Source organism: Macrotis lagotis, chromosome 8 (assembly GCF_037893015.1).
Source record: "Macrotis lagotis isolate mMagLag1 chromosome 8, bilby.v1.9.chrom.fasta, whole genome shotgun sequence".
NCBI lineage: Eukaryota > Metazoa > Chordata > Mammalia > Peramelemorphia > Peramelidae > Macrotis > Macrotis lagotis.
In genome coordinates, this window is record NC_133665.1 from 111,850,932 (window position 1) to 111,923,020 (window position 72,089).

The window sequence follows — 72,089 nt, forward strand, 5'->3', positions numbered from 1 at the left end:
ATATTCACTTAAAAATGTCTATTAGTTGGTTGATGTCACTTTTTGCATAAGAAATTGGGACTCAGATAAGTGAAGGGTTGGTGCATGGATCTATCTACATCAAATTAGAGATTTCAACCTAGGTCATCAGAATCCAAATGTAGCAAGGAAAAAATGCCTTCTTTTTGCTTTAATTTTTGATGTGACCCTTTAAATATTTTAGGTCTTTATCCATGACTTTTTTCTTTCCAGAACCTTTCACTAAGTCCATATATATTCATAATCCCTTCCTTTTCAATTATGTAAAACTTTGCTATGTTTCAAATGTTTGTTGAAAGTCAAGTTCAGGTCCCCTGTCCTGAGTGGGACCTGAGGCTTCTCTGGTTATGCAGATCCAGAGGGATCAGTTCTCCCTCTTCTAAGCGATCCTTACTCTTAGAAACTGTCTCAGCTGACTACTTATTTTGTTCTCAAACTTTCACATAAAGACATCAAATAGGGGATCATCTAGCTCAGCCTGCTTTTACATAGAAACAGGACTGAGGAGGTGAAGAAGTTTGGCATCAAGGACATGGGCAAAGTCAGGATGGAGCACCCATCTCTTTTTTAAAATATATTTTTTAAACTATCTTTTTTAAAAAAAAATTATTCATTTAAGTCAATAGGGTTAAATGACTTGCCCAAGATCACCCAGCTAGTCAATTATTAAGTGTCTGAGGTTGGTTTTGAACTCAGGTCCTTCTGACTTCAGGGCTAGTACTCTAACCACTGCACCACCTAGCTGCCCAGCACCTATCTCTTGATCCTTAAGTTCATTGCTCTTTCCATTGCCTCTTGTCCAGCCTGTTAATGAGTAAGGATCCATTTTTTTTTTTATAAATTTTAGTCTTATCTTGTCCAGAACCAGACTTCCATGTCATTTCCCAGCTAACTCATTTGTCTGTCATGGCATCACCTCCCTGATGTCACAGTTCTTGAGAACAAAGACAAACTACCCCTCTTTATGTGATGTTCCTGTATATTCTATCTCCCCTCTCCATACCTTTGTACAAGACTCTTCCTCATGCTTGCAATACTCCCCTGAGTCACCTCCTCCACCTCTTAGAATCCCTTATTCTATTCAAGGCTGTGCCATCTCCTACCTGGATCCTCCTGGGTATAGTTTCCTCCCACCCTGAAATTAATTTGTATCTATTTTTTTTTTTAATCTAATTGTGAACATGTTTTCCTGCAGGAGAAGGTAAACTCCTTGAGGAAACCGGTTTTCAATTTGCCTTTTATGCCTAAGCATCTAAGACCCCATCTTGAACACAATTAACAAATGCTTGTTGATTTGAGTGCTTTCTCTATGGTTAGCAATGTTCCAGGTTATTGATTCTTCAACTTTTTTTGGGTGGGAACTCAGGACTTTGACACATTTTAAAATTATTGAAGACTACAAAGAGCTTTTTTTAAAAAAATTTATAATTAGAAATTTAAAAATTTAATACATTAATTTGCTAATTTAATAATTAAAATAACAATAACAAATTCAATACTTAAAACATAAAAGTGATGCACCATTCTCTGAATTTGAGGTGGTTGATGTGCTGATTGTTAGGTATAACAATTCCTCAAAACTATATTCCTGGTAAAAAAAAAGATTAATTTCTTTAGAAGATTTTGTTCTTTAGAACAGAATTCTTTAGAAGAATACTGTTTTTACATATCAGTCACCTTGTCAACTTAATAAGAAATTAAGACTCCTGAGTATCTTCCCCTTTTGTTACTTACAAACTCAAGAGACCAATGATCAGGATGCTGGGAGACTTGTCCTGCCAAGAGATCAGATACGAAGATGATAGTCTTTGAGGAGCATTTAGGCAGTTTAACATTGTGCCACTTTTCATGGTCAGGCCTCAAAGGAGATTAATAATTTGCCATATTACAATCAATATTGGAGAGGTTGTGGGAGGATTGGGACTTTAATGCATTATTGGTGGAGTTGTGAACTGATCCAGTCATTCTAGAGAGCAATATGGTACTATGCCCAAAGAGCAATAAGACTGATCATACCCTTTGACCCACTAATACCAATATATTAAGCCTAAATCCAGAAGAAATCATAAAAAATGGAAAAAGTCCTACATGTTCCAAAATATTCATGGCAGTTCTTTTTGTAGTGGCAAAGAATTGGAAATTGAGGGAATGCCCATCAACTGGGAAATGACTGAACAAGTTATGGTATATCAATGTTATGTAATACTATTGTTAAATAAGAAACCACAAATGGTTGAATTCTAGAGAAGCATGGATTGAGTTACACGAACTAATGTTGAGTGAAGGGAGTAGAACCAATTGTACACATTAACAACATTGTGAGTTGATCAACCCTGATGGATGGAACTTTTCTCCAAAGTTCAGAGAGATAGGACAACACTATCTGGGTTGGACAATGTTATCCCCATTCACAGGAAGAAAAACCAAACCAAACCAAACCAACTCCCCCCCCAAAAAAAAAACCTTTACAGAATCTGAATGGACATTACATTACATGATTTTCTTTATTTTCCCTTAATCCTAATTCTTCATAACAAAAATGACTAATCTTTAAACGCTGAAAACAAATGTGTATAAACAATATTCACTTGACTGTCACTGAGAGGAAGGGAGTGGAAGGAAATTATATAACTTAAAATATGCATATGCATGTGGATGAATGTTGAAAAACTTTTACAACATGTAAGTAGAAAAATAAAATAAAGTATCAATAAAAATAATTTTCCCATTCTCTGTTTTTGTATAAAACTCCTAATTCAGGGTGGCTAGGTGGTGCAGTGAATAGAACACCGACCCTGGAATCAGGAGTACCTGGGTTCAAATCCAACCTCAGACACTTAATAATTACCTAGCCGTGTGGCCTTGGACAAGTCACTTAACCCCATTACCTTGAAAAATATAAAACTCCTAGTTCAAGTGTAGTCCTTTTCTTAATGACTATCATTCTACAGTTCGAGATAAGATCTTAGAAAATAAAACTTTTAAAATGTCTAATGTATATTTTCTATCATTTTATTTTAACCCTATGTTTTTAAAGTTTTAGGTTTCACACTGGTTAGAGGACATGTCTTGCATTGTGGAAGACCTGAGTTTAACTCCTGATATGGGCAAGTCACTTGGCGCCACTCAACTTTCTAAAACTTAAAAAGTGTTGTTTATTTAGGTTAGTGGAGGAAGTTTCCATACCTGGAAATCCCTATACTGATGAAACCATAGTGTACTCCAGAAAAAGGGGGGAATAAGTAGTTTTTACCTTTCCTAGATCTTCACCAAGAACATCAGTGACAGTGCTCTTTTGTAAAACCAAGAGTGGTGCCCTCAGGGTACTGTTGGTTTAGGTAATATTGTTTGCCCTAAATTAAATGGTATTAGACCTCTAGATTTAATGAATTCTTTGTTTGCCGTCCCAGTTTTTTTCTCTTTTTTCTTCCCTGTCTCGGTTAGCTGTCTTTTCTTGTTGCTATTTGTGTCCTTTTGTATCCTTTCCCCTTCTAATTCAGTTTCTAATTAGCTATAGGCTAGAAAATCAGGTGCCTCAGCTCATTAAAATTGTTTGTAAAAGAGCCTGAGGCTTTCCCTGCAAAGAAAGCAAATCAAGGTGGATTTGGGGATACTATCTTGTATAATCAAGTCTTAAAGTTTGATTTTTTTGATGGTCATTGGTGCCTCCATCTTCAATAGCCAACAGAAACATTTAGTAAAGGAATCTTTCTTTTTCTAATGTTTCATTTTATACCCCAAACAAGAAATATTCTTAGAATTAAACACATAAAAAAGGCATATATTAACTTCCTCTTCAATTTCTGTTCCTTAGTCATAAGTAAGAGTCAGTGACCAGAAATTATAGGGAATTGATATTCAGGTGAGCAGAGAGGACATATATATGTATGTGTTCTTCATCTCTACTCCAAGCCATTTCCCCTCTTCGTTTCACTATTTCCTAGTCACCTTCTCAAGGTTCTTGGTTAATAATACTGGTTAACATTATATAGCACTTAATGCCAGCACTTTTCATTTATTTCTCACAATAATCCTGGGAGGTAGGTGCTATTATTGTCATCATTATTCCCATTTTATAGATGAGGAATCTGAGGCAAACAGAAGTGAAGCTACTTGTCCACCAGGGATCACAGAGGTATGAAGTCTTCTGAGTTCAAGGCTCAATGCTGTAACCATTGCACCACCCAGTTACCCATTTGAGGCTTATAACTTGACCTCCTTACCTAACCAACCCTCAGCTCCTTTTCTGATGATGTTCTTCAAAAGTGCCTTCTTATACCACTCCAAATATGCAAGATCTTGAATAAATAAATAGATAGATTAATAAATGAATAATAACAATAATAATGATAGGATATATATATATATATATGATTTCATTAATTTGCGGTTATTATCAGTTAAGGAAGCTCCTTCTACCCAAGAAGATCAGTACCTTCCCTGCACTTGGTCTTAGAAAGTTGCCTACAACACTGAGGAGTGATTTGTCCATGGTTATATAGGCAGTAGGTTCTAGAAACAGGGCTTAAACATCAGTGTTTCTGGTTTCAAGGATAAGTACTCAATCCCCTATGTTATGATGGCTTACTCTAGGACCTGAAATAACCTGGACAATTTGCCCACTAACTTAGAGGAAACGGTTGCCTACTACCCAGTCCTTAAAATCTTCAGTAGATGCCACTGTTCTAAATACCCATCTTCAACTTAACTGAATCAAAAAGTTTTGAATTATACAGACCTAGCAGGGGAGACCAAAACCAAGGAGAGGAGAATTAGGTAATTATTATTGAATGGGATAACATCTGAGATTTCTTCAGTAGAATATTACAGATTAGAAATAGTTAAAGCTGTGTGTTATATCTCTTCTGCCCCCCCCCCCCCAGCAACTTAATGTTGCCTTGACCAAAATGTAAAGAGTAAACTGACCCTGTCTTATCTGGACTGAAGTCCAGATGTTTCTACATTCCTTGTCCTGGAGGGGGAGAACCTGTCTGTTTGAATTATATGCTCTCTCTCTCTCTCTCTCTCTCTCTCTCTCTCTCTCTCTCTCTCTCTCTCCTTGTTTTAAGGCAGAGCTGGGGGGTGGGAGGATCCAATTCTTGAGAATTGAATAAAACTTTTCTCTTCATACCTTGAGAAATCTCTGAATTTTATTTAAGTGGGTAGACTCATCTTGCACAGTTGGGGGATTGTCTGGGAGATTATATGCCCATTGGGGACCATTGACCTCTCAGAACTTGGCAAAAAAGTGCCCCTGCCCAAATTCAGCAGTTTGCTATTTTCTGGGAGTCTTGGTTTTCCCCTCTGTGCAAGAGACTCTGTAGGAGGAGAAAAGCAAATTCGAGGCAAAAACCTGACCGGTCAGTGGGGACAGCAGCCAGTAACTTTGTGCATGAGGCCCCAAAAGAAGGTAAAATCTTGGAATCTGCTAGATTCCTGGAGGGTCAGGACTATTTGTGTGACTGAGGGTTGGGGGTGACCCCACAGTATTGGGCATAAGAGAATCGGATCTAAAGGCACTTGATCCTGAGAGGTCTCTGTCACTATTTAAAATGGGAAGAGCTCAGTCCTAGCCATCCCCCACGGTAAATGCGGTAAATAAGACTAAAATATAAAGGGAAAAGTAAGAAGAAAATGATTAAGTATTGTCATGTATGGGGAAATAAGGATATAAGAGAAGGAATACATTTGGTCTGAAATTTGGGAGGGAGAGATTGTCTGAGGTGACACTGAAATCTCCACTCATGGCATTCCTGAGGTGTCAGGAATTTGCCATTGGCCTGTGTTTGTTGATATGTGTTGAAATTATCAGTTTGGAAAATTCTGTTGCATTTGTGTGATCTGTGTTTGTACCTTATCTGTCTTTATATGTTTAGATTGTCTATTTACTTGTGTTAGGTTACTCTATTGATTTGTTAAATGGGGGAAAAGTTCCCCCCAAAATTTCCTTGGGTTGCCTCATTTAAATTGCTGCTCTTTATTTTTAGGCAGCATAATGCCCTCACTGGCTCTCCCCTTGAGCCTGCTTTCTGCCTGTGTTACAATGAGTAATATGATCGCTCCCACCTCCTTCCCCAGCGCTGTCTCTTGAGCACTTCCAAGAGGGATTTTTTAAATTTTTATTTAAAAAGGAATGGATTTTGGTGTCACATTGACTGAGGCCAAAATACTCACCCTGTTATTCTACCGTTGTGAGAAGGGACCCCCTTCCTTGTTTATGATCCCTTCTCTTCCCTGTTCTCCCTGATTCTGTGCTGCCAGAATGCTTCCCCTTCCTCCCTTTTAGAAAGAGGACTGGAGTGAGAGGGAGAGTGAGTTACTTCAGGAAGAATTAGCAAAGTAAGTGTTAAAAGGGACCTTGTTTTGAAGTAAAAAAAAACAGGAAAGAGACAGTGAATATTACCAAATATGTAAACAAAGAAATCATAAAAATGAATATTATTTCAATTTGAAAAAGTTGTGGGAAAATAAATTGCAGAAAGACAAGAGAGTCAGGTTAATCCTAAAGTATATAATATGCTTGCCAAGATATGCCAGTATAGGGGAAACCAAATAGTTAATCTTTTTTCCAGAATGATATGACATCATTAGAGCTTCAGGAGTTTATCAGTATAGATTCTGATAATGTTAGTTATTACAGAAAATTATGGGACATGTAAGGTTTTAAGAATAGAAGATCAGGGTGGCTAAGTGGCACAGTGGATAGAGCACCGGCCCTGGAGTCAGGAGGACCTGAGTTCAAATCGGGCCTCAGACACTTAATAATTACCTAGCTATGTGGCCTTGGGCAAGCCACTTAACCCCATTTGCCTTGCAAAAACTAAAAGAAAAAAAAAAGAATAGAAGATCAACCCCCCCCCCCCCAAAAAAAAGATCTAGGACTGTCTCTCTGTTTTGTTTGTTTGTTTTAGTTTTTGCAAGGCAAATGGGGTTAAGTGGCTTGCCCAAGGCCACACAGCTAGGTAATTATTAAGTGTCTGAGGCTGAATTTGAACTCAGGTCCTCCTGACTCCAGGGCCGGTGCTCTATCCACTGTGCCACCTAGCTCCACATAGGATAGTCTCTCTATAAAAGTTATTCAGTTTACTCTATTTGAGGAAGGGGAGCAGGAAATATTCTAATTAGGCTAAGGAATTTTTGAATGACTGCCTTCTCTAGGGTTTTAGCAACTATAATCAAGAAGTGTTAAATATTAAAACCTTGGAATGAAAAATGTATTGTGAAAAGTTAAATCATATCTGTGGTATATATATATACCACAGATATGATTTTCTTTCCAGTTCTTTCCAAACCTCTGACCCAGACTATAAACAGCTCAAAGTTTCCCTCAATATACTGTTCCACCCTTCCTTTTCATTAGCTCTTCTTGACTTTAATTCATACTATTCTGAACTAGAATCACATAGCTTATACAAATATATATATATATATATATATATATATATATATATATATATATATATATATCTGGAAAGAAAATCCTGACATAGAGACAATTGGGGTTTTTGGACCATTCGTTAAGTATGGAAATTTGTAAAAGCATGTAGACAGAAGATTTGAGCAGGGTTGACTTTGTACACCAAAGATGGATTTGGGGAACTTTGGAAACTTGTGATTTGCAAATCATTGTTAAAAAAAAAAAGAAAGTATAGAACTATAAGTCTATATAGGGAGATATGTCTTTATATGAGGTTGGGGTGATTTAAAAATTGCATTAAAGTGCTACTTTTGCAACATTTGACAGTGAATTGATTGGAAAAGTAATAAACCTCATAAAGTGAAAAGTTTGATATGAAAGCAATTGCTAGGTATTCTATAATGTGCTAAATCTAAAGATACATGTAAACTGAATTAAGTGGCTTGTAAAAATTTTTTTTGTTTTGATTCTGATGTCTTATGGCCCCTCCAGAGTCATGGGAGTCAGGACAGACTTGCCAGTTATGGGCTTTAATCAAGCTTTAGAATAACTAAACAAGGGGAAGGTAATATTTTACATTGATTGGGATGTAGTTCATGTTTTTGGGAAAAATCTAGAGTGATTGAGTAATGCTAAACAGTAAAGATAAAGAATGTACATGTTACTTTCATATCTCAAATTGTGGGGAATCTCCAATTCCCAGAACATAGAATGTTCTAATATTAAGAAATGTTGGTCAGTGAAGATAGAAAGCTCTTATAAATGAGAGCATTGACAAGTTAGAATTGCAGTAATAAAGATGAGAAGAATTTGCAAACTTTTTAGACTTTGAAAAGAAACGGATTTAAAGTTAATTTGAATATGACCTTTAGAACTTAAGAGAAGTATAAAGAAAATCTTGTAGTTATAAGAACGGATTGTTTTTAGCAACAATTGGTCTTAAGGATTTGTTGTATTTTGAAGTTTTAGGGAGTAAAGAAAACATACATGTAATTGAAATATGCTGTGTACAATTAGTAAACTTTCTATAAGTAATTTTTTTTTGCAAGGCAAATGGGGTTAAGTAGCTTGCCCAAGGCCACACAGCTAGGTAATTATTAAGTGTCTGAGACCTAATTTGAACCCAGTACTTCTGACTCCAAGGCTGGTGCTTTATCCACTATGCCACCTAGCTGCCCCATAAGTACTTTTGAGACTTTAAAATTGTTTTTGTAATAACAAACTGTGAATGAATTGAAGTTTCATCTATCACATTTGTTATGAAAAAACAGCTAGAGAATACCTTTCTAACAAGGTTATATCTCTCAAAGTCTTTTTCTCCCAGAAAATTTTGAAGAAGAGATAAAATAAATTTATAAAGCAAAAATTTAGAAGAGGTTTGTGTGTAAACGATATTTAATTATAAGGCTGACTTTAAGAGAACCTGTTGTTTTATGTTCCTTTAAGAGAATGAGATGTTGGCATGTTATGTCTCATGTAGGTTAAGAATTTAATTGTTTACATTATATCTTAACTGCAAGATACCCTTTCCAATAATATTGAATAAATGTGAGGTGCTTTGGAAAATAATTGGGAAATTAAAATTATGTAACCCTAATTAGATGACTTATCAATGAGTAAGATGATTAAGAGTGTTATCAAACATGTGACCTACTTTTGGAAATATAAACTATTTTACTGTAATGATGTCAAAGCTGGAATTAATGATTGATTGCTTTAATAGGGAAATTATCAGAGATCATGACCCTCTGGGTTCCCTGACATTTTAAATGATGTGTTGGACCTTGTTCTAGATCTGTAGGTCCAGGTATAAATGTAATAATGGAAAGATTATTTTGTGAAATCTAGTTCTTAATGTGTTACACTTATGACTGTTTTGTTAAATTTATGGATCTCAGCCCCTGAATTTCCAAACCCCATCCCCCACTCCTGTCACCAGGTCCTGTATGTTTGCCCTGGGAAGATTCCTTTGCTGAATAAAAAGGGGAGAAGAAGGCAGCAGGAGGATGGTGGAGAACTGGCAGAAAACTTCTTATCTCAAAAGCAATAGAAAGAGAGACAGTAACATGAAAATGCCTGCAGCAGGTTTTGAATAGCTCTTGGTTTTTGTTGACACATTTTCAGAAAGGGCAGAAGCTAATGAAACAGCCTGGGAAGTAGTTTAGAAAAATTCTGAATGAGCCCCTCCCCGATTTGACCTCCTGCTAGGAACCTGGTCAGACAATGGCCCTGCATTTACAGCTAAAATCACTCAAGGAATATCCCAGATGCTGGGAGAACTTGACTGCTTTTTGAATGTTTAGAAAGTAACCCTATTTAATGTATTCTGATGATAGGAATACTCAGTGTAGATATATGTGATGTATAAGGAAGGGAGCTGATTGCTAATGACTCCTCCCCCCCATCTAAACTGTGAAGTGGATTCACTTGGAGATCTAATTAGGTAAAAGAACTATTTTAGATCATGGGACTTTTAATCAATTTTCTTTTTATATCAGATACTAGGACAGTCAGCAAAAGGAAATGCTTCTGGGTAAATGTCATGTTCCTGCAGCAAAAGAAGTCAAGATGTCAGGTAACAGGCATGTACAGCCAAAGGGGCGGCTTCTCAGTATGGCTGAGGTTGGACCCTTTTGACTTGATTTCCCCAAAGTGACATTTGGATAATGTCTCACCTGGAAGAATAATCTGGGCTAAGACATTTGACTACCCACATGACCTCTGCCTGGACACTGATATTCAATATTTATATATATAAGGAAATTTTCCTTTGATGTACTGGACTACTAAGCAAACCAGAAAAAAAAAGAAGTTTTAGGTGAATTGGATCTAATAGCCACAGATAGGTTAGGTGTGTTAGGTGTATGGCTCTGACACCTGATAACAGCTACATGTTAAGATAGAAATTAAGTTTCTTTAACTTTATGTAGAAGGGATATTTAGGGAAAAAGAAGGGGAAATTATTAGGATAATTACAGTTTTAAGGCCTAACTTAAAGAAAGGAATGTGAGTCAAATAAGTATATAAGGAGAAGGAAAATCAATGGTATATTTGGGAATATTTTGAAAAATTTCATTTTGGTTAAGGATGTTTTAGCCATTGTAATAAGAGCAAAGGCTCAGATCGTTTTATTTTTTAAACCATATTTTGGGTACTCTGAACTAAGATGATTGTTGAATGTATATGTTATAAGCTTAAGTCAGGATGATAATTCTCATTAGGAGTTTGCTCATATAGTAAAACACTAATGAAAGTTTATTGTGTTAAAGTAAAGTATGTGCATCAATATGGCAATAAGGCAAAATGTAAATTGCAATGAGCTCCAAATTCTCTTTGTCTTGTGATGGAAACATGTATTTTGATCTGAGTAAAATGTTAAGTAGTTTCTTTACCAGAAGACAAAGCCTCAACTAGTCACCTGAGCTGGAGAGGAATTTTTGGAACAGATTCAGAAGATGCAGAAGGACATTGAATGCCTCCAGGAGTGAAGAGAAGAGAGGAGAGATACTGGACCAATTCATTTTCACCATTTCTCACCTATGTATACATTGTTTATCTGTAACTTCCCCTTGACTCTGGAAAATGTGGCCAGCTAAAGGTTTCAAGGGGCTGAGCCAACATGAAAGAATTCACTTAGAAAACCAATTCTGAGCCAGAGGAGAGAAACACCAGTGGCATATGACTAATCACTTCAGGGTGACTATTGTTTATAACTTACTGGCCAGGATACTTGCCTGGGGAGTAGCAAATGTCTAGACATTCAGAAGCAGGGTGCATATATTCTGGACTGTATAACTTAGACATAGGTGACCTCAGATTCATGTGAGATTAATGATAGTACCTGGATCCCTTGTAAAGATGCTCAAAATGGGGCCATGTTAAGGGAAATGATAACTACGAGTTAATGTGGACTTGCAAGGAAAATGAGGATGATGACCAGATGGACCAGCAATGTGAGTTTATATTGCATAAATTTGAAGAAATCTCATCAAAATAAAGAGGAGGGATTTAATGGGATAAAAGTCTGAGATTTCTTCAGTAGAATATTATAGATTAAAAATAGTTGAGCTGTGTGTTATATCTCTTCTGCTCCTCCTCCCCTGACAAGCAACTTAATGTCACCTTGACCAAAATGTAAAGAGTAAACTGACCCTGTCTTATCTGGATTGAAATCCAGATGTTTCTACATTTCTTGTCCTGGAGGGGGAGAACCTGTCTCTGTTTGAATTATATGCTTTTTCTTTAGAGTAATTGTGAAGACCACTTTCCTCACTAATGAGGATGGGTCAGTGGCTGGGTGGGGGGATTGCTTTAGGATAAATAGATTTAGGATTCTTTGCTCTGTACCTCTCTCTCCTTGTTTTAAGGGGGGGTTCAGTTTTCAAGGATTGAATAAAACTTTTCTCTTCATACCTTGAGAAATCTCTGAATTTTATTTAAGTGGGTAGACTCATCTCACACATCATCCCTGTTGTTCTGTTTCTTGTATCAAAGGTGCTTTGAGTATGTTTATCGGAGATAAGCTTATATGCCAAAACTTTGAGATTAACTACAAAAAGTAGTTATTTTACCCATCTGGGCAATAAGTCTAGAGAACATAAAATATAAAAGAGTAATAGCAGGCAAGCAGCTTGTTCTAGAATTATATCTACTTGAACCCCATTGAAGAAAACAAGCGTAAAATTACCCTAAAAATAGGTTGCATTACTATGTGGTTTTATATATATTAATATCTATACTAATATATTTACATATTTATATCTCAATATAGTGCTTTTATATCTTCTCATTTGACCTCATAGTATTATGTTTTATCCTACCTATCATATGTTTTCCCAGTGTCCCTTGGGTTACCTGTAGTCTTTATTCCTCTGAGGTTGTGTTTTTTCTATGATTTGTAGCTACATGCCTTTATTAAGAGGATGCCTATTTGTTTTAAGTTTCTTTTTTTTTTTTTTTTTGGTTCACCAGAATAATTTGGAATCTCTTGACTCTATCCTTCAGGTAGATTGTGGATATGTGGAGACTGAAGAAATTGTTCCAGAAGGTAGAAGGGAACGTGGAAAGCCCAAGCATGAATGAACATGGCAGGGTAGGGGAACAATTATTTAGAGAGGTAGGTAGGGCATCTTCCAAGAGCAGAAGGCCTTGCCTGAATACTTGCAAGAGGAGTTTTGAACTTGATCCTATTGGCAAGGAGGAATTGAGGTAAATTCTTAAACATGAAAGGGACATATTAATAGGAAGATCTTATAGTACAACATAAACTCCTTGAGGGCAGAGGCTAGTTTTCATTTTGTCTTCTTTTCTCTAGCACCTAACCAAACCTTGTACTTAGTAGACACCTAATGTATATTTTCTATGAGCCCATTACTTGGCCAATTGAACTGAGCGGAATATTTCTGATGATAGCAGGATGGAATGGAGTGGGGAAAGCTTAGAGGCAAGGAGGTTGTTGAGGAGGATATGGAAAAAACACACATGTGAAGTTCTGAGAGCCTGGCCTAAGGAGCCCCCTCTAATGAAAGGAAGAATCATGGGTATTGGAATTAGAAGATCTTGATTTTAGACTTAATTCCAATACTTACTAACTCTATGTCCCCAGGCAAGGAATTTAAAAATCTCTGGAACCTATTTCTAGTCTGTAAAATGAGGGTGCTAGTTTTTGTGATCTCTAACACAGAATTATTGTGAAAAAAAGTTCTTTACAAATAGCAATGAGTATGATTATTATTATCCATTTTCATTCTAAACATCTCAGTAGTAAACAAAACCTTATGTCCAAAAAAACATGCCTCTGATACCATCATTTGGGAAAATAATAAAACACCTGGGGTGAAAATAAGTCTCCTTTCTGAGAAAGGAGAAGGCTAAAGCCAGACCTCACCTGGAGTTTATTTGCCTGGGGACACTGCCCCAAGGCAAACAGGAAGGACACAGTGCCCCTTTGCTAGTTATCTGAGCACTGGAGGAAGTGGACACAGGAGAAATATTTTGATTCCCAGAATCCTTCTTAGTTAAATAACTTAGAGTGCTGGCATAAGCCTTGGGTCCAGAATCTTCCATCTCAAAAAATAAAATCACATCCCTTTGTTTCTAACAAGAATAATATTTGGCAGAACTAAATGAATCCCAAGCTGAGTACCACCCTCCCCATCCCCAATCCTTCCTTAGACTAGATTCACTTCTCTATTTTAAGACCAGTAATATTCTTCCTTGCAACCATATTCAAAAACTTGGTTGCTTTTGAATCTCTCTCATTATCAAGACCATTGGAATAGGTAGATGGGTCTTTCTGCTTCTACTCTTTCATCTTCAGTCCATTCTGATCACAGCTTCTTTCTTGATTGGAGTCTTCTTAGAAACCTTCAGTGTCCCATAGGCTGCCATATTAAGTCAAAATTCCCTAGCTTGGTTTCCAAAGCTCAACACTGGTTCTCCTGTGTTTGCTTATCTCCATTTCTCACTATTCCCTATAATCCTGATAAGGTAATAGCTTTGAAGTGATGAGAGCCAGCCCTCATGAAGAGGCCACCAAGTTGATTTGAATTCTAATTCCAATTCAGATGCTTTGTGGTGATATGACTTCTGGGCAAGTCACTTCACCAGTTTCATTCCCTATGTCCACATTAGTAAAATAAAGATAATAACATATATCTTGCATTAAGAATTGCAAAGTGCTTATAAAGTGGTACGTAGTAATTATTCTATATGTGTTAGCTATTATTTCTCTCATGAGAATGTCAGCTCCTGAAGACCAGGGGCTGCTTTTTGCTTTTTGCAACTTATTTAATCATAGCACGTGATCCATGGTAGGCACTTAATAATTGCTTGCTGATTCGAACTCACTATTATGAGGATCCATTGTTTAGTAGTTTTATTTCATTTTCTAAAACTTTACCAAGTTTCTGAAGATAAAATGGTTTGGGCTTAGGAAAGGGTAAATAATTCTGTATATGGCATTATTTTCCTAGAATTTTGATTTAACCCCGATAAAGTTTTCTTTGTATAATATAAAATAGACTTCAAATTGGAGAAAGATTTATTTCTTATATTCCTGGTATTCCTAAAAGAGGAAGTGAGGAGGGAAGTTTTGCAACATACATTTTCACATGCACAATTTGTGTGTGTGTATATATATATATATATATTTGCAACATACTCATACATATTCTGTACATACTGCAATAAGCTTATACATGTAATCTGTTCATATTGCAATATATACACATAGATATTCTGTATATATGGCAACATACACAATGCATATTCTATATATTGTGACATATACATGCATATTCTGTATATGTGTATGCTGCAACATGCATACGCACATATTCTATAAATTGAAGAATGTATGCACATACATATTCTGTACATATATTTTATAGCATATGAACACACATATTCTGTCTATCTATCTATCTATCTATCTAACTTTTGCAACACACACACACACACACATACTCATAACTGAGAAATGGCATCTATAGGTCCAGGGACCCTTGGGATCCCAATGAATCTTTCAATAAATATTAAGCACTTACTATGTATCATGCTAAGTAAGCACTGGAGATAGGAAGAAAGGCTAAAGATATAATCTCTTCCATTAAGGAGCTCACAATCTAATGGAGGAGACAAGCAAACAAATCTAATGTACTATATGCAAAATATAAATATTAAAAAATGTGCTATATGCAGGATAAATAGGAAATAAGAGAGGGATGCTATTAAAAATAAGCAGTTTCAGGAAAGGTTTCCTGTAGAAGATAGGATTATATTTAGGGCTTAATGGAAGCAAGGAAATGTAGTTAGTGGAGAAGAGGAAGCAGAGCCAGAGAAAAATTTTGGAACAGACAGTGGCTTGAAGAAGACTTGGAGAGGGAATAAAGTGTATTGTAGACTGCAAAGGTAGGAAGGGGCTAGGTTCTGAAGGACTTTGCGTTTATTGGGGAAATCATACTCCTCAGGAGTGGATTGGGCCTCAGACATTTAATAATTACCTGTGTGGCCTTGGGTAAGCCACTTAACCCCATTGCCTTGCAAAAGAAGAGTGGATTGGTCTCCCAAAGGGAGATAGCCTTGAAGGACTTTTAAGCACCAAACAGAAGATTTTGTATTTGAACTTGGAGGTGATGGAGAGCCAGTGGAGTTCATAGAGTATGTTAGACCTGCCACTTTCGAAAATTATTTTATGAAATTTTACATGTACATACTCTATCATATTGTTTGCTACCTTGGGGAGTGGGGTGTGAAGGGAGGTTGGGGGAAAATGTGGAATTCAACAGCTTGCAAAAGAATGAATGTTGGGTGGCTAGGTGGATAGAGCACTGGCCCTGGAGTCTGGAGTACCTGAGTTCAAATCAGAACTCAGACACTTAATAATTACCTAGCTGTGTGGCTTTGGGCAAGCCACTTTAACCCCATTGCCTTGCAAAAACCTAAAAAAAAAAAAAAGAAAGAAATAATGAATGTTGAAGACTATCTTTGCATGTTATTGGAAATATAAATAAATGAAAAAAAGCTTAAAAAAGAAATATTGCTTTAGTGGCTAAGGGAGCATGAATTGGAGTAAGGAGAGATTTGAGGCAGATAGACCAATTGCGAGTAATTGCAACAATCAAGACAAGAAGTAAAGAGAGCCTGCACCAGAGTGGTAGCTATGTGAGCTGAGAGAATGGGGCTGAATGGGATGAAGTCTGAGATTTCTTCAGTAGAATATTACAGATTAGAAATAGTTAAAGCTATGCATTATGTCCCTTCTGCCCCTCCTCCCTGAGAAGCAACTTAATGTTACCTTGACCAGAATGTAAAGAGTAAACTGACCTTGTCTTATCTGGACTGAAGTCCAGATGGTTCTACATTCCTTGTCCTGGAGGGGGAGAACTTGTCTCTGTTTGAATTATATGCTTATTCTTTAGAGTAATTTATGCATATAGATTGTGAAGACCACATTCCTCACTAAGGAGTATGGGTCAGTGGCGGGGTGGATTCCCCCTAGGATAAAGGGATCTTGGATTTCCTGCTCTTCACCCCCTTTTCTCTCTCTCCATGTTTAACATTGAGCAAGGCGGGTCCAATTTTCGAGAACTGAATAAAACTTTTCTCTTCATACTTTGAGAAATCTCCGAGTTTTATTTAAGCAGGTAAACTTATCCCACACAGCTGGGGGCTCATCTCAGGATTATATGCCCATTGGGGACCATTGCTCTCTCAGAACTTGGTGGAAAGGTGCTGCTGCCCAGGATTTGGCAGTTTGTCATTTTCTGGGAGTCTTGGTTTCCCCTCTGTGCAGGGGACCCAAAGTGGAGAGACACAGTAGGAAGAGAAAAGCAAATCCACGGCCAAACCTGATCTATCAGAGGGGACAGCAGTCGGTAACTCTGTGCACGGACCTGAAGGTAAGACCTTGGAATCTGCTAGATTCCTGGAGGGTCAGGACTATTTGGGCAACTGAAGGTTGGGGATGACCCTGTTGTATTGGGTGTAAGAGACTTGGATCTAAAGGCACTTGATCCTGAGAGGTCTCTGTCAATTTAAAATGGGAAGAGCTCATTCCAGGCCTTCCCCCATGGAAAATAAGGGAAATAGGGATAAGGAGATTGAGGTACCTGTGAATAGTCCATTAGGGAGAAGATTAAGTGATTGGGATAAGTTACCAAAATATAAAGGGAAAAGTAAGAAGAAAATGATTAAGTATTGTTGTCTTGTATGGGGAAATAAAGATATAGGAGATGGAACACATTTGGTGGGCCTTTGGGAGGAAGAGACTATTGGATGCCACACTAAAATCTCCCCTCACGGCATTCCCGAGACGTCAGGAATTTTCCATTGGCCTGTGTTTGTTGATATGTGTTGAAATTGTCACTTTGAAAAATTCTATTGCGTTTGTGTGATCTGTACTTGTGCCTTATCTGTCTTTATGTGTCTATTTACTTGTGCGTTTGGTTCTTCTATTTATTTGTTAAATGGGGAGAAAAGTTCCCCTAAAAATTTCCCTGGGTTGCCTCATTTAAATTGCTGCTCTTCATTTTTAGGCAGCATAATGCCCTCACTGGCTCTCCTCTTGAGCCTGCTTTCTGCCTGTGTTACAATGAGTAATATGATCCCTCCCTCCTCACTCCTGCATTGTCTCTTGAGCACTTCCAAGAGAAATTTTTTAAAATTTTTATGTAAGAAGGAATGGATTTTGGTGTCAAACTGACTGAGGCCAAACTACTCACCCTGTTATTTTTACTATTATGAGAAGGGCCCTCCATTCCTTGTTTATGTACCCTTCTCTTTCCTGTTCCCCTTGATTCTGTGTTGCCAGAGTGTTTCACCCTCCCTCTCCCTTTCAGGAGAGAAAGTTACTTCAGGAAGAATTAGTAAAGTAAATGTTAAAAGGGACCTTATTTTGAAGTTAAAGAAACAGGAAAGAGAGAGTGAGAGCATTAACAAATATGTAAACAAAGAAATCATAGAAAGAAATGCTATTTTAATTTGAAAATGTTAGGGGAAAATAAAATTCAGAATAACAAGAGAGTCAAGTTAATCCTAAAGCATATAATGTGGTTACCAAGATATGCCAGTATAGGGGAAACTAAATAGTTAATCTTTTTTTCCAGAATTATATGGCGTCATTAGAGCTTCAGGAGTTTTATCAATATAGATTCAAATATTGTTAGTAAATACAGAAAATTATGGGACATGTAAGGATTGAAGAATAGAAGATCAACCCCCCCCCGAAAGAATCTAGGACGGTCTCTCTATAAAAGTTATTCGGTTTACTCTATTTGAAGAAGGCGGGGCAGGGAATATTCTAATTAAGCTAAGGGATTTTTGGATGACTGTTTGCCTTCTCCAGGATTTTAGCAGTTATAATCAAGAAATGTTAAATATTAAAACCTTGGAATGAAAAATGTATTGTGAAAAGTTGAATCATATCTGTGTTTTATATAGCTGTATAAGCTATGTGATTCTACTTCAGAAAAGTATGAATTAAGTCAAGAAGAGCTAATGAAAAGGAATGGTGGAATAGTATATTGAGGGAAACTGTGAGCTGTTTATAGCCTAGGTCAGAGGTTTGGAAAGAACTGGAAATAAAATCCAGACATGGAGACAACTGGGATTTTTTTTGAATTATTTGTTAAGTATGGAAATTTGTAAAACCATGTAGACAGAAAGTTTGAGCAGGGTTGACTTTGTACACCAAAGATGGATTCTGGGAACTTTGGAAAATGGTTTACAAATCATTGAAAGGAAAAAAAGTATAGAACTATTAAGTTTATAGGGAGATGTGTTTATATGAGGTTGGGATTTAAAAATTGCATTAAACTGATACTTTTTGCAAGTTTGGCAGTGAATTGATTGGAGAGGCAATGAACCCCATAAAGTGAAAAGTTTGATATGAAAGCAATTGCTAGGTAAATGTTAATCTTATCATGTTATTATTGATTGTATAATATGCTAATCTAAAGATACATGTAAACTGAATTAAGGGATTTGTAAAAAAAATTGTTTGAGGGGCTGCTAGGTGGTGTAGTGGATAAAGCACCGGCCCTGGAGTCAGGAGTACCTGGGTTCAAATCTGGCCTCAGACACTTAATAATTACCTAGCTGTGTGGCCTTGGGCAAGCCACTTAACCCCATTTGCCTTGCAAAAACCTAAAAAAAAAAAAATTGTTTGAGTTTGGATTCTGATGGTCTCTCCAGAGTCATGGGAGTCTGGACAGACTTGTGAGTTAGCTTTAGAATAACTAAACAAGGAGAAGGTAATATTTGACACTGATTGGAATGTAGTTCATGTCTTTGGGGAAAATCTGGTGGGAGTGAGTAATGATAAACAGTAATATCTCAAATTGTGGGGAATCTCCAATTCCCAGAACATAGAATGTTCTAATATTAAGAAATGTTGGTCAGTGAGGATAGAAAGCTTTTATAAGTGAGAGCACTGAGAAGCTAGAATTGCACTGATAAAGATAAGAATTTGCAAACTTTTTAGACTTTGAAAAGAAAATGATTTAAGGCTAATTTGAATATGACTTTTGGAATTTAAGAGAAGTATGAAGAAAATCTTGTAGTTATGAGAATGATTTTTTTTTAGCAACAATTGGTCTTAATTCTTTGTATTTTAAAGTTTTAGGGAGTAAAGAAAACATACATGTAATTGAAATATGCTGTATACAATTAGTAAGCTTTGTATAAGAACAATTTAAGCTATACTTTTTGAGATTTTAAAATTGTTTTGTAATAAATTATGAATGAATTGAAGTTTCATCTATCACATTTGTAAAGATTTGTTATGAAAAAAAAAACAAACAAAACTAGAGAATACCTTGCCAATGGGTCATAGTTCTCAAGGTCTTTTTGGCCCAGAAAAATTGTGAAAGGCTTTTTTTTCACCTCATGTTTATGAAAGGGAATATTGATATGTGAGATCAATGTAGCTTATTTATTATCTGTTAAAAAGAGAAAATTATACATGTAACTATAACACTCATGGATAATAAGTGTACATTGGGCTTTTGAAATTATTGTATAAAACTACATTGATAGAGTATCTTATTTTCTTTGAAAATAGAAGTGTATATGAAAGAGATAAAATAAGTTATAAAGCAAAAATTCAGAAGAGGTTTGTGTGTAAAATATATTTAATTATAAGGCTGACTTTAAGAGAACCTGTTGTTTTATGTTCCTTTAAGAGAATGAGATGTCGGCATGTTATGTCTCATGTAGGTTAAGAATTTAATGTTTACATTATATCTTAACTGCAAGATACCCTTTCCAATGATATTGAATAAATGTGAGGGGCTTTGGAAAATGATTAGGAAATTAAAAATTATGTAACCCTAATTAGATGACTTATCAACAAGTAAGATTGAAGGGTGTTATCAAACATGTGATCTGCTTTTGGAAATATAAACTATTTTACTGTAATGATGTCAAAGCTGGAATTAATGATTGTTAATGAAGGAAATTATCAAAGTATGACCCTCTGGGTTCCCTGAAATCTTAAATGATGCGTTGGACCTTGCTCTAGATCTGTAGGTATAAATGTAATAATGGAAAGATTATGTTGTGAAATCTAGTTCTTAATGTTACACTTATTACTGTTTTGTTAAATTTAGAGACTTCAGCCCCTGAATTTACAAACCCCATCTCCCAACCCCTGTTACCAGGTCCCGTCTGTTCCCCCTTGGAAGATTCCTTTGCTAGATCAAAAGGGGGGAATCCAAGAGCAGGGAAGGTAAAGAACATTCCTAGACCTGTCTCCCCTTCCCCCCTGAAGCAGCCTACTCCCCCCCTCAGAAGATTTCTTCCCTGAATAAAAAAGGGGAGAAGAAGGTAGCAGAAAGATGGTGGGGAACTGGCAGAAAAATTCTTATCTCAAAAACAATAGAAAGAGAGACAGTAAAAATGCCTGCAGTAGATTTTGAGTATCTCTTGGTTTTTGTTGACACATTTTCAGAATGGGTAGAAGCTAATGAAAGGCCTTGGAAGTAGTGGAAAAAAATTTCTAAATGAGCCCCTCCCCATTTGACCTCCTGCTAAGAATCATGTCAGACAATTGTCCTGCCTTTACAGCTAAAAATTCTCAAGGAATACTCCAGATACTGGGAGAACTTGATAGCTTTTTGAGTGTTTAGAAAATAACCCTATTTAATGTATTCTGATGACAGGAACACTCAGAGTATATATATGATATATGTGTAAGGAATGGAGCTGATTGATTGTGATGCCCCCCAATCTAAATTGTGAAGTGGATTCACTTGGAGATCTAATTAGATAAAACAACTATTTTAGATCACAGGACTTTTAATCAATTTTCTTTTTATATCAGATACCAGGACAGTCAGCAAAAGGAAATGCTACTGGGTAAATGTTATGTTCTTGGAACCAAGGAAGCCAAGATGTCAGGTAACAAGGATGTACAGCCAAAGGGGCGGCTTCGCAGTATGACTGAGGTTGGACCCTTTTGACTTGATTTTCCCAAAGTGACATTTGGATAATGTCTCACCTGGAAAAATAAATCTGTCCTAAGACATTGGCCCCACATGACCTCTGCCTGGACACTGACATTCAGTACCTATAAGAGAATTTCCCTTTGATGTCCTGGATCTTTATGGCTACTAAGCAAAACAGAAAAAGAAGTTTTAGGTGAATTGGAGATTCAGAGATAGGTTAGTGTGTTAGGTGTGTGGCTCTGATGCCTGCTAACAGCTACATATTAAAATATGAATTAAGCTTCTTTAATTTTATTTAGAAGGGATATTTAGGGAGGAAGAAAGGGAAATTCTTAGGATGATTACAGTTTCAAGGCCTAAATTAAGAAAAAGAATGTGAGTCAGATAAGTATATCAGGAAAAGGAAAATTAATGATATATTTGGGAATATTTTGAAAAATTTCATTTTGGTTAAGGATGCCTTAGCCATTATTGTAATAAGTAAAGGCTCAGATTGTTTTATTTTTAAACTGGGTACTCTGAACTAAGATGATTGTTGAATGTATGTTACAAGCTTAAGTCAGTATGATCATTCTCATTTGGGAGTTTGCTCATATAGTAAAACACTAACTAAAGTTTATTGTGTTAAAGTTAAGTATGTGCATCAATATGGCAATGAGCTCCAAAATCTTATTGTCTTATGAAGAAAACATATGTTTTGATCTGAGTAAAATGTTAATCAGCTTCTTTACCAGAAGACAAAGTCTCAACTAGTCACCTGAGCTGGAGAGGACTTTTTGGAACAGATTCAGAAGATGCAGAAGGACACTGAATATCTCCAGGAGAGAAGAGAAGAGAGGTGAGACACTGGACCAGTTCATCGGCATCATTTCTCACCTATGTGTACATTGTTTATCTGTAACTTCCCCTTGACTCTGGAAAATGTGGCCAGCAAAAGATTTTAAGAGGTTGAGCAAAAGAATTCACTTAGAAAACCAATTCTGAGCCAGAGGAGAGAAACACCAGTGGCATATGGCTAAGTCAGTTCAGGGTGACTATTCCTGATAACTGACTGGCCAGGACACTTGCCTGGGGAGTAGCAAATGTCTAGATGTTCAGAAGCAGGGTGCATATATTCTGGACTCTACAACTTAGAGATAGGTGGCCTCAGACTCATGTGAGATTAATGATGGTACCTGGATCCCTTGTAAAAGATGCTCAAAATGGGGACGTGTTAAGGGAAATGATAACTATGAGTTAATGTGGACTTGCAAGGAAAATGAGGATGATGACCAGATGGACTAGCAATGTGAGTTTATATTACAGAAATTTGAAGAAATCTAATCAAAATAAAGAGGAGGGATTTAATGGGATAAAGTCTGAGATTTCTTCAGTAGAATATTATAGATTAGAAATAGTTGAGCTGTGTGTTATGTCCCTTCTGCCCCTCCTCCCCTGACAAGCATTTTTATGTTAGCTTGACCAGAATGTAAAGAGTAAACTGGCCCTGTCTTATCTGGACTGAAGTCCAGATGGTTCTATATTCCTTGTCCTGGAGGGGGAGAACTTGTCTCTGTTTGAATTATATGCTTATTCTTTAGAGTAATTTATGTGTATAGATATTGAAGACCACATTCCTCACTAATGAGGATGGGTCAGTGGTGGTGGTGGGGAGGATTCACCCTAGGATAAAGGGATCTTGAATTTCCTGCTCTTTACCCCCTTTTCTCTCCCCACGTTTGAGGAAGTCCAATTTTTGAGAATTGAATAAAACTTTTCTCTTCATACCTTGAGACATCTCCAAGTTTTATTTAAGCAGGTAAACTCATCCCACACAGGGCATATTTGAGAGATCTAATCCAATAAATCCAATAATCATTTATAGGTGCCAGACACAGTGCTAAGTGCTGGGAATACAATTAATTAAAAGACAGACCTTGCTTTCAAGGAGTAACAATCTAAAGAGAGAGATAACAAAAGGATAAAGGAAAAAGGAAGAGATAGTGGGTGGGTAGGGTGGGCATCTTGTTCCATGGAGTTGAAACCAGGCTGAGAATAGTTACAAAGTGGAGTTAGTTCTGAGTCCCATTTTTGCTTTCTATATAGAAAAGCACTGGGAGGAGTTTGGTACTCCATCCTCTAGTTCTTCAATGGTGGTGGGGGTGGGGTTGGAGGCTGAGAGAGTAATACTGTTGAGTAATTACAAGTGCTGAGTTTGTTCTAGGAGGAGCATCTTGTTTCTCTGAGTTGGAAGCAGGGAAGGTGTTGCAATGGTGAAATTGTGACAGACTTCGCCAACAGATTGGTTATGGGAGATGAGGGATAAAAGATGTGGGTGACTCCCAGGTTGCCAGACTGAGGGACTAGAAGAATGAAGTTGCTCTTAACATAATAGGGAATTTGGGAGGGAGAAAAGGTTTAGGAGGAAAGAAAATGAATCTGGTCTTGGACATGTTGAATTTTTTTTTTTTTAGATTTTTGCAAGGCAAATGGGGTTAAGTGGCTTGCCCAAGGCCACACAGCTAGGTAATTATTAAGTGTCTTAGGTCACATTTGAACTCAGGTCCTCCTGACTCCAGGGCCAGTGCTCTATCCACTGCGCCACCTAGCTGCCCTGACATGTTGAATTTTAACTATATATTAGATATCTTATTTGAGATGTCTGATAGTAAGTTGGAGGTCATTAGAAAGATTGGGGTAGGATAAGTAGATTTGAAAATCATCAGTATAGAGATGATAACAAATTCCATGGAACTGATGAGATCATCAAGTGAAAGTAATGTAGAAGGAAAGGAGAAGAGGGTCCAGGATAGAACCCTGTGGGACACCTACAGTTGGAGGGTGTAATTTGAATGAGGATCTAGCAAAGAAGGCAGAGAAGCAACAGTCAGATGGATTGGAGGAGACCCAAGAGAGAGCAATAGTATTCTGAAAACCTAGAGAGAAGAAAATTTTAAGGAGTGATCAACAATGTTGAAGACTGAAGAGGGGGTCAAGAAGGTTGAGGACTGAGAAAAAGCAATTTTATTTGGCAACAAAGAGATTATGGATAACTTTGGAGACAACAGTTCTGGTATAATATTGAGATCAGAAGTCAGATTTTAAGAGGTTAAGAGGAGACTGAGAGGACAAAAATTGAGGCATCTATTGTAGACAACCTTTTCAAGGTGTTTATTAAAGAAAAGAAATATAGAAGGGATGGAAGAAAGAACTATAGGGATGGAAGGAGCAAGTGAGGGTTTCTGAGAATGGAAGAGACAAGGGCATGTTTATAGGCAGTAAGAAAGGAGTCACTAGAGAGGGAGAGATTAAAAATAAGTCACTGGAGGGACCGACTGTTGGAGGAAACAGATTGGAATAGCATTATTTGATCAGGAATAGAGATTAGCCTTGGTCAGGAATAAGGCCCTTGATCATATGAGATAGAGTGAAGGAGGATAATGTGGCAGAAAGCACCTGAATGAAAGGAAATGAAGAGGAAAGGAGAAGAAGCTCATTACAAATGGCCTCAATTTTTTTTGTGTGAAATATGAGAAAAGGTTCTCAACTGAGGGGATGGAAGGGGAAAAGGAGCCATGAGAGATTTGAAGTTTTAGGGGAAAAAGTAAATAAAAAGTTTTAGAAAAGCTACCATGGAAAGAGTGACAGTGAGTTGAAGAAAGAATAGCCTGTCAGCAGAAGCAGCCCAGTTGAGACTACATAACATAAATTTATTATGTTATATGTATTACTCTACATAATATAAGGCATGAATTTTTGAACTAAGGACTTAACAGAATCAGATACTGAATAGAGTTATTTTCTTCCCCTCCCTCATCCTAATCCCTACTACCCATTTCCTACCTGGTACTGGGTGCTTTTTCTGGCTGTATACTATCCCTACTCCACGTCAACTTGTGATTCCACTATCACTTTCCCAACCATTGTGGGTGAGTAATGGATCCAATCCCACCACTTGAATGGGTAGGGAATCACCAAGTACAATCCTTTTAATAATATGGTGGACCACTGGACCTTACCATTTGCTCTGATATTAAACCCTAAAGATTCCTGGGTCTTACCATTTGTCTTGAAGTTGAACCATTTTGTATGTATTGTCTCTCCTTATTAGAATGTGAGCTTCTTGAGAGCATGAACCATTTCATTTTTCTTTTTGTATCCTCAGCACTCAATACAGTACTTAGAACATAGTAAACATTTAAGAAATATTTTTTTGTTTACTCATATAGGACTAATAATTATGCATATCACAAAAAAGCATAAAATAAAAAATTTAAAGGGATGAGAAAAGGTAAATAATATTTTTTAAATATCATTTATTAATGAAAAAACAAAAACTTTTCCTCTCAGTAAAAATTGTTTTATTCATATTGACATTCTTAGTGAGAGCAATGAATTTGTCATGTTTTTAAAATCTTAGTTTAATACCTTGCAATACAGTGATTCAAAGGTCTAGTTTTTAATTCCATTTATTTCTTTACTTAATATTAATAACTGTCACAACTGTAAAAGATGTCTGCCTCAAAAAGATGGATAGATCCAAATGGCAAGAATATATCATTCACTACAATAGCTAAATGTCACTCACTCATTTTTCAATCCTGCCTTCCCATTATACAAGGCTTTTGTTGAAAATCAGCTGGTAAATTTCTGTCCTCCCTGGTGTTAATCTTGTCTGAGTCTTGCAAACCACCCAGAAAGCATTGCGCTTTTAGCAAAGGAGTTCAAAGTCCACTGAAAATTTTCCTTTGGAAAGCTTTTAAACATGCAAGAAAGTTATGTTTCCAAATTTTCTAAGTACGAAGACAGAGTTTTTTTTCTTTAGAAAGATTTTAATTTTGAGTTACAATTTTCCCCCCCATTCTCGCTCCCCTACCCCTACCCCCCACAGAAAGCGTTCTATTAGTCTTTACATTGTTTCCATGGTATACATTGATCTAAGTTGAATGTGATGAGAGAGAAATCATATCCTTAAGGAAGAAAAATAAAGTATAAGAGATAGCAAAATTACATAAGAAGATAACTTTTTTTTTTTCCAAATTGAAGTAATAGTCTTTGGTCTTTGTTCAAACTCCACAGTTGTTTCTCTGGAAACAGACAGTATTCTCCATTGCAGAGAGCCCAAGATTATCCCTGGTTATTGCACTGATGGAATGAGCGAGTCCTTCCAGGTTAATCATCACCCCCATATTGCTGTTAGGGTATACACTGTTTTTCTGGTTCTGCTCATCTCACTCAGCATCAGTTCATGCAAATCCCTCCAGGCTTCCCTGAATTCCCATCCGTCCTGGTTTCTAATAGAACAATAGTGTTCCATGACATACATATGCCACAGTTTGTTAAACCCATTCCCCATTTGAAGGACATTTACTTAATTTCCAATTCTTTGCCACCACAAACAGAGCTTCTATTAATATTTTTGTACAAGTGATGTTTTTACCCTTTTTCATAATCTCTTCAGGGTATAGACCCAGTAAATGGCATTGCTGGATCAAAGGGTATGCACATTTTTGTTGCCCTTTGGGCATAATTCCAGATTGCTCTCCAGAAAGGTTGGATGAGTTCAGACATGAGAATTTTTTAATAGTTAACATACATCATTTTTAGAAACCTAGAGAGAAGAGAACAGTGGTCTAGGTGGAGAGGGAGAGTGATCACATAATTGTCACAGACATCGAGGAGGAGAATTTAGAAAAACGCATTCAGATTTGACAAGAGATCAATAGAAGAGAACAATTTCAGTTGAGTCAAGAGCAGTTAAGGATCATAAGGAAGTTGACAACTTGGGAGCTTAAAAAGATGACGATGCCTTTGGATAGGACTAAGGAATCTTGGAAGAGGGGTAGATTGGTGGGAGAGACAAAAATACTACTATAAGATCTGGAAAACAGGTAAAGATTGTATCCCAGCCATGTCTGTTCTTCCTGTGCAGCTCACTCTGACCCACTAAAAATGAAAAGGGGGATATAGTGGGGTTCTTCCTAGCTACCACCCCAAAATATCCTTGAAGCATCTGTTGCAACCTGGAGTAATATGATTGGTAAGATACTGATATGCTGGGTAAGGGGGCAGAGATTTTCTCTGACAAGGTCCTGGTGCCAAGGTCTAGGCAATCATGTGGAGGATGTACTGGCTAGTGGGAACAGTAGAGATAAAGGAAGTTCATCATTGGGAACATGCTCAACTACAGGGCTGATTTTTTTTTTTTTTTTTTTTTTTTTTTAGGATTTTGCAAGTCAAATGGGGTTAAGTGGCTTACCCAGCTAGGTAACTATTAAGTGTCTGAGGTCAAATTTGAACTCAGGTACTCCTGACTCCAGGGCCAGTGCTCTATCCACTGTGCCACCTAGCCTCCCTAGGGCTAATTTTTTTTTTTAATTAGAATCTATGCTCTTTGAGGGCAGGGAGTACTCACTTTAAGAGAAGCAGGATGTAATGGATAGAGTTTTAGACATGGATAAAGGGGAAAAACTGGATTAAATTCTCTCAAATATATACCCTGACAATGGATAAATCAGAACCTCATTAGCCCTGGTTACCTCAAATGTCAAATGAGGACATTGACTGCATGACTTCTAGCTCCCTTTCAACTGGAAATCTCTTCTAGTGTTGTAACTCACTAGGTAAATGGTGGCGAGAGTCTGAGATTAGGTGGTGGTCATTTGAATCAAGAGGAGGAAATGGACTCAGAGACATTGTGAGAGTACTATCAGCAAAATTGGTTGACTATGGCGGGGTGAAGGGGAAGAAAAAGCCAAGGATGAGTCTGTTGTTGTGAACTGAGTCACTGGAAACATATAGATTCTCTTAACTGAAACAGAAGTGAAAGAAAGTGAGTTTAAGGGGAAATGTAAAGCATTCTGTTCTTTATAATCCTTTGAAATGCTTTTGTTTGTCAGACAACAAGGTGGATCCAAGTCAGTCTAGTTTGGGGAGAGATGTAAACTGGATACATAGGAATCATTTGCATAAAGTTGATGAAATCACCAAAAAAGAGAGTGTGGAAAAGGGAAAAGAGGACCTAGCAGAGAGTACATAGAAGGTGGAACATGGGTCATGATCCAACACTGGAGACTAAGAAGGACAGCACAGTCACAAAAGCAGGTGAGAGCAAGGAAAACACAAGGGAGAGAGAATATCTGGGAGGAAAGGGTGACCAATAGAGTCAAAATCTGAAAAGACATAAAGAAGGATGAGATCTGGAAAAGGGCAATTGTATTTTTAAAAAAACTGAGATCCTTGGTGACCTTGGAAAGACCAAAAATATCTTCTTTCAGATCTCCTGGGAACTCCCTTTAATATAGTCCTGTCCCTCCTTCAAAAGATTATATATATATATATATATATATATATATATATATAAAAGCTATATTCAACTTTGAGATAGGAACCTGAAGAAGCAGTGACTTAGCATATGTGCCAAAAGTAACAGAGCTAAGATTTGAAACCAAGACTGCTCCACGTCAGGTTCTCTTTCCGTTAAACCTCTTGCCTCTGCATAGCATGTCCTTGAGATAACATATAACAATTCCATTTCTACAGGCTTCAAGGTTTACAGAACATTTTCTTCACTACAGATCTGCAGGGTAGTGGAAATAAGAGCTTCATTTAACTGATGAGGGTACTGAAGTTCAAAGATGCCCATCTGCTGGAGCTAGTGTTGGCTGTGATACCTCTGTCACAGTGTTGGCTTGGCTGCAGCCCTGGTCTGTTCCTCTCCTTGCTTCTTTTGCTTTCTGGACAGTTTTTCTAAGTTCCCTCTGGTTTTTCTGAGTTTCTTGGTTCAACTTCCCTCTCCCAGCCTCCTTTTTTATGAAGTTCTGGATTAGATGGAAGAGTTGAGTTTTTCCACTTTTCTTTATCATCAGTTTTTCTGGAACCATTTTCAGATATTTGTTGGATGTTCTTTGGGAGAATGGGTCCTTCAGCCTTTTCTATCTGTCAAGTCCATGATGTTCTTTTTGAATCCAGGTTGTGATCCCAGCTTTATGTTATCTATAGACTTGATGAGCAAACTGCATAGGCTTTTAGTGAAAACATAGATAAAAGTATTAAACTGCAAGGCTGAGGATGGAGACCTAGGACACTTTACTAGAGATGACTTTCCAAAGTTGACATTGACTTGAATGATTACTTTTTTATGTCCAGCCAGTCAACTAGTCCTAAAACTGACTTTTAGTCTCCATTACCCCATTTCTCCCCAAGAAATAGCATCAAAGAATTTATCTAAGTAAATTCTATTTACTATATTTCCCTGATCTCTCAGTTAAGTAACTCCATGAAGAATATGAATCAAAGTTAGACTGATATGATCTGTTCTTAAGAAAGCCATGCCTCATCTCTGTGATCACTGATTCCTTTTCCAGATGCTCACTGACTGACCATCCTTTTAATAATAACTCTAAAATTAGACCAGGAGTCAAAGTCTAGCTCAGTCTGCTTATAGTTTGCATTTCTGTGGCATTTCTTCCTTTCTCCATTATGTTTCAGAACTCACTGACATGGGCTCAACAAGCACATGTGCTCATTCTTTCAGTCTAACTGAGTCAGGGTTTGAAGCTGAGTCATCTGATTCCAAATCCAGTGCTCTTTTCATACTTCACTAATTCTTGTGGTATCTTGTTTTGGAAAGACTTTGGTGTTTATTGTTGTATGGAAAAGATTTTTCCCATCCAAAGAGTAACATTTCAATGAGTAGTCTAGAGTCCTGGAATGTTAGTGAAATGGTTTCCAAAGTGGGGGCTGTGACAAGACCCAACCAGGATCCTGGCTTAACATCAAGAAATGTGTGAACAATCTTTGGAAGATCAGACTGTGGTTCACATTCTATTCTTCTCCATGAACTTGGTGGCCACACAATCCTTTACTCATTAAAGCCCAACATTTCCCACTCTACCTTCTCCCTGACTAGGTGAGTTCTCAATCTTTCCCCTTATGAGCTGTCTCAAGGCAGCAGTTATAATCACACCCCAATCAGGATAATCATAGCAGCTGCTGACCAGATGTCACTAAGAAAATCTTGCCCTAGTCCTCATCTATTCATCAGGAAGAAAAAACATTTTACTGTTAGGGTGGTCATGCATCTTAGTGGTCTAGGATAAAAAATGGTATATAGACTGCTTAGCAGCTTTAGTCTTCTGTGTCCCTCAATAAGAACAGAGCTGAAAAACTAGCCTTCCAAGAATCAAGGATAACTCCCCCCCCCCCCACCCCGGGGTCTTCTGTGGGTGAAGAAACTGAAGCCCAAAGTGTCTAAGTAATTTGGCTAAGATCACAGGGCTAAGACATGAACACCTAGGAGCCCTTCCCCCATTCCAACCCAATATTCTTTATATAAATAACAGAAAAAAATGCTGTGAGAGAATAGAGGGGCAAAGGAAAGAGAAAGAGTAATACCTTGAAAGCTTTCAAAAGCTAGTCCTACTTAGAAAACTGACCTATATTTTCTCCTCCCTCCCACACCCATCCTTAAAGCTCCAATGTTCCCATCTCTTCCTCCCCTGTAGATAAGGCTAATTTATCAGGTAGAGTTTACACTTACAGTTTGCTCACAATCACCTAGTGAGGTGAACAAATGGTGCATTTTTAATGCATTTAGGGGTCAACAAAGACCTCGAACATTTAATAGAGGTATGGCCATAATCTGACCTCTATCAATCTCAATTTTATTATCTGTAAAATGGAATTAATAACCCTTGTACTACTTACTTCATGGGATTGCTATAAGGATCAAATCAGATATTGGACAAAAAAAATTATGTAAATGTTAACTAACATTATCCCCATTTTATCTTGAATCTCATAGAATTGGGAGGGGCTGTAGAAATACTTTAGTTCATTCCTCTGCTTCCCAATTTACAGATAAGAGAGCTGAGGCTGCCCAGAGGGATCACTTAACCTCTAAATTGAGGAACTTGGACTCTTTTAAGGTCCCTTCCAGATCTACATCTAAAACTTTTATGACTTCCCCAAGGTCATAGGGATAGAAAAATTAAAGTTTGGATTTGGACAAAGATCCTCTGACTCTACATTCAGGGCTTTCCCCAATGAACTCTGTTTAGAGGAGAGAGCAGCCTTAATGGAGCAGCCTTATGGAGGAGATTGGGTTTGAATCTCCACAAATACTCTTTGTATAACTTTGAATGAATCACTTATCCTCTATGGGAGGAGTTTCTCAAAAAAATGAGCTGGACCAAATGATCTCCAAAGTTTCTTCCAGACACTAATATGTTCATTCAGTGTTAGAAGGCTCAATGACCAGAGTCAGGGCTCCTGCCTCTCAATCCTGTCTTCTGCCTATTATATATCACACCATCACACACACATACACAAACACACACACACACACACACACACACACACAGACACAAAAATGTCTTTTTTTTAAATTGATATTTTATTTTTCCAATTGCATATTATGGCTGCTTTTCATCATTCTTTCCCAAATTTGTAAGTTACACATTTTTCTGCCACCTCTCTTCCCTTCCCCCTCCCCCTGGTGGCAAACAGTTTGGTAAAAGTTATACATGTACATTTGTGTTCAACATATTTACATATTAGTCATTTTGTGCAAGAAGAATTAGAACTAAGGTAAAAGAAAGAAAATCATGACATAGGATAGATGGGGAGGTCTTTGAGGGTAGGCACTGTGCCTTCTATTCCCTCATCTACTGCATAAGGTAGGAAGGACAAGAGTTCTAATGCTGCCAGTTTGAAGAGCTGAGTTTGAATTTCAGCTCTGATTGCCTTTGACAAGTAACCTTAGCCTTTCTGACCAAAGCACTAGGAAAATTGCAGTGATCATCATTGTAGTAGCTTCTTCATGAACTTAGTGAAGCAATGCCCCAAACCTGGATTGAGTGATAAAAAGAAAAATCAGATTTCTGAAATTGAATAAAATTATTTTTTTTTTCTAAAAATGTATTTTTCTAATCTGGTGTTAGCACTGTAGCAATCCAAGTCCTAGTGGCCAAGTATTTAATTTTGGGATAGAAGTAGAATGATGATAATGATGCTGCCATCAACTTGGATCTCTCCCAGAGTTGAATTTCTATGACACAGGGAGCCTGGCCATCATAGCTTGGCACTTCATGTCTCCCAGGCTGTCATGAAGTGGCATGAGAATGGGATCTGGGATCAGGAGACCTGCCTTCAAATCCTTGAGTTTCCATCTATGAGCTATGTGAGCTGATGCCAGCTATTCCACTTTCCTAGGGACTCATTTTCTTCATTGATAAAATTGGAATAGTAACACTTTTGCACTTAAAGGGTGGTTGTGAGGGAAATAATTCTTAAAATGATATAAAATTAGTTATTAATTTTTAGCCCTTTATCATTTGCTTGACCTATTTTCTTGCAGTTGACCTATAAAGGCAGCTAGGTGGCACAGTGTATAGTGAGTCAGGAAGATCCAAGTTCAAATCCAACCTCAGACATTTATTGTCTGTGGGACCCTGGAAAAAACCTTTAACTTGCCTACCTGAGTTTCCTCATCTGTAAAATGGGAATTATAATAGCACCTACATAGGAGGACTATTATGAGTATCAAATGAGATAGTGCTTTGCAAACTTTAAACACTATCATGATTATTCATAAGGCAATTCTATCACACAGGTTTGGTTTGTCTATTCAAGAAGGCTATGAGCTCCTTGAGGCCTTCTATTTGTTTGTCAAAGTCCTAGATTAGAAAAATCAAGCAGTATAAAGTCCATTGCCTCAAAACCCATATATACACCATTTGACCCAAATTTTCACTACTAGGTTTTGTATCTTGAAAATATCAGAGAAAAGGGAAAAGGACCTAGTTGTTCAAAAATACTTATAGCAGGTCTTTTTGTGATGGCAAAGAATTGGAAATTGGGGAAAGGATGAACAAATTGTGATGTATGACTGTGTTGGAATACTATTGTGCTATAAGAAATGATGAGCAGGATGGTTTAAAAAATCTGGGAAAGTTTCTATAAATAGATGCAAAGTGAAGAGAGCAGAACCAGAACACTGAACACAGTAACAGCAATATCATAATGATGATCAATTGTGAAAGACAGCTACTCTGATCAATGCAATGCCAAAGGACTCATGACCATTTACATGCAGAGAAAGATCAAAGAATACTTTTTATTTTATTTTTCTTAGATTTTTTTTTTTGTGGTCATAGGTTGGTCGATAGGACATTCAGCAGGTTCCTATTGCCCAATGACTTGATTTTACAAATTGGGTACAAACTCAGGGATGTTGTGTCTTGCCCAGGGTCACATGTAGACCCAGGACTTTGGAATCCAAAGTTTCTTTACCCATCTGAGTCTCTATCTCCTTATCCATAAAATATGGTCTTTGATTGTTCCTACTGCATGTCTGTGATGAGGCTTAAATGAATCTGTGGTTGGGAGAGCACTTTGTAGACTGTCAAGGACTCTGTAAGCCCAACTTTACAACCTGGAGGTTGATCATGTTTTGGTAAGAAATGAGAAGTTTTGGGGCAGCTAGGTGGCACAATGGATAGAGCACTGGCCCTGGAGTCAGGAGTACCTGTGTTCAAATCTGACCTTAGACACTTAATAATTACCTGGCTGTGTGGCCTTGGGCAAGCCACTTAACCCCATTTACCTTGCAAAAATCTTAAAAAAAAAAAAGAAATGAGAAGTTGTCATTCGTATCTCCAGCAGATTCTCTCCCCAAGTGAAGTGAATTATTCAAATGAATTAACAGTATGGAGTCCTTGTCTTTGTGAATGATTCATCTAAATGTTTCATAGATATAGGATTTGAACCAAGGGGTCCTCTAATTCCCAGGTCCTCAGACTCTTGTCCTTTCTTCTATGACATTCTACCCTGCCCTTTTCCCATCCTCATTCCTGCCTTTGCACCTGTCTGCCTTTCTCCAAGTCCATAATAGATTTTTCTTAATTTTTTCTTTCTTAATTTTAATTTTTTAATTTATCCAATAACCTATTATGAAAGCTTTTCAACATTTATCCACTTGTTTACAAGTCATGAATCTTTCTACCACCCTCCCTTCCCCTTCCCTCGTTGGCACATGGTCTAGTAAAAGTTGTACATATACATTTGTGTTTAACATGTTTACACATTAGTTGTTTTGCTTATGAGGAATTAGAACTAAGGTGAAAGAAAGTTTTTATAAAAAGTAAACACATTATGTATTCAGATTCTGTAGTTTTTTGTTTTGTTTTGCTTTGTTTTTCCTCTGGATGAGGATGAAATTGTCCCTAACGGGTCTCCAAGGCTGGCCTAGATCTCTGAGGGTCATGCATCATAGCTAGTCAACTCACGCTGTTGTTAATATGTGCAATGTTCTTCTCTTGGTTCTGCTCCCTTCCCACAGCATCAACTTGTGTAATTCTTTCCGCGCTTCTCTAAAGTCGGACCGTTCGTGGTTTCTTATAGAGCAATAGAAGTCCATAGCATTCATATACCACAACTTGTTCAGTCATTCCCCAATTGATGGGCATCCCTTCCATTTCCACTTCTGTGCCACCATAATAGATGAGCCTAATGGGGTCTCTGCTGTTATGAACGGTCACCTCATCAGAGATTCTTGCAGGTTATAGAGAAGTTAGTAAAAGAAATCCTGTTGGAAGGTCCTTCTCTGAAGTCTGCTCTGATAGTCTGCACCGATTGGTCAATCAATCAGCAAGGATTTCTGAGTTGCCTCATCTGGTGTGCCAGTGGCTGGGCTAGATAGATCTCAGAGAAGGTCAGCCTTATGCTTATGAAGCCTCTTAGAGACCCCCAAGACTGCGCTCTACCTGGATTCTGGTCTGCTGGTTCCAAAGATTCCTCTAAAGTTCAAAAGCCACTGGAAAGACAATTTTCACCCTCTAGGAAATGAGGGGCTTGGAGCCGGGCGGACCTCTTGTGGCTTTAAGTCAGTTTTCTTCGATGAAATACGGGGATTGGTTCCGAAGCTGTCTTCTAGCTGTAAATCACGGAGTCACAAATCTACAAAATCCCATTTCAGAGATGGGGAAACTGAGGGAGCCTAAGGAGTTGGTCCGAGGGGGCAGCCCGGGAAGCCCCGACGTCCCTCCTGCCCCGAGCCCCCCGCCCCCACGTGGCGGCTGCGGACCCTGGGGCCCGAGAGCCGCAGTGACTGGGCCAGCCGGAGCCCCCCGGGGGTGCAGCTGGCGCGGGGCGGGGCGGGCGCTGAGGCCCGAGGCCGGCAGAGGGCGGCCGGGAGACCGCGGCTCCGCTCCGTGGCAGGCGGCGGCGGCGGCGGCGGAGGGACGGCGGCGAGGCCCAGGCCTGCCGGGACCCGCTAGCCCCGGAGCGGCCGGAGCCCCCGGCCCGGGCGCCCCGCGGGCCCCTCCGAGCCGGGCCGGGCCCGGGCTCGCGGCCGCAGCGCCCAGCACTAGCCCGAGGGGCTGCAGCCCGGGCCAGGTTTGTCGGGGGGCTGCGGCCCGCGCCTGGGGAGGGAGGGAGGGGCAGGTGGGGGTCCCAGGGGCGTGTGCGTGTGTGTGCGTGTGCGTGTGTGTTGGGGGAGGGGCGCGGGCCCGCCCCACCCAGATCCAGCTGCGTGGGGTCGGGGAGGCGGAGGGGCCCCCCATCTTCCTCCGGCCTCTTTTCCAACTCGAGACGTTTCCAGAAGGTGACCCCACCCCACCCCACCCAGGCAAGCTTCCGCCCATGGTGTCGGAGAGCAGGCTCCTTGGGGAGCAGGAGGGGAGACCATGTCCCGAGCCCTGGGTGTAGCCACAGACAAAGGCTGCCAGGCTAATACCGCCGCCACCGCCTTCTCTCTGCCCACCTCGCACAACTGGTCTTTGCTTGGCCCCAGCCACTCTTCCAACACTTGCCGCTCCCAGCCTCCCCGTTGCTGGATCAAGCCTCTGCCAACCTAGCCAAGGCCTAGCTGGCAGCTGGTGGGATGTGAGCCTCTGGAGTCAGAGAAGGCACTATTGGATGGAGTCCAAAGCCGCCTTTCTCAAGTGAGGAAACTGAAACTCAAGAGGGAGGTGACCTGTCGGAAGACTATTTGGGCTGAATCTTGAGGTGGACTTGGTTTAATCTTTTATTTTTGGCAAGGCAGTGGGGTTAAGTGACTTACCCAACCTCACACAGCTAGGCAATTATTGAGTGCCTGAGATGGATTTGAACTCAGGTCCTCCTGACTTAAGGACTGGTGCTCTATCCACTGTACCTCCTAGCTGCCCTGGTTTAATCTTGATGCCAATTCCCAATTTGAGATACAGCAATGGACCCCTCTGGGCAGGGAAAGGCAATCTGGAGGAGGTATTTCAGTTATCTTCTTTTACCTTCCCCTCTTCCAACAAAATGAAAACAAATCCTTGATTTGAATAATCGTATTGCATGAATTTCCAACTTGCCTGTTAGCCACTGCCCAGCTTACAAACAAGTGCATTGCAGTTTATTTTTACATGCAAAGATGTGACACCATCTCTAGGTGATGGATGTGTGTCACACAGTTCCACAGAAGATACATCTCTTCCTGAAACATAGGACCCAGAGTTTGGGGTGAGAGGGTCATGGGGGCAGGATTATTAAGTGGTTTGGGGTAAGATTTAGTAGGGCTCTGACATAGGAAAAGCTACGTGTTCAGAGAAAGGAAAAAAAGGATTCTTTAACTGTTACAGAGACTTTTAATATGGCCATTTATTTAGACCAGACCAAAGAAGTCTATCTTCTTTGTTGTTTTTCTTCAGTCATATTCAGTCATGTCCAACTCTTCCTCCCATTCAAGGTTTTCTTGGTAGAGATACTGCAGGGATTTGGCCATTTCCTTCTCCAGCTCATTTAAAAATGAGGAAACTGAGGCAAACGGGTAAATGACTTGCCCAGGGTCACACCATTTATAAGGACAGCTAGATGACTCAGTGGATAGATCACTGACCCTGGAGTCAAGAGAACCAGAGTTGAAATCTGACCCCAGGCACTTGATGCTTGCTTGTTGCCTGATCTTAGGCAAAGGATTGCTTCACATCCAGGGCCACTTCCAGTTGTCCTGATTCATATCTGGTCACCAAGCCAGGTGGTTCTGGAGGAGAAAGTGAGGCTGGTGACTTTGCACAGCACCTCTTGGCTCAGATTCAATTCCCATACATGCCATGACATCACCTTCCTGATGTCACTGTCTTCTTTGAGAATGAAGGACAAACAAGTGCCAGGGTAGATTTGAACTCAGGTCTTCCTGCCTCCAGAACTAGCACTCTTTACTGTTTCACCTGTCTTCTTTAGTTAATTATTTAGTATTTTTTTAGCTTCTGTGTGGCATATTAGTTAGGACTAAGAGAAGTGAGTTCCTGGAATTATTCAAAATCCTATGAGTTTTCTTTTGTAAGCTTGAAGTGATTGGGGGAAGGGAGGTATTAGAAGAGAGGTCATTCTGTACATTTTTATAGTGAAGGTCAATCTAGCCCAGAATGGATCAGGTTCTTCTAAAAAATCTACTTTTAATAATATTATACTCTCCATGGCAGCTAGGTGGTACAATGGATAGAGCTTTGTTTTGGAATCAGGAAGACTCATTTCCCTAAGTTCAAATCTGATCTCAGTTACTTACTGACTTTATGACCTGGGCAAGTCACTTAGACTACTTAGATGTTGCCTCAGTTTTCTAATCTGTAAAATGAATTGGAGAAGGAAATGGGAACCCAGTTCAGTATTTTGCCAAGAAAACCCCAAATGGGACATAGAGTTGAACATGACTGAAACAGCTAAAAAAGGTGCTGTACTGAACTCTGATTTACCCAACCTGATAAGATCAATTGTGGGAAATTCAAAGATGTCTAAGACATGGCCTTTTCAGGGTATTCAAGGTATGTTGAAGTTGGCCATCCCTTCCTTTCCCATAGTGCTTTACAATAGTCCTGTAATATAGGCAGTACAAGTATTATTGTCCTCATTGTAGAGAGGAAAACTAAGGTTTAGACAGGGAAAATGACTTGCCCATGGTCACATCCTTGCTTAGTCAGATGAGATGCTGACACATTCTATAATAAAAATTTTCAAAAGTGTACAAGAGCTGTCACAAATCCGTTGGTTTTGGCAGCCCAGGTCAAGAGCAAGGCAAACAGTGATGTTCAATGGTATTAGCAATGGAGGGATTATGGGAGGATTAATGGGGTTTGGGGTTGGGAAGAATATGACTTTGGGGACTTGGGGACATTTTTACTTTCAATGAAATGAATTTCTCCTGAATGTGCTTCTCTCTTCATTTGCCAGGTATGAGGGAACCATGAGAAGGAAGGGGCAGGAGGCAGATGTGATGTAAAATCTTCCTCCCCTGCCCCTTTGGAACAACTGATGCCTAAAAGTCAGTCTTTCTTTTCCTGGGTTAGCTGTCCTGTCCTGTCCTTGTTACCCAGGCCCCACATTTGGCCTCCCACCTGAAGGGCAATCCCTGCTGCTAGCTGCTGGAGGGCCACTTGGTCCTCAGGGCAGCTTGGACCAGAGGTGGGCAATCCCTCCTCCAGCTCCCAGTCACTGGGCATGGCGGCCCCTGGTCGAAAGCGAAAAGCCAACTTTTCTAATGATGAGACAGAGACGCTGGTATGGAATGTTGTTCGGCATTTTGGGGCCTTATATGGGGCAGAGGCCATACGCACCCATTCTGCCCACCGCAACCAGCTCTGGGGCCAGATCCAGAGCCGAGTGAACTTTCTGGGTTACACCGAGCGCTCCGTGGAAGACCTGAAGCATAAGTGGCGAGATCTGCGCCTGGACGTCAAGCGGAAGCTTAGTTCGAGGAAGGGCCCCCCTGACAGCAATGGCCCCTACAAGGCCCGCCTCACACCCTTGGAGAAGATGGTAGCTTCTACCTTTACCCAGGTCAGCCCTGAGGCAGAACCTGAGGCATTCTTTGACCCAGGTGAGACCCAGAGCATTATGGAGGCTTTGACCTGGGAGGAGACCAGAGTAACTGAGTGTGGGGTGGCTGCCCAAAGTTGTGAGGCAGTGGCAAAATGGCCAAATTACACCAGTTTGCTGACCATCTCTGTGACCTTGCGCAAATTATTTAACTTTCCTGGCTCTTAGTTTTCCTCTTCTATGAAGTGCTGAGGAAAGGACCAATTGGTTTCCAAAGTGTCTTCCAATGCCTCCTTCACGGAGGAAGGTTTCAGAGATTGAGCCAGAAGCTCACACTCTTCTCCTGCCCCCAACACTGGACCTAAAGAGAAGAAATAGGGAGATTGATTCAATGGATTTAGAACTGAAAGAAAACTTAGAAATCACAACCTCTGACCCCCTCATTTCACAGATGAGGGAACTGAGGGCCAGAAAATGAAAAGTGACTTGTCCTAAACAGTCCTCTTGACAATAAACTCAGTACTGGAAAGGCCAGGAGAGGTCTTTCTACCCAGGAACCTCTGGGCCCAGACAAGGAAAGGCTTCCTCCCACAAGGGGAGGAGACTTTGGGGCAGCGGCTTTCCAGGGAGCCACCCATTGCCCTCCCTTCTTGTGACTTGCTGTGGCCAGACAGAGGGACTCTCTGAACAAATGTTCATCATTGGAAGGTGCAGACCCAGGGTCTATGGGTTGCAGGGGTGGTCAAGGAGCCTTGACAAGGAGAATTTGCATTTCTGGAGCCCTTGAGGGTCTGCAGAACTGCTTTCCCAACAGACCTGTGAGAGGTGCTACAGTTTTAATTTATCCCCGTTTTAGAGATGAGGAAACAGTTTCAGGGAAGCAAGATGATTTACCTGTTGTCATTCTGCTCAAGTCAGAGCTGGGATCCAGAACCAAGGGTTCCTGACTCAGGTTCAGTTCTTTTCCCCTCTTACCAAACTGTGTCTCCGGTCCTGGCCAGAGTGGATAGAAGACCTCTGTCTTCCCCTGGGAGCCCCCTGTGGGCTGAATGCCAATCCTGAGCCCATCTGCATACTGCTCTGGCCACAATGCCACCAACTGCTTCATTCTCAGAGTCTCTGAACAATCAGAGCTGCCCTACCACTGGGGCTTCTGCCACCTCAGCTTAGCTTTTTGTAGTGAAAAGATTACTTAGATCCAAAGACCTAAGTTCAAATGCCACTTAATACCTGTGTGGTTAACCTTAGGTATCCTCCATTACTCAATTTCCACATCTGGAAAATGAGACGGGGAGGTATACACTCTTAAGGTTTCTGCTCCAAGATCCTGTAATTCCTAGGAGGGTAGTGTTGGTTATACTGGCCTTCCAGAGCCTAGACTGTTTGGTCCAAACTCAGGAGAAGGTCCAAGGTCTGACAGGAAAAAACTAGTCTAGATCAGATGTCCAGAGTGCTAGTTCTGTGACCTGCTCCCTGTTGGGTTCGGGCCAAGACACTGACTTTCTCTGGGATGTGGTTGTTTTCTGTAAAATAAGTTTTAAGATACTTTGTAGTGCTGCAATGGCTATATTCTCCACAAAAGTTTCTTTGTAGCCCTCAAGGTGCTGCTTAGCCTGGGACTCAGGTTAGTTGGAAAACAAACCTACAGGTTGCTGAGACTTGGGCATCCCAGGTAATGGCCCCATTGTCCCGTCAGGGCCATGCAGTCAGAAATGAAGAAGAGTTTAAGTGGATTGGTGGCCTCCGGGACAGGGGTGATCTTCCTCATGTTTCCAGTGACTCAAATCCCAAACTGGCATCTTGTGGTCCTCAGGCCAGGGTGTGGACCCCAATCAAAATTTATCTCTCAAATGAAATGTGTTGAACTTCATTTCAGATACTTGAACTAGGAGTTGGGAAACCTGGGTCCTTAGACTTAACCATGCTTTTCTACTCCTGTGTGACCCTAGGCAAGTCACCTATGACTTCTCTGTCTTTGGACTTCAATTTCCTTATGACATACTGCGTGACCTTGGGCAAGTCACTTGAAGCTCAATTTCCCTATCTGTAAAATGAAAGGGTTGGATATAAAGATTCTTCTAGTTCTGAATCCATTGATTTTATATGAACAAAGACCAGACTGGGAACAGTATGTTCCATCTTCTAGAAAGAGGAGACTGGCCTAGCAGTCTCTCAAAACTGAATCAGTGAGTGCTTTGAGATCAGGTTGGGTTGATTCTGCCCCAGCTTCTCTTCACAGCCTCCTCCTGGGAATGTTTAGGGACTGGGGCAGGCTCCCTAGGGGAGGAGGCCTCAGTAGAATCATTTATTTTCCTCATTCCCTGATGTTTATTCTCTGTATATTTTCACAGAGCCTGACCTTGAGCCGCCAATGTCTCCAGCCCTCCAAAATGGCACGATGGTCTCCTATGCTTCTGTGGATGAGGATGAAGACACCCAGGCAGCAGCTGATCACATCCAGGAAGGAGGAGAAGAGGAGGAAGAGAGACATGGGATGTTGCTGCTCCAACACTGTAGCTCTCGGACCTCCCTCACCTCCCTTCCTGAGGACCCTGGTGAAGTTCCTCCTGACTGGGCTGCCCCTGCTGTGGTCAGTGACTTCAGCCAGGTCCTCAGTCCCTCCCAGGTGCCCCCACCTTCCCTTGGAGATGAAGAGAGAGGAGATGGGAATGGCAGGGGCAGACCTCCGAATTGGGAAAAGCTGGAAGACACAGCCTCCTGTTCCCCACTCTTTCGGGATGAGTCTCTTTCTTCCTCAACTTCTCCAAATGGGGAGCCCCTTCGGGGGGGCATGAGCTGTTCTAGGAGTGCTCGGGAGGCTTGGCGGACTAACCTGCATCGACTCTTGGATCTGGAGGAACAGTGGGATCAGTTGTACCACCAGGAGCTGGGTGTTTGGCAGGAAGAGAGAGCCCAGCAACGAGAGGAGCGGGCCCGAGATCGGGAGTTACAGTCCCGCCTCCTCAGTGTCCTCACAGACATTAGGGATGAACTTCGCTACTTGCGCCAAGAGAGGGTCTTTGCCCGACAGAGTCAAACCATGGCAGCATCTGCCACTGCCAACATAGCCCAGAGCCTCTCCCCACTCCCAGTCTTCCCCAACTTAGGGACCCCCCTCTCAGGGACCTCACCACACTCTGGGTCCTCCTTTCAGCCTGGCTCGGCGGTTGACTCCTCAGGCCCTCCCCTTACTAACACAGGCCAGGGAGAGTCAGTAGGACTGGGCCATAATGGAAGGCCGCCACGTCGAGGCCGAGGAAGACCCAGGGGCTCCACATCAAAACACAAAAGGCTCTCCTTAGCTCGCAGCTAGGGGTGGAGAAGGGAAGTGGGTGGGTGGGGGCATGAACTTTTAAAAAAAATTTAAAACAAAATGATGTTAATAAAAAAAAAACAGCAAAACAGTATCATGATACTTGAAGAACATCCCGATATAGGGCACTATACCTACTGAGGGTGATCTGTCTGATTTCTTGACACTGTTTTTCCCTGGCTCTTAACTGTAAATGGTCTGATCTGACATACCATATGAAATAAGGATGGGAGTGGCTGGAATGACGAGTGGATTAACTCTCCTCTTGTGCCAGTTTGGGTAATGGACAACAGTGTCTGGCTAAGAACACCCCTACAAACCAGCCTGAAGGATGTACAATGGTCTGTAGGTACAGCTGTGTCTGAAAGGTCACCAAGGCCTTAATCAGTACAGATTTAGACATGGCCTTTAGTCTATACTCTGTTGTCTCTATCTATCTATCTAGTCTGTTGTCTCCATATATATATATATATATATATATATATATATATATATATATATATATGTGCATATTGTAGAGTATATATTTAGAGATGGCTTAGTCCAGCTGGCACATGATAGATGTTTGTTGGCAAGTTCTATGGCCAGACTCTCACTGCTTCATAGAGCAATCAGCTCTGCCATTTTTGGACAGCCTCATCCCTAGAAAGTTTTCCCTCAGATTGACCTGCTTCCTTCTGTCACCCTTTAGCATTTGTCCTAGTCTTTAGAGTGACATCCACCCTTCAGTCCCTCCATATGACAACCTTTAGGAGAAGCCATCATTGCTCCCCCTTCCCCAGGCTTCCCTAGTTCCTTCCATTGTATTAAGTGCAATCCATCCACAATATTATAGCTGCCCTAGCATGTTTGATTACCATACTAGTCTACTATAGCCCCGCCCCCCACTGGTGATGACAGTTCCTAAAAACTTCAAAGAAAAATTGGAGGTAAGGTACCTAGAAGAGTATGGGGGCAGAAGAACCTGAAAGAAGCAATTCTGAAAATGGAACTTACCCAGGTGAGAAAAGAGGTGGCCTGATGTTTTGGACACAGATGGGAAAGGAGAAACAGGCTCAAAGATTGGTTCTGCCACCTTGTGGCCATCAAAAGAAAAGTAATTTCATTTCCTTGAAAATATTTACTGAATTTTCTTTCCTCCCTCCTTCTCTCCCTTCCTTCCTTCCTCCCTTCCTTTTCCCTTCCTTTCTCCCTCCCTCCCTCCCTCCCTCCCTTCCTTCCTTCCTTCCTTCCTTCCTTCCTTCCTTCCTTCCTTCCTTCCTTCCTTCCTTCCTTCCTTCCTTCCTTCCTTCCTTCCTTCTTTCCACTCTGAAACTGACCTTTATCCAGAGAGTTAGAGAATACAAGGCCAAGTATGCTTAGTTGTGTGATCATGGTCATCACTTCATCTTTCCAGACCTTAGAGAAATGAAGGGAACTGGATCTTGGGTTCCTAACTTTTTTTGTGTGTCATGTATTTTTTTTGACATTTAGATCACATTTATGGACCCCATCTCAGAATCGTATTTTAAAATGCATAAGTATACATTATTGCATGAAATATACATGTGATGACATGCATAACTATGCATTTGAAATGTATAATATATAGGATTTCAATAGCAACTAAAATTGAAATGCAATTATCAAAACATTAAAGAAACAAAGTTCATGGACCCCAGTCTAAGAACCCCTGACCTGGATGATCCCTAAGGCCTCCTTGACCTGTCATCCTGGGTACATGTATAGCCCTATTCCAGCCTTTGCCAGTGACTAGTTGGTAATTCTGACCTAATCTTTGGCAGCAGGCTTTCACAGAGGGACTGCAAAGAAAACATACCAGGGATTAATGAATGTCCCAGATTCTTCCATCTGAAAATGGGTGGACAGTTCACATGGACAAGACCTGGGGAAGTCCTGCTGAAACGTCAAAGATAAAGCTTTGGAATCATCATCTCCCTTGTACTCTTCACATCCCTTGGTCCTCCCCTTCCAGCCTGCTAGGTGCCTATATGTAATAATTATGAAAGATGACAATGCATGTGAGGGCTGCAAAGAACTGCATACTTTCTCTAAGGTTCATACAGAGTTTTATACTTAGAAGCAAAAAGGACTTTGAGTGCCATCCCCTTCATTTTGCGGATAGGGAATCTGGAGCACAGACCACTTACATGACCAGGCCAGTCTCTACCTCTTAGGTGGGCAGATTGTCTCATTTGAGTCTTAGGACACACCTGCAAGATAGGTAGTTTAAGTGTCATGCTCAGTTTTTAGAGGAGGAAAATCAGACTAAGTGACTTGTCTAAAATCACAAGGACAGTCAATAGAGGAGGCCCAGCTTCCAGACACAGAAGGTATAGTGGCAAGCTAATGGAACAGCATTTATGTAGTGCTTACTGTGAGCAAGAAATATGCTAATTACTTTTTATAAGTAATTATCCCAACAACCCTGTGAGATAGGCCCTATTGTTTTCCCCATTTTATAGTTGAGAATAGCTCAGGGTCACACAGAGAGGAAATGTTTGAGGTTGGATTCGAACTCACATCTTGATGCCAGACCCAGAATTCTATTGACTGCTCTACCAGCTGCTTCAAGAAAAGAAGGTTGGATTTGGAATTGGAGAACCTGCATTCAAATCCTTCTTTTTGCCACCCCTAGAAAGACTTGATTTCTGGGTCTGGGTTTCCCCTTCCAAAATTCAGGATTTGTATGAGATGATGTCTCCTCTTAGTTCTGGGCTCTCTCCAATTGAAGATGCTACCTCTGTGGCTGCCATGTTGATTTGAGGATCAAGGGTTGACTTTGTGCCTTTTTCTCCAACCACTTTAACAGTCTGCTTCTCCCAGTGCCCTTGGATTTCTGACTCAAAACAGAATGAGGATTATTTTTTTTAATTTTATTTGAGTTTTGAGTTTTACAATTTTTCTTCCAATCTTACTCCCCCCCCCCCCCACGGAAAGCAATCTGTCAGTCTTTTTGTTTCCATGTTGTACATTGATCCAAATTGAGTGTGATGAGAGAGAAATCATATCCTTAAGGAAGAAACAAAAAGTATAAGAGACAGCAAGATCAGACAATAAGATATCTGTTCTTTTTTTCTAAATTAAAGGGAATAGTCCTTGAAATTTGTTCAAACTGCGCAGCTCTTTATCTGGATACAGATGGTATCAAACAGCTCAAAATTGTCCCTGGTTGTTGCACTGATAGAATGAGGGAGTCCTTCAAGGTTGATCATCACCCCCATGTTGCTATTAGGGTGTACAGTGGTTTTCTGGTTCTGCTCATCTCACTCAACATCAGTTCATGCAAATCCCTCCAGGCTTCCCTGAATTCCCATCCCTCCTGGTTTCTAATAGAACAATAGTGTTCCCATGACATACATATACCACAGTTTGCTAAGCCATTCCCCAACTGAAGGACATTTACTTGATTTCCAATTCTTCAAACAGGGCTACTATGAATATTTTTGTACAAGTGATGTTTTTACCCTTTTTCATCATCTCTTCAGGGTATAGACCCAGTAGTGGTATTGCTGGATCAAAGGGTATGCATATTTTTGTTGCCCTTTGGGTGTAGTTCCAAATTTCTCTCCAGAAAGGCTGGGTGAGTTCACAGCTCCACCAACAATGTAATAGTGTCCCAGATTTCCCACAACCCTTCCAACAATGATCATTATCCTTTCTGGTTATATTGGCCAGTCTGAGAGGTGTGAGGTGGTACCTCAGAGAAGCTTTGATTTGCATTTCGATAATAATGATTTAGAGAAATTTTTCATATGGCTATAGATTGCTTTGATCTCCTCATCTGTAAATTGACTTTGCATATCCTTTGACATTTGTCAATTGGGGAATGGCTTTTTGTTTTAAAAATATGACTCTGTTCTTTGTATATTTTAGAAATGAGTCCTTTGTCAGAATCATTAGTTGTAAAGACTTTCCCAGTTTACTGCATTTCTTTTGATCTTGGCTACAGTGGTTTTATCTGTGCAAAAGCTTTTTAATTTAATGTAACTGAAATCATCTAGGATTGTTTTTGGTGATGTTCTCCATCAAAATGAGGATTATTTTATATGAGGGCATCCAATAAGCTGGTAGCCTAGGGCCTAGTATGAAGAATATTAATAGAGCTAGAACACACCAACCTCTCCATTTTATCCTAGAAAGGGAAGTGACTTGCTCACAGTCACATAGCTAGGTAATGGCAGAGCAAAATTCAAATCTTTTGCCTTATGTTCGAGTAATCTTACCATGACTACAAATTATTATTTGTCAAGCAAAGAGTCAAGGAGGCATGGAACCAGGTCTAAATTCTTCCCTGGTGTCTTGTTCCTTGGGGAACAATGGAGAAGTCCTCCAATCCCAATGCTAGCACCAGAACCAAATTCAAGGGAGGCAAGACACGATCACTTTTGTATATAATTGAGATACATTGGAGTCAGAGGATGAGGAAATGGGAGACCAAGTTGTTCACATAAGGGTAGAGGGGATTGTGAGCCAGATACCCAACTTACTTAGAAGGAAGGAGAAGGATGGTTAACATCCCATAGATGACAGACTGGGGGGGGGGGAAGAACCTTGAAAGGAGAAGTGGTCATCCAGGGTGACCTGGCAGATGGGGCATCTGAAATGCAGAACTGGGGACTGAGGTGAGAGGAAAGAAACAGCCAGCCTTGAAAAGGATGCTAAGAGATGTGTCTTCAAGGGAAAGGCAGATAGATGTCTGTGAGCAGTAGAAACTGGAAATTTTGAAAAGATCTAGGAAGAAGAGGTTTTTTTTTTTTTTGTCAGCAAAGGAGGATTTCAGAGGCCACAGTGGAAATGAGGGCAGAGGAGGCTCAACCAATCACCAACTACAGTTGTTCTTTCAAATTACTGGGTTTAGGGGTGAAGCATTCCCTCTCCTCCCTCCCTCCCCATTCTTCTCTTCCCCATTTACCCATCCCTTAGATCTGGAAAATCCGAGTCTTTTTTTGTAATCTCTTTATACCAGAGAAGATTTTTTTCTTTTCTTTGATGGGCTATTTACAGTTACTTATTGTCAAATTGGAGTTAAGTATGTGACCACAGGCTCTATATTGTCTACTGGCCCTTACATGCCACTATGGCTTCTGCAAAAGTCCCCCAAAGTTCCCATTTGATTTCTTATCCAGATCTATGATTTATTGAAACCACGGTGGGGAAAGTTGTGATGTGGAAGGAATGACGATTATCCAGCATTGTGTTGAGCACATGAGATAAGAGAGGGCTAGGGGTGAGTTTTAGAGAAATGGGAATGTGGGGTCTGAATATGAAAGGGGTTTCAGACTTTACAGCCTAGGAAAGCAGTCTGACTAAGAGCAGTGCACTTGGGCAGAGCCCCTTTACTCCTCACCTCCTTTGTTTTCCTACTGACCCTGCTCCCTTGCTCTCTGCCAGGATGACCTTTATTTCTCATCTCCACCCAACTGGGGGCTCAGGACAGTAGAAGTATGTGATATGAAGCTGGAGATGATAGATTTCCAGAAACAAGCATCACTTCACCCCAACCTCATTCTGACAATTTAGGAAAAACCTCAGCAGCCCTGCCCTAGTTCCTCTAAGCTGGAGGAAGGGTTAACCTGGAAATTTTCTTAGGAGCAGGCAAGTGTTGGCTTTGCTTTATAAGCAAACTCCCTGGGGTCCTGCTGAGAGATGTGGTGCTACTTGGAAGAAGCAGTCAGGTTGCATAGAGTTTTTTAGGGAAAACAAAGGACGTACCTGTAAAACCAGTTATCTCCATGGCAACTGGGCTACCTGGAGGTTTTCCCAGTCTTGCCCATTTACCTGTGTTTTATTGATGTGTGAACCAGCTGACTGTCTAAAGAATTTACACTTGGCAAGGAGTGGGTAGTCCTGCTTTGAGATGGAGGACTGGAGCTGGAAGCACTAGCCCTGGGCGGAATCTGGCTTCAATGCTCATTAGTTCGGTGACCTGAGGTGAGTCACTTAAATTCTCTGAGACTCAATGTTCTCATCTGTAAAATGGACTGACAAGCAGTTGGTATGGGATAAAGAAACAGATTGGAAGTTTGCTCAGAGAAGACTGGGGAAGGTCATGAAGCAGTAGCAGCAGCAGCAACAGCTCATATGTAACTAAAGGAGTTTTTTTTTCTCACAAATCTCCTATGATCAAAGTACGACTAATATCATTGTGCTAGTTTTGGGCTTTGGAATGCTTATGCTCAGAGATGGGATGACTTAGCTAAGATCACAGATCCAGCCAGTGTGAGCTGGAATCTGAACCCCGCTTTCTGAATTTCACTTCTTTTTTTCAGGCTGTGGATATTACTATCTTTTTTTTGGGGGGGGGTAAGGCAATGGGGTTAAGTGACTTGCCCAAGGTCACACAATTAGTGTGACTTACCAAGCAATTAGTAAGTGCCTGAGGTCAAATTTGAACTCAGGTCTTCCTGACTCCAGGGCTTGTGCTCTATCCTTTGTGCCACCTAGTCGCCCCATGAAAGCCCACTTTAAAGAGGAATTAGTTCCCTCTCCACTGCCTGCCCCCCCTCTTTAATTGGAAGGGAAGGTGTTCTTTGTATGACTCAAGCACTTCCCTGCATACATGATACCTCCTTGCCTCTCCATCCTACTTCAGGGATTCAGATATTTTCAAAATATCTCTTCCTCCAACAAGCCGGAGACCTCTGACTTGGGAGGTAATCCTTCTCAGAAGGATGGAGAGAAACATATTTTTTATTAATGCATATTTTGGTCAGGAGATTGTATGAGGGAGGCATGGCAAAGGAGAAATATTTTAATAAATTTAAACCTAACCCCAATCTTTTCATTTATCTGGTAGGAGATCAGGTACATATAGAGAATACAGTATTAAGCAAATGTGATCATTTCATTATTAATGCCTATAATTCTGAATGGATGGTGTGATTAACAACCATTATACTACTCTACTGTGGGGAAGGAGATTCCCCCAGAGGTGTTCAGACAAGCACAGTAATTTGTACATAGTAGATACTTTATAATTAATAAATGTAGATTATGAAATTACCCCCCCCACATACATACAATAAACTTGCAAAAATTTGCCATTTTCAAGTATTGCAGCTAAACCATTGACTACAATTAATTTAAAGTTGGTTAATGCCAAAAATTCAGAAATGTGACAGTTGCTCTATGATTCAAAAAGTTTTGACTGTCACTGAACAGACATTGAAAAGATCCAGAAAATAGCAGAACATCAATTTTGTCCCATATTTCATTGATCAACTACAATAAGTCATTCTTTCTTGGAGCGTGGAGAAATGTAATTAAACATGTGTCTGACAGAGAATCTTAGCACCAGGGTCAACCGAGGTTAGTTTCATGACTTAAAGTAAGTATGTTTTTATAGCTTTTTCCTCAGGTCTGTCATTCAAATCATTGTTTTTGATGGCCAGAGAATTAACTTCTGCACTACCTACAAATGGTGAACATCATTTCAAACTCTAAGTTACTGGCCTCATTGTGGCAAAGTCAACTCATTCTTCAGGCACTATAATTCAAGTTTATGGATACTGAACACAAAATAATGAATTTAAGTTTTGAATGTCTACAGAATTGGATAACACATTATATTGATCCTCATTAACTTTAGCTCTCATAACTTCCAGCTATCACCTTAAGTTAATATTGTGAATTCTACAAAAGTGGGGCAATGAGCCTTCAGTGCTAATCATCTTATTTCTAGAACTTTTAAAGAAATTAAATGAAAGCCTCCAGTAGCACAATGATGATTCTGCTCACCAGTAGATGGCGCGATTTATCTTATTAAGAGACTCCCAAAGAACTTTGGATTCATTGATTGATAAGATTCAAGGAATATTTGTTTCGGTGCTTACTATGTTCCTTATGACAGGTACTAGGGATATAAAAATTCCCTCTCCTCAAGGAATTTACAATTTAAATACTGTATAAAAATAACACATCACTTAGAATGTTAGAACTTCTAGGGGATGGAAGGGAAATAAATGGTATTGAAGTGGACAGGAGGCTGAAGAAAGGGAAGAATTTTAAAATTTTTTTGTTTTGTTTTATTACTGTCTTTTGTTTTTATTTTTAATTATCTTGCTTTTATTATGCTCTAGACAAATATCAACAAAAACATCTCCAGACAAAATAGAGTATATATGAAATTATGAATATGATTAGCATTATTATTTTCTTTTCATATATGTTAAATTTAACATAACATAGTTGCTTGCCTCTGTCCCCTGCTGAATGTCCTTCTCTCTTATGTGTTTTCATTAAGACTCTTTTCTTTTCTTGTTTTACAACCAGTATCTTCCATCACTTTCCACTATAAATCTCCCTCCTTTCACCCACCCCCAATAAAAGTCCTTTCTTGTAAAAAAAATATAGTCCAGTAAAGCAAATCCATGGATTTTTCATGTCTGAAAATGTATGTCTCAATATTTACCTCTTGTCTAATTCATCACCCCTTTACCAAGAGGTGGGAAGCATGTTCCATCATCAGTCTCTGGAGCTATGAACCACACTGACCATTGTTCTTAAGTCTTTGAAAGACATTTTGCTTTACAATGTTGTAGTCATTGTGTCAGGGCAGATAGAACAATGGAGGGAGTTCTATGACTGTAGATCTTAATGAGTTCAGATTTGGCCTTAGACACTTACTAGTTGGTTAATGCAAAAATTCAGAAATGTGACAGTTGTTCTATGATACTCCTTGATTCAAGAAGTTTTGACTGTCACTGAACAGACATGGAAAAGATCTGGATTTGATCCTGTTTGCCTTAGTTCCTGTAAAAAGAGCTAGAGAAGGAAGTGGCAAACTACTATCTCTGCCAAGAAAAGCCCATTTGGGGTCACAAATATTGGACATGAACAAACAGCAAGAAATCATTATAAATATAATTTATTCTCTTGAATCTATTCAAGTCACTTTAAACCTATCCTTTTCACCATTTCTTATAGCACAACAATATTGCATCACATTTGTATGTCTTTAATTTAGTCATCTATTCCCCAATAGGCACTCAAATTCTTTGCTACAATAAGAAGGGTTGCCACAAATATTTTTCTATACATGGATACCTCCTTTTTTCTTTGGAGTATGTCTAGCAGAAGTATCAAAGGGTTAAAGATTGACTTGGGGTATAGTTCTAAATTGTTTTAACAATGATTGGACCAGTTCACAGCTCTAGCAATAGTGCATTAATGTGTCTGTTCTATCAATCTTTTCAACAATTGTGATTTTCCTTTGTGTTATCTTTGCCAGGTGTTGCTTTCATTTTCACTTCATTTATTATTTGTGATTTGGGACCTAGCTTGTTTTTGTTCTGGATGAATAGAAGGCCTGTTCATCTCTTTGGCAATTTCCCTTCTCAATTGAAACATTCCAGTCAAACTGGTCTTCTAGTCATTGCTCCCATTCAATGTTCCATCTGCCTTAGCAATGATTGTCCCCCATGTATGAATTGCACATGTTCTTCATCTCCACCTCAAAGAATGCCACAGTTCAAGGGCCACCTCCTCCAGAAGGTTTATTAGATTCCCCTCCTAGAGTCGATGGCACTCTCACCCCCTTGGAAGGATCTTGTGTACCTTGATATAGAAACGTTGTATTTACCTGTATACAAAAAAAGGTGGTATATCCTTGACTCCAGTAGAATGAAAACTACATAAGGGCAGCACCTTCTGGATATTCCCTTTGGTGCTGTTAATTCATCCCCAGTGCATAAGGAAGTGCCTGGTTGGAAGGATTTGTTCACTGAGGACATTTCAGAGAGATATCATGAAAAATTGTCAAATGTCTGGCTTGCAGATGTCAGGATATTCCATGTCTAAGGTAATCTATGCTAGGCATTGTCAGTCTTCTATTATTTTACTATTATTTAAATCCCCCAATATCATTGACCTTTTCATGTGCTTGTCTCTTCTCCTATATTTTAAGCTTCTTAAGGCCAGGGACCCTGTAGTCTGGTTTCCTCTAATCCCTACAACACTGGCAGAGAAAGGACAGTCATCATTTCTTCATTAGTTTGGATAACCACAATCAGTAGCATTTATAGTTTGAGTACTTAATTATATATTCTATTATTTTCCAAGAATTTCCTCTGTAGATGTCTGGTTTCCAGAAATTATAAAGTCCCTAAAGATCTGAAAACCAACCTGAAGTCTTCTTTGTGCCTAGCACTTAGTAAGCCCTTAATGACTAGCCTTAATGCTTGCCTCTCTTCCCTCCTGTTACCATAACTGGGGTCACTTGATCCTTAGCTATGGATTTAGATTGGATAGTGGGATCCAAAGATTTATTGCCTAATGGATCCATCAATCCATCCAAGGTATATGTTAAGTCAGGGGAATACAAATGCAATAAATAAAACAGGATCCTTACTAGGAAGGAGTTTAGGCAGCTTGGCATTCTCAACCTTTCTATTCTTGCTTTGACCTTGCTCCACTGGGTTCATGTCCTGGTTTTTTGTCTGGTTCTTCATGCCCCATATTATTCATCTGTCCTTACAGTTTTAGCCCTTGGAGTCCCCTCTCATTCATGGGGGAGATTGGCCCTATCTTGCCCTGATCAGTGGTGCTCATAGAGCCTTAGATTCCGAATTTGGATTCCTGTTCCTAGCTGCCAGATACCTTTGGACCCCAGTAACTTGCTTGCAAGAGGCTTAAATTTCACAAACTTAATCACAGTCTCAGTATTTTACCATACTCCAAATTTACTGGGCAAATTTCTTTTGTAGAAACACTGTTGGGACTTTCTCAGGTTGCCTGTCACAACCTGGAACATCTCTCTAGTCTCTGGATCCCTTTTAATCCCTATCTGGCCTGACCAGCTGCCAAATGAGCCCTGGTCCCGCCAACATTCAACAAAAAGCCACTAAATTGAATTCAATTAAGATAAAATAGCATTCACTGCAGAGAGTTAGTTGAGGAAGGTTTCAAAGAGGCTTGATATGAACTTTGAAGGATGCTTATAATTAGGTTTGGGAAGGAGATTGATTTGGGTAACATGAAGAAAGGTGAAGATGTATGTCAAGGTGGGAGAGTGGCAAAATAGAGGGACCCAGAGAGAATAGAGACTTTTTTTTTTAGGTTTTTGCAAGGTAAACGGGGTTAAGTGGCTTGCCCAAGGCTACACAGCTAGGTAATTATTAAGTGTCTGGGACCAAATTTGAAGCCAGGTACTCCTGACTCCAGGGCTGGTGCTTTATCCACTGGGCCACCTAGCCGCCCCGAATAGGGACATGTTGAGAGAAAGTAAGTGATATATTGTCTAGGCAGGTTTGAGACAGGTTATGAAGGGACTTAAACATTCATCATACAGAAGAATCTGAATATAAATCAACCAGACCTCATTATTAGGAAATGAGAGTGTTGGAAAAGCCAACATAAGAGTAGTCAGAAACACTAAGGCAATGTTTGGTCAGTGTAACCTCCTATGTCAGTGTTAAGTGGTGAGATTGGACACAGAAGTTCTCATTTCCCCTGCCCCCTTCCTAGTATTGAAGGCAATAAATCTTTGGATCCCACTATCCAATCTAAATCCATAGCTAAGGATCAAGTGACCCCAGTTATGGTAACAGGAGGGAAGAGGGGCAAGTATTAAGGCTAGTCATTAAGGGCTTACTAAGTGCTAGGCATTATGGGAGATACATGCAAAGAAGACTTCAGGTTGGTTTTCAGATCTTTAGGGACTTTATAATTTCTGGAAACTAGACATCTACAGAGGAAATTCTTGTAAAATAATAGAATATATAATTAAGTACTCAAACTATAAATGCTACTGATTGTGGTTATCCAAACTAATGAAGAAATGATGACTTCAAATGATGACTTAAAAAAATTTTAAATCAATGAAAATGACTAAGATTTTTTTTGAGAATCATGATTCTCCTTGAGAAAAATTTTTTGTGGGGGTTAATAATTCAGGGTCTAGGGGTCCATACATTTTCTAAAGTCTCCATTTCCTAGTGCAGAGAGCTATTGGGATTGGGAGAAATTTACAGTCAGTTCATGCAAATGAAGGGATTTTGTTGACCCTCCCCCAAAATTATGACAACCACATTAGAGCTCTAATGATGAGATCCATAGAAAGTTAACAAGATCATAGACTCAAGAGGTTTAGAATCATCTAGTCCAAAGTCCTTCAAAGCCTCCTGGGTCAAGGAGTTGATACAGTATTTTTCATTTTTTAAGGAGAACCCTTGGGGTTTGGTGGTCTCCTAGAAGAGAATGCTATTGTTTCTGAGTAAGACTTATTCTATGGTCTGGAAGTTCTCAACCTGAGGGTCATAAACGTTTTTTTGAACCATTTGGGGGTAAGTGATTTTGCCCAGGTCATATAACTAGAAAGTTTCTGAGTTTGGATCTATCCATTGTCCCAACTAGCTGCCTCTCAAGAGTTTGCTTTTAAAAATATTTTAATAACTATTTCAATATAATTGTTTGCTTTGTCAGGAGTGTGCTGGAGTCAGCCAAACTATCTCCCAAGAGGTGATTTTTAAATTTTCACTTTGACTATTGAAAAATCACTTGGAAATCAGCAATGCTACAAATCAGAGTTTAAACAGGGCTGTTTCTGTTGACTTCAAAAAGTGATGGAGAAAGTGTTAGTTTATGTTAATTAGGTAGAAAATATTAATAATGAAGATTAAACCAAGAGTATGTTATTTTCAGAGTCATTCTTAATCACTTACCCTGCTGTTTGCAATCCTGTGTATTTCACATTATTTATTTATTCGCATCTTAAATATTTATTTATTTAAAAACATCATAATGGGAAGGATCCCAGGCTATCAAAGAGATTAACAATACAAAGTTAAGAGCTTTCATTGGTCTTTTATTTTTTAGGTTTTTTGCTAGGCAAAAGGGGTTAAGTGGCTGCCCAAGGCCACACAGCTAGGTAATTATTAAGTGTCTGAGATCGGATTTGAACCCAGGTACTTCTGACTCCAGGGACAGAGCGCTATCCACTGCGCCACCTAGCTGCCCCTCACTGGTCTTTTACCAGCATCATTCACCTTCATTCTTTTAAAGTAACTTCTACAGTTTTTAGTAACTTTACAAAGTGAAATAACCTTATAATTTATCACTAAATTGCTCCATGAATTCAAATATGTGTGTGTGTCTGTATATATATATAATTTCTCCTCTTCTAGATCAAATAGACCTGAATCATATCCAAGTCATTTGGCTTTCAAATCACTTTGGTAGTAAAAATCCCTGAAATTATCAACAGCAGGCTTAGTGCAGAGTGGAAGGTGATCTCTTAGAGATCAAAGACACTTTTCTCCTTTGTCAAAAAGTCAGTTAATAGATCTACGTTCCTTTGTTATGAGTTATTCTTTGCTATTTTTTATTACATAACATAAGGTAGGATTCACTTCTTATTTTTAGTTTGAGAATTAATAATATTCCTTTTTCAAGCAACAGATAATGGGGTTACTCTAGATAGACCCAGTATTGGCTTTCATTTAGTAAATCTTTAAAAAGTTCAGTGTGAAATAAGATAAGTAGCACTGAAGGTCTATTTGCTTTACTTGTATAGAATTCACATTAATCATATTGATTTAAGGTAGTAGCTGGAACTCTTGAGATCTTAAGTTCATGAGGATCAATGTAATAAGACACAAAAGTGGTAAAGGGAATGGAAGTGAAAGAATTTAGTTTCCATTTATTTCCCTTTCAATAAGAGTCCTGACCACTTGGGCTCCAGGAAACTGGCTCTTTCATTAACTACATTTATACATATATCTATCTCTATCTCTATCTCTATCTCTATCTCTATCTCTATCTCTATCTCTATCTCTATCTCTATCTCTATCTATCTATCTATCTATCTATAGAGAGAGTGTATACATATATATGTAAAGATGCAGAGCAATTCTGTAGCTTATTCAAAGATATTAAATTCATTGTTTTGTTTTCAGCATCTATAAGCTTGAATTATAGTGTCTGAAGAATGAGTTGATTTTATCACAAGGAGACCAGTGAACTAACTTTATTTTGAATTTGTAATGATGTTCACCATCTATGTAGGTAGTGTAGCAGTTAATGTTCTAGCCATCAAAACCAAGGATTCTCATGTTAGAGTTGAGGAAAAAGCTATAATAAAGATTCTTTTTGGTTTTTTTTTTGTTTTTGTTTTTGCTAGGCAATGGGGTTAAGTGGCTTGTCCAAGGCCACACAGCTAGGTAATTATTAAGTTTCTGAGACCGGATTTGAACCCAGGTACTCCTGACTCCAGAGCCAGTGCTTTATCCACTGTGCCACCTAGCTGTCCCTTATATAATAAAGATTCTTAACTGAAGTCATGGAACTAGCCTAAATTGCTTCTGGTGCGAAAATTCTCCACTGGACATGTGTTTAGTTATATTTCTTCTTGTTGGGGTGGCAGAATGACCCACTGCATTGTCCATAAAAGATGAGACAGATTTAGGGCTTTGGATCCCTTTCAATGACTATTACTGATTAAAAAAAAATTAACCTAAACCCAGGAGTAGCATAACATAGCAATTTTTCTAACATTTCTAAATTTTTAAACTAACCAACTTTAAGTTAATCATAGTCAATGAGTTTAGTTGTAATGCCTGAAATGGGCAAACTTTTACAAGTGTTTGGGGTGGGGGGTGTAATGTCCAAACCCTTGTCCAAAGAGTGTGGTAAAGTAAAATGTCTGTTTGAAAAAACTAAAAATGGAGGTTTCCCAGAGAGGAAACAAAACCTCAAAAACTCCAATCCAATTCAATTTCAGCACCTGGTTGCTGGGGTCAATGGTGGTAGACTTTGAATATGATGGTGGAAAGGCTAGTTGAAAACCTCAAGGAAGAGTTGCTCTTCCCTTTGGACATGGACTCCTTCAGTACCCTAGTGTCTGAGGGCTATAGATACAGTTTTAAGAAGTTGACAAAGCAGGCCCTTATCGAAGCTGCCGCAGTTCCCCTGTAGCTGCTGCAGTCAAAAAGGAGCCCAGAGTGACAGTTTCCCGACGGCCGTTGTTCTGCTTCACATGGTAACGGAACAACAACATTGTGGGAAAGGACAGGAGCTGCCGGGGTGACCCCGGGCACTGCTGGGTGCAGGCAGCCTCCACCCTGACCCAGCAGTGGCTTTGGTGTGCAGACAAGGTTAGGTTTTAACACAACTCCCAGGAAAAGTATCCAGCATTTTGTCTGCATTGGTTTTGGAAGGTCATGGCAGTGAACTGTGAAGCCCCTACTCGGCGTCCACATCAGGAAACAGGCCCAGAGCAAGTGACTCGACTTTGCAGTCCACAGAGCATTGGGCCAGCTGGTGCTGGTATCATTGCATCTGTTTTCACTCATTGTGTTTTCTCCTCTTGGCCAGGAACATTTGGTACTGAAGAGGAAGTGATCATCTGATGGACCTGTGCTTAGTTATCAGCTCATCACTTGCTGTCTGGACTTGAAGGATCAAGAACCAGGTCTGGTGCTTCAAGCAAGTCTTGGGTATATTGGCCAAGGATACCTGCTTGCTTTCCAGGATCAACTTTATTAGAAGCAGCCTGTAAGAACCTATACAAGATGGTGATGGAATCCTTCCTGCTTCCCCAGAAGCCAGCAGATAAAGCAAGCACCAATTAAAGTCAAGTTATTTATAATATCTTACAGTCCTTCCCCCCAAGTGGACTTTCTGTATTGATTCTGGGTAATGAATCAGGAGATGGCTCTGGGTGCCAGTAGAGTTCACTGACTTGCCCAGGTCAGATTTGAACTGACTTCAGGACTGGTGGCAATAAATGCCATAGCTGATTTGTGGATGTCTTGAGTCATAGGATGGGGGTGTTGCCTAATGAGGGTATAGGAAAAAATACACGAATAAATAAATATACTGGAAAAGGTGGCAATAAAAAAATGGGAAAATTGAAAAAAAAAAGAAGTTGACAAAGCCTCACCTTGTCCTTCATATAGAAGAATCTTTCAACTGAGAGACTTAGAGCCCAAGCATGACCTAGAGAACCAGGTCAGCAGAACTAGGCACCTCCAACCTCATTACACCTTAAAGAGAAACTGGTTATATGTGAGAAGCACCAGAAAGAGTAGATCCTTTTCTGTGGGGACAACTGGTCTCTATTTATGCATTGTCATTCCAGACTCAGGATCTACAGTAAGCCCTGTAGAAAAAACTACAGAGGATATCAGGGTCATTCTCACCAGGAAACTTTTGATTTTCTAAAGAACAAATTTGATACCATTAAGGATGTTTTTCTAAAGAAAGGACCAAACCTCATACTTGGAAGAATAACAAGTTAGCTAAATATAGAGACTTTTACAAGTTCATGAAGAAGGGGCTGCACTCTCAGGGCTTGGACCAGTAGAAAAAGGGAGACTACAGATCCTAAGCAAGAGTGAGACCATAATTTCTCTCTGCACTTTCAATGAATGAGGGAAATGACAGAATTTGAGGAAATGTTCCAGAAACAAGATCTGGAGCTGTTCCAGTCCATGGGAAGTCCATTAGAAAGGATGGAGTTGCACCATTATCCAGAGGTTTCCATTACTAAAGTGAGTGGGATCCAATTGTTGTCATGCCATATTTCAGACTGGATGAGACCTTGCATTTAGTCTTTTTGGTTTTTCATGGTGACCAAGTCTGAAAGAGTCTGAGTTATGAAGACTAAGAAGAGTGTGAAACATGGAGGTCACCAGCAGAATGTACCTCTTAGCTTAGAAAGATCTGAATATTTCATCATCTTGGGAGCTTAAGCTTTCACATCTGGAACTGTGGGGCAGGTATAAGAGATGACAAAGAAAAGGTAGTTGGTATATTTAGAGAGTTAGTGAACAGGAAGATAAGCATCCTAGGTTTTCAGAATAGAAATACAACCTAATAACCACCTCCTTCCTGACCAGACCTTGTCCTGTACAGTTTTCTGAACTCTAATGTAGAGTCCCTTTATTTTATTTTATTCTATTTTAGTTTTTGCAAGGCAATGGGGTTAAGTGGCTTGCCCAAGGCCACACGGTTAGGTAATTATTAAGTGTCTGAGGTCACATTTGAACTCAGGTACTCCTGACTCCAGGGCCAGTGCTCTATCCACTGAGCCACCTAGCTGCCCCCAGAGTCCCTTTATTTTAAGACTATACAGATGCTTTGTATTTTGTTTCCCTGATTTTTTATTCTCTGACTCATTTTTTTTCCATTCTAAATTGACTCTTTGTTGATCATTAGCAAGTTGAAAACTGGGTCTAAGGGAATGTCTGCCCACAATCTTTCTTCCCAAAAGACACAGCTTTGAGGTTAATAGAATCTTGGCCAGTTCTGGATAATGAGTGTGATTTGCAATGTGAAAATTTTTTATCAGATGACTGGAAAGAAATATTCAGTTATCTGTCATGTGAAGCCCAAACTACCTTGGATAATGCTTTTCAGGTCTCTTATTCTATGAAATGAACACTTACTTGGTCTTTAAAAAGTAGCATTATTCTGGGTTCATGTCAACTATTTAGTGACAAGACAGTTGAGCTCTCTGGTTTTCCATTTCTTAAGTGAGCATTATCATATTTATCCTATTTTATAAGGGACTTGTGAGTGTCAGATGAGGCTGCATTAAGTGATTTGTAACACTGAATGATAGTATAAATGGGATACAAAATGATTCTATGAGATGGCTGGGTTGCATAATGGATAGAGCATTAGGCCAAGAGTTAGGGAGAACAGAGTTTAAAATGACTATAATTTAATTGCATTTAGTGAAACTAAAATGAATTTGGGCTTTCATCAAGATGTATGATCATACTTTTGTAATGAACTAAAAATTGGAAATGAAGCAGGATTTTAAAAAAAAAGATTAAAAATTGGATAGAGAAGAGGCTTGAAAATTTAACATGGGTACCTATGGTTATAAAAGTCATAATCTCTCCTAGAGAAGAAAAATAATCAGCTCTAATACTGTTTCCCATCTAAAATTTTCTATGTAGACACTTTCTCTCTGATTTCCCCTTTATATTAGGGTCGGTGCTCTACCCATGTTGCCACCTAGCTGCCCACTATAAATTATTTTTAAAAGCTGGCTTTTATACATTCAGACTGGAGACAAGGTTTTTTTCTGTGGAGGGGATTTGTGACAGAGCAGAGAGTCTTTTCTGAATGTAGTTCTCAAATTCATGGCAGGTAAATTGCGATAAGTTTTTAAGTGGTTGGTCAGTCTGGGTGTTTCTGTGAAGCTTTTCTCACAATATGCTTTCTCTCCTGTTTGAGTCCTCTAGTGCTAAACAAGAGAAACTTAGTCCAGACCAAATACACTCTGCTACTGCTGGTCAGTATTTGGTTTCTTCAATACTCTGTCTCCAGTGTGAAGCTTTTCCTGCAGTCTGGATATGTATTTGGGACCTGCCCAGTTCAGCTTGCCCACCTCTCTTTCTAGGGAAATTGGTTGACTGTGTTTCAGACTTTCATTGGTTCTCAAAATCAATCCTCTCATCAAGGAAGGGAAAGGATCTCTTCTTCTTCTGTTGTTGTTTTAGCAAGGCAATGGGGTGACTTGCCCAAGATCACCCAGCTAGGCAATTATTAAGTATCTAAGGTTGGATTTGAACTCAGGTCTTCCTGACTCCATGGCTGGTGCTCTATCCTGTGCACCTGGCTGTTCCACAACGATCTCTTCTGACTTTCTTGAGTACAGTCCATATGTGTCTTCAGCACAATACTGAATTTCAGTTTTGATAAAAATCATCAGTGAAAGCAGAGTACAGTGATCAGCGGGCTGGTCCTTGTCCTCAGGGAGCTTACATTAAAATGGGGGACCCAACATGGAAGCAACTAAATAGATGGCTCTAGCTGGGGTAGGTGGAAGGCACTCTCAGAGGCGACAGCATGAGCAGCTCAGGAGACAGGAACAGACCTCCTGGGTAGGTGGGATTTGAACTGAGTCTTGAAGGAAGCCAGGTGAAGCAGAAACAGAGGAGAGTGGAGGAAGAACTCTAGGTCAGGAAAAGCAGGGAGGCAGGAGATGGGGGTCATGTTAGAGAAACTGCCAACAGGCCTCAGTGTGGAGGACAGTTGTTGGGGGTGGGGGGTGGACTAGGTCTGGGTCATGAAGAACTTGAAATGGCTCACAAAAGAGAATCTTTTATTCGGTCCTGGAGACAAAAGAGAGCACAAGGGACATGGTCAGACATCTGCTTTAGAAAAGTCACCAAGGCAGTTCTATGGAGCATGGGTTGAAGTGGTTTGACACTGAAGTAAATAAATTGGTCAGGAGGCCATCGTGTGCTGAGTTCCTGGAGAATTCTGGGACCGGAGGCTTTTAAAGAGATGAGAAGGTGTGCCTGAGCAAAATCTACCTCAGAAAGAGGAGGAACAAGTATGTGGTCCCAGAGTTGGAGGAGCCACAGGGCACGACAGGACCTCATAGGCATCTGGTCCAACCCTCTCACTTTATAGATAAGGCATCTGAAGACCAAGAAAGTAAGTAGTGCCTTATTCACAAGGCATATGGGTAATAAGCTATCAGAAAAAGGATTTGAACCACTCTTTCCACTATTCTATACTGAAAATTCAAAGCCTAAAAGTATTACCATAAAGACAATAAAGATGGTATATGAGGCTTCCCAGAAAGCAGGAGGGTGACCTGTGAATCCTTGATATTTTACATTTACAAAAGTTGTATACTCTGATAAATGATATTACCTAATGTTTGAATGAGAGAGAGCTAGAGTCCTCTTCCTCTCCTCTATGGAAGGAAACATGAGCTAGATTTTGAAATTTCTTTTGGGGGGGAGGAGACTAAACAAACTAGCAAGATATGATTTGTTTGGCAGCCCCGCAAGGTCAAATCTGGTTCAGGGAAACCTAGATTTCATGCTTTCTATTGCCTCCTGGTTTCCTAGGTCCTACTGGTTTCTACCCATTGATGACAAGCTTTGAAGGCTCCCATTCACACAAGGCTAGCTACAAGGAGGTTCTAAATAGATACCTAATATTTTGTAGATCAATAGCCCCTGTTTGATCTGTCTGCCATTATTATTAAGAACTATTCCGGTTTATAAATAAATCTCTGACTTCAGTTACTTAGATTCAGCTCCTGTTTTTTTCTGTGCCACAGTGAAAACTGCTGGGTCTGAAAGTATTTATTTCTCAGAAATTATGATCCCCAGCTATAGTTCTCACCTCTGCAGTGGCCTGTAGATACATCCCTTCTCTCAGAATTCTGTTGATTAATGAAAAAGAACTCTTCCTCCTGTTTCATCTGGGGTTTAATATCAAAAGTCAGATAAATAAATTTATATTTGTGTCTAACGGTGCTCTAAATGGGCACAGGTTGACAAAATCTGTAAGGGAAAATGAAAGATCTCTTTTCACTGGAATAAAAAAACTATGAAAAGTCACATGAACATGAATTCAATCAGTGTACTTATCATTTTTTAATCACTTTTTTATAGGCATGGATTTTGTATGCAGGGAAATTTAACAGGAAGAGACTTTCTTACATATCATATGTTCAACAAGCCAGACTGGAGTTAGGAAGGGCAGAGCTGAAGAGAAAGATTATATAAAGTTCAGGAAATTTTCTAGATATCCTATCAAACCAGTAAGTGGAATATCAGGACTTTGGTTTGTTAGATACCATATGTGAATACACTTCTTAGCTTCCTCTGGAGCCAAGAAAGTAAACAAATTCAATTTAATAAACATTTATTAATCACTTATGTCCAGAGCACTGTGCTAGTCACTGAAGAAAGCAAAAGTCTGGACAAGATCTGGTACCAGGTCCCTGTCCTTATGGTTGAGGATGGGAATAAATCAAATACACACATAACAGTAATAGAGAATATTAATGGTGAGTACCTTAGAGCTACAGAACAGGGTACCATGTGTCAGAAAGGGGAAGAGGTCATGCATAGTAAAAGGTTCTAGGACTTTACCATGATCAAGCTACAAAAAACAAAGGTGTCAATGGCAAAGTTTGAGAGGACTAATTATAAGAGACCAAATCTACAGTTCTAGCTCAAAATAATTAGAGAGGTCAGGACAGGATCTGAGCATAGTATGGTTATGAGTTTAAAAAGGAGTAACATAAGAAGGAGGGGGAGAATATAACTTAGGGATAAGATCAGCAAAGTAAACAACATTTACTCATAGTGGATATCGAATTTAGTTAGGAAGGCTGTCTAAAAAAGAATCAACAATTCTGATAAAACCTGATTAATTTTTAGATAAAACATTTTCTTTCATTCAGGTAGTATATGGATATTAGAACCAAAGTGAGATCAGGAGAGGTGCAACCCATAAGGGAAGATCAAGGTTTGATAAAATAAATACCCATTTGCCCATACTCTGTAGGTTTCTGTTAAAACTCAGGAAACTTCTTACTTCTACTTGAGTGCTTTGTCAGAAATGATAATGGTGGTGCTTTGGTGATAGCTCATGCTTTTCCTGGGGGTATGGTTGAAATAAATACATATATACATACACACATACATACATACATACATACATTTTTCTATTCAATTAGGCTTATTAAAATATAGAGCTCTGGACTGCCGAGCTCTATCCTCTGCCCCTGGAACAGGACTCTGGGGCTCTGACCCCATTCAGATCCTGATCACAGTCTAGGCCCCCCCATAGAACAGCAGGGCTCCCCCACCTCAGTCCCATGGCAGAGGGGGGGTGCATATGGTCATTCACAGACCAGGAGGGAGGACAGAGCCTCATACACTGAGACCCTTGTGGGAGTGTCCCAAAAGCTCAAGAAGCACCCCCAAACCAGGCCCAGGCTGGGAAAATGAGCAAGCAAAGAAACAAAAAGAAGACTATTGAGAAATATTTTGCAAATGAGCCCAAGAAGGATCAAAGTACTCAGTCTGAAGATGAGGAAGTGCCGGGTTTTTATTTACAACGCCGGCTTCTTTATGCTAGTCCGTCCTCTTACTCACCAGTCCAACGCGTGATGAGTCTTCGGGGTACCTCCGGCCCCCACTCTTTGATGGGGGAAGAACCAGACAGAGCGCCTGAGGTGGGTAATGAGTCTTTATTCTTCTGTGATCACATTCCCGCTTCCCCCCACCTCTCAGCAGACACTTTTATCCCCTCTGTCCTCCCTCCCATGAACTCTTACTCAATGAGGGGCCGAGTTCTGTAACATTCCCTTATAAGGTGATTATGTTTCCCCCTCTAAGCGACCGCCAAGCCTCTTCCCCCCGCCCCCAACATCTCCCCCTTTCTGTTTTACAAGGTTATCACTTGGTGTGACCTTAAGCGGTGCTGAGGTTAGCCTTAAGCGGTGTCATTTCTACTGGCCTCTGATAGCCGGGGGCGAGGAACCCTGTCTTAGGTCATCTCCTTCAACCCAGGACCTTGCCCGTCCTAGGCGCCCGACACCCTCAGGGCCTGTCTTAGGTGGCTGGGTCAGGAGAAGTTGCCCGTCTTGGGGTTTACCTTGTCTTACCCCTAGGTGTCACATGTCATGCATGGCGGCTAGCCAGACTTGGGGATCCGCCGGGGGCGAGGAACCCTGTCTTAGGTCATCTCCTTCAACCCAGGACCTTGCCCGTCTTAGGTGGCTGGGTCAGGAGAAGTTGCCCGTCTTGGGGTTTACCTCGTCTTACCCCTAGGTGTCACATGTCATGCATGGCGGCTAGCCAGACTTGGGGATCCGCCGGGGGCGAGGAACCCTGTCTTAGGTCATCTCCTTCAACCCAGGACCTTGCCCGTCTTAGGTGGCTGGGTCAGGAGAAGTTGCCCGTCTTGGGGTTTACCTCGTCTTACCCCTAGGTGTCACATGTCATGCATGGCGGCTAGCCAGACTTGGGGATCCTCCCCCGTCTCCATGGCCATGAAGGCTTTCTGAGTAAGAAGCATATAGCCCCTCTGTCGCCTAGCTAGGCGGCAGAAACAGACAACAAGTAGGGTGATTCCCAGAATCAGCGTCCTTGTTCACCCTCAAGGGGGTATCCTCCCGCCATCTGGCAATCCCTCCATGGTATGGGATCCTCGATGTCTTCCCCTGTGGCCACACATGAGGGGCCCCACCGAGGCAGAAGGGAGCCCCATCGATGTATTGGTCACTAGCAGGCGAGGGTAGATCGGGGAGTTCCGTGCTACCGGAAGGGGAGAGGGAATAACTCGGAGTATTCCCCATGTCGGATTTCCTTCAGATGGAGCACCTCCAAGGATCCCTACGATGATCAGAAGGCCTGAAAAAGGAAGAAATTCCTCTCACCCCGTAGGGTTGGGCATTAATCAAGGTCTCTTATCTTGTAAACAGGGAGCCATCTTTCTGGCTCTTCTATCTTATCCTTGGGATGAAATGACAGGTGGCCCTGTCTTCTGTTCTTTACCGTTACAGGGCCATGCCAACCTCCCTCTTCATCTCTCCACATGACTTTAGAGCCTGGTAGGGCCTTGGTGGGAGAGGGCAGGAGCATTGGTTCTTTCTTAGCATGTCCTTTTGGGGAGAAAAATCTCTGGACGGCTGTAGTGCCGTCATCCCTGACTTGTAGGAAATTCATGGTAAATAGTACCTGAGACAGGTCTGAATGGGTCAGTGACCTGCCAACTCCCCCTTTCTGTTTAAAAAGATAGGATGTAGCAGAGTATCCATGTAAAGCTGGCACAGGGTGGGGCTATTGGCCATTCCCTGAGGTAGGACGGTGAACTGATAACGTTTACTGGGGGCTTGGAAATTGATCGCGGGGAGGGAAAAGGCAAATTTTTCTTTGTCCTCCGGGTGGAGGGGAATGCTATAGAAGCAGTCTTTAACATCAATCACTATAATAGTCCACCCTTGCGGGACTGCAGTGGGCATAGGGAGACCAGGTTGGAGGGTCCCCATGGGTACCATGTTGGCATTTACTGCCCGAAGATCAATCAACATTCTCCAACTCCCCCCTTTCTTTTTTATGACAAAGACGGGGGAGTTATACGGGCTAAGGGACGGTTCCACTTTGTTCTCGTGCAGGAGGGTCATTACTATGTCTGTGAGGGCGATGAGCTTTTCTTTTGTCAGGGGCCACTGCTCAACCCAAATAGGTTTCTTATTAATCCATGTTATTCTGGGGGAAAAGCTCATCTCTAGAGTGGCCCCAATTAATTTCCCCGCAGGCTATCAGGGGTGGCAAGTGTCAGGTTAAGCTGGCTCAAGATATCTCTACCCCATAATGCATAAGGGAGGTCGGGTAGGCACAGTGGGGTGAAGAGTCCAGATTCTTCCAAAGCTGACCACCGTAAGGCGTGTGCTGCTTTCATGGCAGATCTATTGCCCCCCACCCCCGTCACTGCTTGAGGGCTCTGTAGGAGTGGCCACTCGCGCCTCCACTGTCCCCTATTTATGACAGAGCAATCGGCTCCAGTGTCAATTATCCCTTCGAGCTTCTGATTTTCCACCGTGACGGTTAACAGTGGTCGCCCAGAGCTGACCGGGTGGACCCAGTTCACATGAGCGGGAGGGGCCCGCAAGGGCAGCGCCTTTCCTACCTCTTGGCCCTGTTTTACCAAGGTGGGAAAGGGGTGGGGGTTTGTGACCCTTACGGATGTGGGACTTCCGGGACCAAAAATGACCTGGGTATGGGTGACTAAGTCCACACATCTCTCAGCCCCTGTGATGAGCGCTGGGAAAATATTTAGCTCAATGGGAATCATCGAGGTTTCCCAAGGCCCGATCTCTCTCTGCTGTGTCCCTTCTCTATAGTCAACCCTCACGGGGATAGTCACAGTAATGGGGCCGCTGTCTTCGAGCACGGGGGGGGGCCCCGCGGCCGGGCCCCTCCCTTTCCCTTTTCCCGACTTCCCTTTGGATCGGCAGAACCTGGCTATGTGACCTGGCTTTCCACAGGAATAACAGGTCGGAACTGAAGTGGAGGGGGGCCGCTGCCTGCACTGTGCTTTGAGGTGCCCTGGCTTTCCGCACCCAAAACAGGTGGGTCTCACCTGCATACCGTGAAGGGCGGTCAGGAGGCTATCCTCCCGGTTCTCCATGGCAGTCACTAAGGCTTGAATTGAATCCTCGCTGGGCATGTCCAGCAATTTGTCAACAATTTCTTCTAATGAAGCGTCGGGGGGAAGGCTGCTAATGGCTGCGATCCCTTTGGGGCGAAGACCCTCTTTAATCAATTGTCTCATAAGTAGATCAGATCCCGGGGTGTCTCCCATTATACGAGTCACTGTCTCTTTAACCTCGTTCACAAATGAGAGGGGTGTCTGATCTGCTCTCTGCTTCAGCCCAACCAACTTCTGTGTGGCTCTCCCCCCTTTCATGGCTCCAATCTTATCCCAAGCTGCAACATGTGTTTCTTTAACAGTCTCTAGCTCAAACTGGCCATACTGGGCCTGAACAGCAGGGTCAGTATAGGCTCCAGTTCCACACAGGAGGTCAATGGCTAAATCCAGGGGAGTATAACCCCGGGATTTTGCCAGCTTAGAGGCCTCTCTGCGGGCCTGAGCCTTAAAAGCTAAATATAAGGAGGCATCTAGGCACGCGGCTGCAATTTCGTCAAAGTCAGCAGGGGTCCAAGGGTGCGTAGCAAAGAGGTTTTGCATCAGTCTTTTTACATAAGGGGAGCTTGGGCCGTATTTAGTCACGGCCTCCTTAAGTTCCTTAAGCATCTTAAAAGGGACAGGGCGGTAGTCTCGGGCTCCGGTAAGGGGGTCCGTAAATACCGGGTAGAGGCCCCAGTCATCCCAGTCCACCTCCTCCCCTTTCTCTATTGCTATGGAGGCACTGGTGGCAAGTAGGCCGGATGGGCGGAGCCCTTGAGGGGATCTCTGAAGGGCGGACAAGGAACATGGGGGATTTTTTGCCTCTGTTTCCTGGCTGGGCCGCCAAGCCTGGGGCGCGGCAGCTGTCCAATCAGCGCGGACTTCTCCCTCCTCGTCAGCAGCCTCCCGGTCCCACCTACTCACGCTCCTCTTCCTGCCACCCCTGAGGACTGTTTGCACCCCTCCCTTCCCGCGCTCGGAAACTTCCGGCCCTGAATCTCTAAGTGTGCCACATTCATCGCCCTCCCCCTTTTCATTCTGTCTCGGTAAGGAGGGGCATGCGGCATTTTCTTCTCCCTGGGGGCCCCTTGTTCCCCCATTGTTTCTTCTAAGTTCCTCCCACGGATACAGGGGAGGGGGTGGCCTTCCCTCTTCCTCTGAGCTCTCTGAATCCGATCCCGCCAACGAGCTACCCACCTGAGTGCTGATTGTTCGTGCCAAAGTCACCTTCTGGGGATGCAGGGCTGCATCCACTATCTTATACACTGTAAAATCCTTGGGGGTCAGTTTTCCCGGGCAGGTGTCATTATAGGAGGCCATCTGCTGCCCTACCACCTTCCATTTATCTGGTTGGATCCCACTATGTTGCACCCAAGGGCAGATGTTCCAGATATTCTCAACAAAAGCACGGCACGTCTTGATAGGTAATTTACGGCCATGCTTAGCGCAGAGTTTATAAAGCTGCACTGCAACGACCTCTTTTTCCTCCGGCTCAAAGGCGGGAATACTATTCCGGCCCCCCATGCTGTCTACTAGCCGAGGCTGCAATCCTAACAGGTGGCAGAACTGGAAAGTTCCCGTTCGGCAAAAGAGAAGGAGGAAGCAGGGCACAATCAGACAGGCCAGCACGGCAAGGAGCGTGATTAGAGTAGAAGGAGAAAGGGGAGAGAAAGGAAGCATAGTCAACACAATAGGGATATGTCCCTCAGGCAATATCTGAGAGTAAACGCCCTCTCCTTCCTCCCGGTCAGAAACGACCGAGGCTGTCTGGAGAATCCGACCAGCGGATTCAGACGTTCCCTAGCAAAATCAGGTCCCTGTTCCGGGCGCCACTTGCCGGGTTTTTATTTACAACGCCGGCTTCTTTATGCTAGTCCGTCCTCTTACTCACCAGTCCAACGCGTGATGAGTCTTCGGGGTACCTCCGGCCCCCACTCTTTGATGGGGGAAGAACCAGACAGAGCGCCTGAGGTGGGTAATGAGTCTTTATTCTTCTGTGATCACATTCCCGCTTCCCCCCACCTCTCAGCAGACACTTTTATCCCCTCTGTCCTCCCTCCCATGAACTCTTACCCAATGAGGGGCCGAGTTCTGTAACATTCCCTTATAAGGTGATTATGTTTCCCCCTCTAAGCGACCGCCAAGCCTCTTCCCCCCGCCCCCAACAAGGAAGCACAAGCTCCTGCATCTAAAGACTCCAAGAAAAACAGAAATTGGGCTCAGGCTATGACAGAGCTCAAAAAAGACTTTGAAAATCAAATGAGGGAGTTGGAAGAAAAACTGGGAAAAGAAAGGAGAGAGATGCAGGAAAAACATGAAAATGAAGTCAGCAGCTTAGTCAAGGAAATCCAAAAAAATGCTGAAGAAAATAGCATGCTAAAAACCAGCTTAGGTCAAATGGATAAAACAGTTCAAAAAGTTATTGAGGAGAAGAATGCTTTAAAAAGCAAACTTGGCCGGATGGAAAAAGAGATAAGAAAACTCTCTGAGGAGAACAAATCCTTCAGACAAAGAATAGAATTCAGGGAAATTGATGAATTTACCAGAAATCAGGAATCAATACTTCAAAACAAAACGAAATGAAAAATTAGAAGAAAATGTGAAATATCTCATTGAAAAAAACAACTGATATGGAAAACAGACTTAGGAAAGATAATTTAAAAATTATTGGAATACTTGAAAGTCATGATCAGGAAAAGAGCCTTGACATCATTTTCAAAAAATTACTACAGGAAAATTGCCCTGATATTCTAGAAGCAGAGGGCAAAATAGAAATGGAGAGAATCCACCGATCCCCCTGAGAAAGAGATCCCAAAAAACCAACCCCTAGGAATATTATAGCCAAGTTCCAGAACTCCCAAGTCAAAGAGAAAATATTACAAGCAGCCAGAAGGACACAGTTCAAATATCGTGGAGCTGCAGTCAGGATCACACAGGACTTAGCAGCAACTACATTAAAAGCTCATAGGGCTTGGAATAAAATATACTGGAAGGCAAAAGAGCTTAGAATGCAACCGAGAATCAACTACCCAGCAAGGCTGAATGTCCTCTTCCAGGGAAAAAGATGGACTTTCAATGAACCAGGGGAATTTCAAATGTTCCTGTTGGAATGGCCAGAGCTGAACAGAAGGTTTGATCTTCAGATACAGGACTCAGGTGAAGCATGGAGATTGGAGAAGGGGAAAATATGAGGGACTTAATAATGATGAACTGTGTGTATTCCTGCATAGAAAAATGACACTGATAATACTCATATGAGCCTTCTCAGCTAATAGAGCAGGTAGAGGGAGCTTTTATAGTTGAAGCACAGGAGAAAGTTGAATTTGAAGATAAAATATGGTGTAAAAGTGGAGTCAATAGAAGAAAGGGAAATGTGATGGGAGAAAGAAAAAGGAGAGGGGCAATAGGCCAAGATATCTCATATAATAAGTTTTTTCTTTATTACAATGAGCTATTGCAATGATATGGAAGGGGGGAAGGCAAGGGGGAATGAGGGAATCTTCGTTCTCATCAGAGGTGGCTAGGAGAGGAAACAGCATAAATACTCAATGGGGTATAGACATCTGGAGTAAGAAGGAGGAGAGGGGGACAGGGGGAAGGGGGGATGTGAGTGATGGAAGAGAGGATGGATCATGGGGGGAGAGTGGTCAGATATAACACATTTTCCTTTTTTACTTCTAGCAAGAGGCTGGGATTGGATAGCCTGTCTAGGACCATAGGGCCAGGTGGATGCTGGGCCTAGGGGGTGGTAGGGGGGCTCGGGGCCTCTTGGCTCCAGAGCAGGATATCTGTCTGCTGTGCCACTCAGCTATCCTACAGCAGAGTCAGAGTGAAAGGAGAGAGAAAATATAGTACATGGTAGTGGAGAAATATGAAAGGAGGGAGTTATGATCAGCAATGGCAATGGTGGAAAAATATGGAAGTAACTTTTGTGATGGACTTATCATAAAGAATGTGATCCACCCGCGACAGAGTTGTTGTTGGTGGAACAAAGACTGAAGCACATTTTTATTATCATTATTTGGGGGGGTCCAGGGCAAATAGGGTTGTGTGGCCTGCCTGGAGAGGCATAGCAGGGTGATCTTTGGGTTGTCTGAGGCCAGATTCGGACCCAGGTGCTCCTGGCTCAAGGGCCAATGATCTGTCTGCCACCCAGCCACCCCTGCTATTATTACTATTTTATTTTATTTTGGGTCTTTTTTTCCCTTTTTGTGGTCTTTGAAGGGCAGTGGCGTTGGGGTGGCTTGCATGTCACACGGCTGGGTGATTGTTGGGTGTATGGGGCCAGATATGGGCTCGGGTGCTCCTGGCTCCAGGGCTGGGGCTCCATCCATTGTGCCACCTGGCCATACCTACAATTATTACTATTATTTTTTTTAATTTTAATTTTTTTCTCTCCCCTTTACTTTATCACTCAAGCGAGTCTATATTTTGTGGGGGGAAGGGGTATTCTGTTTACTCTTAAACAAGAATATTTTATTAATGTATAAAAAACATTTGTACAAAAAGAAAATAAATATTAAAAAATAAAATATAGAGCTCCATATGACAACTGTGAAATATAAATTTGAGTGAAAACTGCATAACTGATGAACATTTTTCTTATAAAGGTGATCATAGTTGAACAATATTTAACCGTAATGTTTAGTTAGATAGGCATTTCATCCAATTAGCACCTGAGTGTGTTTCTTATCATCAAGTGCTATACAGATGGATGAGCTGCCCTAGA

General features: G+C 40.8%; 1 protein-coding gene and 1 non-coding gene across 4 annotated transcripts; both read left to right on the top strand.

Moving 5' to 3' along the window:
- Positions 1-19,661: 19,661 nt before the first annotated feature.
- On the top strand, positions 19,662-42,485 carry LOC141496098 (uncharacterized). 3 transcript variants are annotated; one of them, XM_074198233.1, is made up of 3 exons: positions 19,662-22,219; positions 38,560-39,205; positions 41,496-42,485. In XM_074198233.1, exons 2-3 carry the CDS (start codon positions 38,827-38,829, stop codon positions 42,455-42,457), a joined length of 1,341 nt encoding a protein of 446 aa, XP_074054334.1. In that variant the 5' UTR covers positions 19,662-22,219; positions 38,560-38,826; the 3' UTR covers positions 42,458-42,485. The 3 variants fall into 3 exon arrangements, with proteins under 3 accessions (XP_074054334.1, XP_074054333.1, XP_074054335.1); XM_074198232.1 differs by lacking the exon at positions 19,662-22,219 and adding an exon at positions 35,675-35,757; XM_074198234.1 differs by lacking the exon at positions 19,662-22,219 and adding an exon at positions 35,987-36,369.
- A 14,848-nt stretch (positions 42,486-57,333) lies between these two features.
- LOC141496715 (small nucleolar RNA SNORA16B/SNORA16A family) lies at positions 57,334-57,469 on the top strand. The gene has a single exon (XR_012471118.1). It is a non-coding gene; the product is annotated as a small nucleolar RNA SNORA16B/SNORA16A family (small nucleolar RNA).
- Positions 57,470-72,089: the final 14,620 nt, after the last annotated feature.

Coding starts and splice junctions, on each gene's coding strand:
- LOC141496098 (XM_074198233.1), top strand. CDS start 38,827: ATGGCGGCCCCTGGTCGAAAGCGAAAAGCCAACTTTTCTAATGATGAG. Junction 39,206..41,495: donor TGAGGCATTCTTTGACCCAG/GTGAGACCCAGA, acceptor ATATTTTCACAG/AGCCTGACCTTGAGCCGCCA.